Here is a 72,089-nt window from a genome sequence, read left to right on the forward strand (position 1 = left end):
TGTTAGGATTGACTAATTGGGATTAATTCCACACAATTACCATGTTTGTAGTCCACAACTAGGATAGCAAGCCTTAATTCTCCAATTCTTGCCAAGAGCCCTTTTTGTCATTTAATTTCTATTTTCATTGCTTTTACTTGCTTTCCATTTAATTACTTTCCATTTTAATTTCTTGCATCTTATAATCAAAACTCCAAAATCCCCCATAGCCAATGAATGAACATTTCATTGCAACTCCTAGGGAAGACGACTCGGGAGTCTAAATACTCTCAGTTATTATGTTTTGATTGTGACATCCTTTTGAATTTAAAATTTGATTTGAGAATTACTTATTGGCTTGGAACTATAATTGCAACAGAATTTATTTTGTGAAAATTTTCAAGCTGACGGTTTTGCTCTTTCACCTATCCTCGAATAATCCCTTTCTTATTTATATCCTAAATCCTATCCTAGGATTCAAATTCATATAATCTTATGTTTTGAAGGATAAGATAGCTAAAACAACAATTCAAATCTAAACTAAAACCAAATATTATCTTTCTAGAAAAAGCTAACAATAACTAATCATTCAAATCTTGAATTTTTGAGCTGGATTAGAGCTTTCTAGGAGAGGATCATGGGCCTGGCGCTGGACTTGGGACATTGACGCCTATCTTGGATGCATTTTGGATCCCTAGGAATGAAAAATCGCTTGAAGGTAGGCACCTAGTATGTTGAAGATCCTCTGAACTTGGGCATCCACTCCTGGAGCTTGAGCCTTCCAATTCCATCGAAGATGCTGGGCATTGCTTCCTTGGGTGCTGAACTTGGTGATTGTCATGCTGGTGCTAGAGTTCAAATCCTTGAATTGAGACGCTAGTTTTTTTTTTCTTCGCTGGGAGTTCACTTTGTGTTTGCTTGTTTGTTTATCTTATCCTTATTACTTTAAAAACTAATCCTAGATACACAATAATTCTAAAACAACTACAAACATATTGTCGTTAAACACATAAGAACTTTACTTAAACATAAAAAAACTACTTAAAAAGATATGAGAAAATCACTAAAGATGCTAAGGAATCACTAAGGTAATTCTTAGTATTAGTTCTTTAAATTTTTAGCCTTCTGATCTAGGTTGTCAATTACAGGTTCTTTGAAGGTCTAGTAGGAAAATCCTTCTAGTGACCTAGGTTGCTAAGAACAGGTTTCTTAGAGGTCTAGTAGGAAAGCCCTTTTATCTACTTTTTTTGTATTTTTGTTGTGTGTCCTTTCTTATTCCTTCTAATTTCGTCTGTGTCTTTGATATTCTTTTTAATTCATTTGTGTCTTTTTTCATTCCTTTCAATTTTGCTCTGGGTTTTCTATTATCCTCCAAGCTTGCTTAGCTAGATGGGTTAAATTTTAGATATAAAAATCTTTGAACCCAAGCCCCCAACCCTTTTTTTCCTAGGTTATTCACTCTCAAGTTTTCTAATGTACACCTCAATCTTTTTCGGATGAAGTCCACCAAAATTTTGCCACATTTGCACTCAATATTTGTGAAACGCTTTTTGAACAATCACAATGTTGTCTTGAATAACCCTTCTACTCACAAAAGCACTTTGAATGGAAGATACAATCCTATCTAGCATTTTTTGCAACCTAGCCACTAAGACTTTTGATATTATCTTATAGTTGAAATTACAAACTAGTTGGCTTTAGCTAGTTCAAGTTTTTGGGATGCTTCACTTTAGGAATTATCACAATAGTAGTCTCATATATCTCTTGAGGCAGGCCTTGTTAGCAAAAAAATCCTTAACCACATCATAACTTCTAATCGTATATCCTCCAAATGTTTCTAGAAAAAGATCATTGAGCCTATTTGGTCCAGGAGCTTTCAACCTCCCTAGGCTAAAAACAACCCTTTTAATCTCCGCCTCATTCACTATCTCAGTCAATCCCTTATTCATGTCTTGAGAAACCGTCCTTGGAATCTCGATAATACATTGCTCTAAATTACTGGATTTAGAAGCCGTGAATAATTATTTGAAATGCTCTTCTATAAGCCTCAAAATATCTAAACTTCCAGTAATCCACTACCCTAGAGCATTTTTCAAATTTTCAAACCTACTTCTATCTTTTCCTTTGTATGGTAATAGCGTGAAAAATCACCGTGTTTGTATCCTAATAAATCCATATTTTATGATAATTTTTTGCTTGAAAATAGTGAAATTTATCAACTTATCTTGCATTTATTTATTTAAAATACATTCTTTTTTAAATTTCTTTCTAATTGTGCTCAATTGTTAAAACATGCTTTTAATGCTTTAAATTGTCAGATTTAATACACTTTTATCCCATTCAATACCTTGATATGATTTTTTGAGTGATCTAAAGTTTATAAGGCAAGAATGGCTTGAAAAAGATGGAGAAAAAGTATACAAAATTAGAGAATTTTTGAAGAAATGAAGTTTGGCAAAACTCCAACAATGTGTACGCATCATTTCGGATTCGTGCGTATGCATGAGTTGCAACACGTGACTCACTTAAAAGAATACGTGGCTCGCAATTTCAAGTCTATTTTAGGCCAATCTAACTCATTTCTAAAGTATTTGAAGCATAGATCAACGGGGGATCAACAAACTAGTCATAGTTTTACGTTTTATAGCATGGTTTAGTTAAAAATATAGCGAGAGAAGCTCCAACTTATGTCTAAAATTCTAGGGTTTCTTAGTTTAATTCCTCTCTTGTTTTAGGTTTTGATCTTGTTTTAGTTTAGTTTTCTTTATATTTTCTTGTTCTACCATCTTAGATTACTTAGTTTTTTATTGTAAGTTTCTTGTTTTTGTTTTTTTAGTTTATGAACACTTGTTGAATTTTCAATTTTCTTTAATGAAATTTGATATTTTTCATGTTTATTAATGTTCAATTGTGATGTTATTATTGCTTTCTAGTATTGGTTAATTGTGGATTTTATTATTATTGAAATTTATGATGCTTTTCTTTTATGCCTTGTAAGTCTTCGATAAAATGTCTTCCTTAGTTTTAGAGTAGAATCTTGCAGAACTTAGGTGTCCTTGAGTCATTGATGTCTGATATTGATTGGTGATTTAGGGTTGTTAGATGATTTTGTTTTCACTAATGCTATCCTTTTGCTAAGCCTAATTAGTGAGTTGGTTAGGATTTGTGGATTAAGATCAACATGCCTATTTGACTTTTTCCAATGTCTAGGGGTTGACTAAGTGGGATTAACTGTTCATAATTGTCATGTTTGTGGTTAATGACAAGGATAGTGATCCTTGAGTCTCAACTCTTTTTAGCATTTGAATTTCTTTTCCTTTGTCTTAATTGCTTATTAGTTTAGCTTCTTTTACCATTTATATATTGTTTGCTCTTTATAACACACTAGCATTCATATCCTTATGCTCGAGTCATAAGTCAATGATAATAAGGTGGTACGACTCAAGGTGAAGTTATAATACATGTATATTTAGAAGGAATTAATAAACGAGAATCCAAAAAAAGAGTAAAAGAAAATTGCGAGCACACACACGCATATCGAAGAATAGAACGCGCTCGGATAAACATGGTAAAATAAAAACATAAAGGTAGAATAGAGGGAAGACAAAGTATATATATATATATATATATATATATATATATATATATATATATATATATATATATATATATATATATATATATATATATGATACTCATTAGTCATGACCCATGAAGCTTAGGCCGGTTAGGGTTACAAAAATAAAAATAGTTGAGAACAGTCCTATCTCTCCCAAAATACATCAAAGCCTCTATAGGCAAGGTTTCAAAAGAAATATTAATATTTACATCATTAAAGTTTTTCAAAATAAAAGGGAGAGGATCTAAACAAAAGAAAACACATCACTCAAGATAGCTTCGTCGTCTTCCAGACGAACTCCAATTCATCGCGGAGCACCAGGACTTGCATCTGGAAAATAATGGATATATACAAAATGAGAACCCTCGACTCATGGGTTGCCAGCATGGTTAAAATGCCAAATAGATACAATATGAGGTAACAGGAAACTCAGTAAGAAATCTTAAACTCCACACCTCATTATTTCCATCCTAGGTTCTTACAAATCCATAATCAGGCAACTATCATAGGGAATTCTAATATAACTCATCATTCTCAAAGTCCCATAGTCCTCCAAACACCAAATAAAATAGCCCTCAGCATCAACCAATGCCGGCATGAAGGACCTATCTGATATACAGACACAAGCAAGGCAATCAAATTATACACAATTAATTTCAAGTAAAGTAATTAGCATATAATCATTTAATAGGTACAAATAAACAAGCCATGACAAGAATAGAAAACTCAAACAAATCAAACAAATGCAGATGATGCAGGTCCGTCCTACTGGCCATGAGCTCATGTGTCATTTACTTTGTCAGAACCCGACATATCCGGTAGCTAACCTGGATATCATTATCTTGTAAACCGGTGGGCGGGTAAACTACCATGATTCCCACCTGGTGAGTGGTACACCACCATCCTGATACGTGGTCAGGAGGGCATTTTTGTCATCTTAGAGCTAAGGGGAGGAATTGTAATCTTGTCATATTCAAGGATCTAAATACTATAAGAATTGTGCCATGCCAGTCTTGGACATCAAGAAGACCAAGAGTTTGTCTCAAAAACAATAGTGTTGAAAGGGCAACAATTCATAAAGCCCATTGGGCTAAGCCAGGACAATAAGAAGCCCAATAAAGCTTTTCAAATTCAATCGGAGTCATAATTTTCATTAATTTTCAAATTTTTAGTCATTTATTTTTTAATTTGTTTTGTTGTTAAAGTTTATTGGAAGATTTTATTTACTTCTGATTTGCTTAGTAGTATTTTTAGGGATTTTAAATTTAAATCAAATATGATCTAATCTAATAAGATCAAATCTGATTTAAATTAGTTATCGTATCTTTTGGATTTTAAAATTTAAATAAAAAATAATCTAATCCAATAAGATCAAATCTAATTTAAGTTAGTTATCTTATCTTTTAGCTACTTCGTTAGGGATCTATTTAAACACTTTTGGTGAGACAATTTACGCAACTTTGATGAATAAAAGTTTTCTTAGTGCTTGATGCACGTGTTTTTAGTGTGATTAAGTGAGGTGAGTGATTTTCTTCACTTGTTGCATGGAGAAGATTGAGTGATTCAATTTTCATCCCTCTGATCTAGGTTATCAAGGAAATGTTCTTCGAAGGTCTAGTAGGGAACCCCTTCCGATGACCTAGGTTGCTAAGAACAAGTTTCTTAGAGGTCTAGTAGGAAAAGCCCCATTTATCTATCATTTTAAATATCATAACCAGATGATAAGAAAATTAATTGGGGTTTAATAAATGGAAGGGGGGACAAGAAAATAATGGCACCAAGAAGAGAAATTTATTGGCATAAAGAGACACAGTGGAAACAGAAAAGGATAGACAAATGGAATTTTCCTACTAGACCTCTAAGAAACCTGTTCTTAGCAACCTAGGCCACTAGAAGGGTTTTTCTACTAGACCTCTAAAAAACTTGTTCTTAGCAACCTAGGTCACCGAAAGGGTTTTTCCTACTAGACCTTCAAATAACCTGTCCTTGATAACCTAGATCAGAGGGATGAAAATTGAATCACTCAATCATCTCCATAAAACAAGCGAAGCAAATCACTCACCTCACTTAATCACACTAAAAACACGTGCATAAAGCAGTAAGGAAATTTTTATTCATCAAAGTTGTGTAAATTGTCTCACCAAAGGTCTTTAAATACACCCTAACAAACTAGCTAAAAGATAAGATAAGATAACTAATTTAAATCAAATTTGATCTTATTGGATTAGATCAGATTTGATTTAGATTTTAAAATCCTAAAGATATGATAACTAATTTAAATCAAATTTGATCTTATTAGATTAGATCATATTTGATTTTAATTTAAAATCCCTAAAAATACTACTAAACAAATCAGAAGTAAATCAAATCTTCCAATAAAGTTTAACAACAAAACAAATTAAAAAATAAATGACTAAAAATTCAAAAATTATTAAAAATTATGCCTCCCATTGAATTTGAAAAGCTTTATTAGGCTTCTTGTTGTCCTGTCTTAGCCCAAAGGGCCTTATGAATTGTGGTGCACGAAATTGTGATCATCAATGGCACCATCAACATGGTACACTCAATTGCATTCTCAACTCTTTATCACAACTTCGCACAACTAACCAGCATGTTCACTGGGTCGTCCAAGTAATAAACCTTACACGAGTAAGGGTCGATCCCACGGAGATTGTGGTATGAAGCAAGCTATGGTCATCTTGTAAATCTCAGTCAGGCAGATTCAAATGGTTATGGATGATTTATGAATAAAGCATAAAATAAAGATAGAGATACTTATGTAATTCATTGGTGAGAATTTCAGATAAGCATATGGAGATGCTTTGTCCCTTCCGTCTCTCTGCTTTCCTACTGTCTTCATCCAATCCTTCTTACTCCTTTCCATGGCAAGCTGTATGTTGGGCATCACCGTTGTCAATGGCCACAGTCCCGTCCTCTCAGTGAAAATTTTCAACACGCTCTGTCACAACACGGCTATTCAGCTGTCGGTTCTCGATCATGTCAGAATAGAATCCAGTGATTCTTTTGCGTCTGTCACTAACGCCCCACAATCGCGAGTTTGAAGCTCGTCACAGTCATTCAATCCTTGAATCCTACTCAGAATACCACAGACAAGGTTTAAACCTTCCGGATTCTCTTGAATGCTGCCATCATTTCTAGCTTATACCACGAAGATTCTGATTAAGGAATCCAAGAGATAAACATTCAAGCCTTATTTGCTTGTAGAACGGAAGTGGTTGTCAGGCACGCGTTCATAAGTGAGAATGATGATGAGTGTCACATAATCATCACATTCATCAAGTTCTTGGGTGCAAATGAATATCTTAGAACAAGAATAAGCTGAATAGAATAGAAGAACAATAGTAATTGCATTAATACTCGAGGTACAGCAGAGCTCCACACCTTAATCTATAGTGTGTAGAAACCCCACCGTTGAAAATACATAAGAACAAGGTCTAGGCATGGCCGAATGGCCAGCCTCCCAAAGAGGGTTCAATCATAAAAACATGATCAAAAGATGTCAAATACAATAGCAAAAGGTCCTATTCGTAGAGAACTAGTAGCTTAGGGTTTACAAAGATGAGTAAATGACATAAAAATCCACTTCCGGGCCCACTTGGTGTGTGCTTGTGCTGAGCATTGAAGCTTTCATGTGTAGAGACTTTTCTTGGAGTTAAACGCCAGCTTTTGTGCCAGTTTGGGCGTTTAACTCCCATTCTTGTGCCAGTTCCGGCGTTTTACGCCAGAATTCTTGAGCTGACTTGGAACGCCTATTTGGGCCATCAAATCTCAGGAAAAGTATGGACTATTATACATTGCTGGAAAGCCCATAATGTCTACTTTCCAGAACAATTCCGAGCGCGCCAATTGGGCTTCTGTAGCTCCAAAAAATCCACATTGAGTGCAGGGAGGTCAGAATCCAACAGCATCTGCAGTCCTTTTTAGCCTCTGAATCAGATTTTTGCTCAGGTCCCTCAATTTCAGCCAGAAAATACCTGAAATCACAGAAGAACACACAAACTCATAGTAAAGTCTAGAAAAGTGAATTTTAACTAAAAACTAATAAAAATATAATAAAAACTAACTAAAACATACTAAAAACATACTAAAAACAATGCCAAAAAGCGTATAAATTATCCACTCATCACAACACCAAACTTAAATTGTTGCTTGTCCCTAAGCAACTGAAAATCAAATAAGATAAAAAGAAGAGAATATGCAATGAATTCCAAAAACATCTATGAAGATCAGTATTAATTAGATGAGCGGGGCTTTTAGCTTTTTGCCTCTGAACAGTTTTGGCATCTCACTCTATCCTTTGAAATTCAGAGTGATTGGCTTCTATAGGAACTCAGAATCCAGATAGTGTTATTAATTCCCCTAGTTAAGTATGATGATTCTTGAACACAGCTACTTTATGAGTCTTGGCCGTGGCCCAAAGCACTCTGTCTTCCAGTATTACCACCGGATACATACATGCCACAAACACAGAACTGGGTGAACCTTTTCAGATTGTGACTCAGCTTTGCTAGAGTCCCCAATTAGAGGTGTCCAGGGTTCTTAAGCACACTCTTTTTGCCTTGGATCACGACTTTGTTTTTACCCTTGCCTTTTGGCTTTTTTTTTTCTGCCTGCTTTCTCTCTCTCTCTCTTTTTTTTTGCTTCAAGAATCATTTTTATGATTTTTCAGATCCTCAGTAGCATGTCTCCTTTTTCATCATTCTTTCAAGAGCCAACATTCATGAGCAATAAATTCAAAAGTCATATGTACTGTTCAAGCATACATTCAGAAGTCAAAGTATTGCCACCACATCAAAATAATTAATCTGTTATAAAATTCAAAATTCATGCAATTTTTCTTTTTTTCTATTAAGAACATTTTCATTTAAGAAAGGTGATGGATTCATAGGACATTCATAACTTTAAGGCATAGACACTAAGACACTAATGATCATAAGACACAAACATAGATAGACATAAGCATAAAAATTCAAAAAACAGAGAAATAAAGGACAAGGAGATTAAAGAACGGGTCTACCTTAGTGATGGCGGCTTGTTCTTCCTCTTGAAGATCTTATGGAGTGCTTGAGCTCCTCGATGTCTCTTCCTTGCCTTTGTTGCTCCTCTCTCATGATTCTTTGATCTTCTCTAATTTCATGGAGGACGATGGAATGTTCTTGGTGCTCCACCCTTAGTTGTCCCATGTTGGAACTCAATTCTCCTAGGGAGGTGTTGATTTGCTCCCAATAATTTTGTGGAGGAAAGTGCATCCCTTGAGGCATCTCAGGGATTTCATGACGAGTGGGATCTCTTGTTTGCTCCATCATCTTCTTAGTGATGGGCTTGTCCTCATCAATGAGGATGTCTCCTTCTATGTTAATTCCAACTGAATTACAGAGGTGACAAATGAGATGAGGGAAGGTTAACCTTCCCAAGGTAGAGGACTTGTCCGCCACTTTATAAAGTTCTTGGGATATAACCTCATGAACTTCTACTTCCTCTCCAATCATGATAGCCCGGTCTATAGTAACTTCGGACCGGTTGCTAGTGGGAATGATTGAGCGTTGGATAAACTCCAACCATCCCCTAGCCACGGGCTTGAGGTCATGCCTTCTCAGTTGAACCAGCTTCCCTCTTGAATCTCTCTTCCATTGAGCGCCCTATTCACAAATGTCTATGAGAAGTTGGTCCAACCTTTGATCAAAGTTGACCCTTCTAGTGTAGGGGTGTTCATCTCCTTGCATCATGGGCAAGTTGAATGCCAACCTTACATTTTCCGGACTAAAATCTAAGCATTTCCCCCGAACCATTGTAAGCCAATTCTTTGGGTCCGGGTTCACACTTTGATCATGGTTCTTGGTGATCCATGCATTGGCATAGAACTCTTGAACCATTAAGATTCTGACTTGTTGAATGGGGTTGGTAAGAACTTCCCAACCTCTTCTTCGGATCTCATGTCGGATCTCCGGATATTCACTCTTTTTGAGTTTGAAAGGGACCTCGGGGATCACCTTCTTCATGGCCACAACTTCATAGAAGTGGTCTTGATGCACCCTTGAGATGAATCTCTCCATCTCCCATGACTCGAAGGTGGAAGCTTTTGCCTTCCCTTTCCTCTTTCTAGAGGTTTCTCCGGCCTTAGATGCCATAAATGGTTATGGAAAAACAAAAAGCAATGCTTTTACCACACCAAACTTAGAAGGTTTGCTCGTCCTCGAGAAAAAGAAGAAAGAAGAGAGTAGAAGAAGAAGAAATAGAGGAGATGGAGGTGGCTTTATTTTTCGGCCAAATGGGAGAAGTAGTGTGTAGGTTGTGTGAAAATGAAGGAGTGAAGATGGGTTTATATAGTGGTGGAGAGAGGGGTAGGGTTCGGTCATGTATGGGTGGGTTGGGAGGGAAAGTGGTTTGAATTTGAATGGTGAGGTAGGTGGGGTTTTATAAAGGATGGATGTGAGTGGTGAAGAGAATAGTGGGATTTGATAGGTGAAGGGTTTTTGGGGAAGAGGTGTTGAGGTGATTGGTGAATGGGTGAAGAAGAGAGAGAGTGTTGGGGTAGGTGGGGATCCTGTGGGGTCCACAAATCCTGAGGTGTCAAGGAAAATTCATCCCTGCACCAAGTGGCGAGCAAAAATGCTCCTTCTGCCAATTCTGGCGTTAAACGGCGGGCTGGTGCCCATTTCTGGCGTTTAACGCCAGCTTTTTGCCCATTCCTGGCATTAAACGCCAGTCTGGTGCCCCTTTCTGGCGTTAAACGCCCAGAATGGTGCCAGACTGGGCGTTAAACGCCCATTCTGCTATCTTCACTGGTGTTTAAACGCCAGCAGATTTTCCTCCAAGGTGTGCTATTTTTTCTTTCTGTTTTTCATTCTGTTTTTGCTTTTTCAATTGATTTTGTGACTTCCCATGATCATCAACCTATAGAAAACATAAAATAACAAAGGAAAATAGATAAATATAACATTGGGTTGCCTCCCAACAAGCGCTTCTTTAATGTCAGTAGCTTGACAGTGGGCTCTCATGGAGCCTCACAGATACTCAGAGCAATGTTGGAACCTCCCAACACCAAACTTAGAGTTTGAATGTAGGGGTTCAACACCAAACTTAGAAGTTGGTTGTGGCCTCCCAACACCAAACTTAGAGTTTGACTGTGTGGGCTCTGTTTGACTCTGTTTTGAGAGAAGCTCTTCATGCTTCCTCTCCATGGTTACTGATGAGCGGATAATTTATACGCTTTTTGGCATTGTTTTTAGGTAGTTTTTAGTAAGTTCAAGCTACTTTTAGGGATGTTTTCATTAGTTTTTATGTTAAATTCACATTTCTGGACTTTACTGTGAGATTGTGTGTTTTTCTGTGATTTCAGGTAAATTCTGGCTGAAATTGAGGGATTTGAGCAAAACTCTGAAGAAGGCTGACAAAAGGACTGCTGATGCTGTTGGAATCTGACCTCCCTGCACTCAAAATGGATTTTCTGGAGCTACAGAACTCCAATTGGCGCGCTCTCAACGGCGTTGGAAATTAGACATCCAGGGCTTTCCAGAAATATATAATAGTCCATACTTTATTCGAAGAATGACGACGTAACTTGGCGTTGAACGCCAAGTTCATGCTGCTGTCTGGAGTTAAACGCCAGAAAAACGTCATGATCCGGAGTTGAACGCCCAAAACACGTCATAACTCGGAGTTCAACTCCAAGAGAAGCCTCAGTTCGTGGATTAATCAAGCTCAGCCCAAACATACACCAAGTGGGCCCCGGAAGTGAATTTATGCATCAATTACTTACTCATGTAAACCCTAGGAGCTAGTTTATTATAAATAGAACATTTATCTATTGTATTAGATATCTTTTGACCACTTTAAGTCTTTGATCATTCGGTCTTGTGACCACATGGGGGCTGGCCATTCGGCCATGCCTGAACCCTTTACTTATGTATTTTCAACGGTGGAGTTTCTGCACACCATAGATTAAGGGTGTGGAGCTCTGCTGTACCTCAAGTATTAATGCAATTCTATTTTCTTTTATTCAAATCTCTCTTATTCTTATTCCAAGATATTCATTCGTACCCAAGAACATGATGAATGTGATGATAAGTAACCCTCATTATCATTCTCACTCATGAACGCACGTGATTGACAACCACTTCCGTTCTACATGCAACAGAGCTTGAATGTGTATCTCTTAGATTCCCCAACAGAATCTTCGTGGTATAAGTTAGATAGATGGCGGCATTCATGAGGATCCGGAAAGTCTAAACCTTGTCTGTGGTATTCCGAGTAGGATCCTGGGAATCCGGAAAGTCTAACCTTGTCTGTGGTATTCCGAGTAGGATTCCGGTAATGAATGACTGTGACGTGCTTCAAACTCGCAAGTGCTGGGCGTTAGTGACAGACGCAAAAGAATCAAGGGATTCTATTCCAGTAGGAGCGGGAACCAACCAGTGATTAGCCGTGCTGTGACAGAGCGCGTGAGCGTAGTTTTCACTGCGAGGATGGGATGTAGCCATCAACCATGGGTGATGCCTCTAGACGATTAGCCATGCGAGTGACAGCCGCAGAGGATCATTTTCCCGAGGGGATTGAAAGTAGCCACCGCTGATGGTGAACCCCTATACACAGCTTGCCATGGAAAAGAGTAAGAAGGATTGAGTTAAAGCAGTGGGAAAGCAGGCGTTCTTGAGCCATACAGTATCTCCATTCGCTTGTCTGAAATTCTCACCAATGAATCTGCATAAGTATTCTTATCCATTTTATTTATTTTATTTATCCAATTTAATTCCATTTGACTCTATGATTCCAATCACTAACTGAGATCTACAAGGTGACCATAGCTTGCTTCATACCAACAATCTCTGTGGGATCGACCCTTACTCGCGTAAGGTTTATTACTTGGACGACCCAGTACACTTGCTGGTTAGTTGAACGGAGTTGTGTACACTCGTGCCAATTTCTAAATTCCATAATTTTACAATGAATGCAAATCAAAGAATAGTGATCACAATTTCGTCCACCAAGTTTTTGGCGCCGTTGCTGGGGATTGTTCGAGTATGGACAACTGACGGTTCATCTTGTTGCTCAGATTAGGTAATTTTCTTTTCAAAAAATTTTTCAAAAATTTTTTTTTCTTTCTTTTTCGTTTTTCCAAAAATGTTTTCGAAAACAAAAAGTAATAAAAATACAAAAAAATTAGAAAATCATAAAAATAAAAAATATTTTGTGTTCTTGTTTGAGTCTTGTGTTAATTTTTAAGTTTGGTGTCAATTGCATGCTTTTAAAAATTTTTCTTGCATTTTTCGAAAATCTCATTCATTCATAGTGTTCTTCATGATCTTCAAGTTGTTCTTGATAAGTCCTCTTGTTTGATCTTGATGTTTTCTTATTTTGTGTCTTTCCTTGTTTTTCTTGTGCACTTTTGAATTCATATTTTCCATGCATTAAAGATTTCTAAGTTTGGTGTCTTGCATGTTTTCTTTGCATCAAAAATTTTTCAAAATAATGTTCTTGATGTTCATCATGATCTTCAAAGTGTTCTTGGTGTTCATCTTGACATTCATAGCATTCTTGCATGCATTCATTGTTTTGATCTAAAAATTTCATGCATTGAGTATTTTTGTTGTTTTTCTTTCTCATAATTAAAATATTCAAAAAATCAAAAAAATATCTTTTCCTTATTTTCCTCCAAATTTTCGAAATTTTGGGTTGACTTGGTCAAAATTTTTTTAAAATTAGTTGTTTCTTACAAGTCAAGTCAAAATTTCAATTTTAAAAATCTTATCTTTTCAAAATCTTTTTCAAAAATCATATCTTTTTCATTTTTTATAATTTTCGAAAATTTCAAAAATCTTTTTCAAAATATTTTCAAAATCTTTTTCTTATCTTTTATATCTAATTTTCGAAAATTAACTAACAAGTAATGTGATTGGTTCAAAAATTTGAAGTTTGTTACTTTCTTGTTAAGAAAGGTTCAATCTTTAAGTTCTAGAATCTTATCTTGTAGTTTCTTGTTAGTTAAGTAATTTTAAAAATTAAATCTTTTTCAAAATATCTTTTTCTTAAAAATCTTTTTATCTTTTTATCTTATCTTTTTCAAAAACTTTATCTTTTTCAAAAATTGATTTCAAAATATCTTATCTAACTTCTTATCTTCTTATCTTTTTCAAAATTTGATTTCAAATCTTTTTCAAATCAACTAACTAACTTTTTGTTTGTTTCTTATCTTTTTCAAAACCAACTAACTACCTATCCCTCTCTAAATTTCGAAAATTCTCCCTCTCTTTTTCAAAAATTCTTTTTGTTTTAAATTTTAATTTTAATTATATTTTGTCTTTGATTTTCGAAAATTACTAACCTCTTTTTCAAAAATTATTTTCGAAATTTCTCTTCTCTTCTCTTATTCTATTTAATTTATTTATTTACTAACAATTCTCTTCACTTCTCTTCATCTCAAATCACCACCTCTATCCTTACCCATTCTTCTTCACTCTTCTTCCCTTTCTTCTTCTACTAACATAAAGGAATCTCTATACTGTGACATAGATGATTCCACTTTCTTTTCTTGTTCTCTTCTTCCCTATATGAGCAGGAACAAGGAAAAAGACAAAAGATTCCACCTCTGAGTCATGGGAGATGGAAAGACTAATATAAGTTGTCATAGCTCAGTGGTAGAACATGTGGCTGCAAATCAAGAGATCCCTGAGATACCTCAGGGGATAAATTATCCTCCACACAACTATTGGGAGCAAATAATGATAAAAACACCAAAATCACTAGGGATCATGCAACAGAAGCAAGGAAGAGACATAAAGGAGCTCAAAAAGCACCATTGGATCTTCAAGAAGGCGCCACCCTCACTCAGGTGGACTCATTCCTTGTTCTAAAATTTTTTTTCTACTTTTCGTTTTTTTTTATATGTTTATCTACTTCATGATCATTAGTATGTAGTAACTATGCCTTAAAGATTATGAATAATTCCATGAATCCTTCACCTCTCTTAAATGAAAAATGTTTTAATTCAAAAGAATAAGAAGTACATAAATTTCGAATTTATCCTTGAATTTAATTTAATTATATTGATGTGGTGACAATACTTTTTGTTTTCTGAATGAATGATTGAACAGTGCATATGTCTTTTGATATTGTTGTTTATGAGTGTTAAAATTGTTGGTTCTTGAAAGAATGATGAACAAAGAGAAATGTTATTGATGATCTGAAAAAAATCATGAAATTGATTCTTTAAGCAAGAAAAAGCAGTGAAAAAGAAAAAGCTTGTGAAAAAAAAATGGTGAAAAATTGAGAAAGAAAAAGAAGGAGCAGTAGAAAAAGCCAATAGCCCTTAAAACCAAAAGGCAAGGGTAAAAAGGATCCAAGGCTTTGAGCATCAATGGATAGGAGGGCCCAAGGAAATAAAATCCAGGCCTAAGCGGCTAAATCAAGCTGTCCCTAACCATGTGCTTGTGTCATGAAGGTCCAAGTAAAAAGCTTGAGACTAAGTGGTTAAAGTCGTGATCCAAGGCAAAAGAGTGTGCTTAAGAGCTCTGGACACCACTAACTGGGGACTTTAGCAAAGCTAAGTCACAATCTGAAAAGGTTCACCCAGTTATGTGTCTGTGGCATTTATGTATCCGGTGGTAATACTGGAAAACAAAGTGCTTAGGGCCACAGCCAAGACTCATAAGTAGCTGTGTTCAAGAATCAACATGCTTAACTAGGAAAGTCAATAACACTATCCGAAATTCTAAGTTCCTAGAGAAGCCAATCATTCTAAACTTCAAAGGAAAAAGTGAGATGCCAAAACTGTTCAGAAGCAAAAAGCTACAAGTCCCGCTCATTTAATTATAATTAATATTCATTGATATTTCTGAATTTATAGTGCATTCTCTTCTTTTTATCCTATTTGATTTTCAGTTGCTTGGGGACAAGCAACAATTTAAGTTTGGTGTTGTGATGAGCGGATAATTTATACGCTTTTTGGCATTGTTTTTAGGTAGTTTTTAGTAAGTTCAAGCTACTTTTAGGGATGTTTTCATTAGTTTTTATGTTAAATTCACATTTCTGGACTTTACTGTGAGATTGTGTGTTTTTCTGTGATTTCAGGTAAATTCTGGCTGAAATTGAGGGATTTGAGCAAAACTCTGAAGAAGGCTGACAAAAGGACTGCTGATGCTGTTGGAATCTGACCTCCCTGCACTCAAAATGGATTTTCTGGAGCTACAGAACTCCAATTGGCGCGCTCTCAACGGCGTTGGAAAGTAGACATCCAGGGCTTTCCAGCAATATATAATAGTCCATACTTTATTCGAAGAATGACGACGTAACTTGGCGTTGAACGCCAAGTTCATGCTGCTGTTTGGAGTTAAACGCCAGAAAAACGTCATGATCCGGAGTTGAACGCCCAAAACACGTCATAACTCGGAGTTCAACTCCAAGAGAAGCCTCAGTTCGTGGATTAATCAAGCTCAGCCCAAACATACACCAAGTGGGCCCCGGAAGTGAATTTATGCATCAATTACTTACTCATGTAAACCCTAGGAGCTAGTTTATTATAAATAGAACATTTATCTATTGTATTAGATATCTTTTGACCACTTTAAGTCTTTGATCATTCGGTCTTGTGACCACATGGGGGCTGGCCATTCGGCCATGCCTGAACCCTTTACTTATGTATTTTCAACGGTGGAGTTTCTGCACACCATAGATTAAGGGTGTGGAGCTCTGCTGTACCTCAAGTATTAATGCAATTCTATTTTCTTTTATTCAAATCTCTCTTATTCTTATTCCAAGATATTCATTCGTACCCAAGAACATGATGAATGTGATGATAAGTAACCCTCATTATCATTCTCACTCATGAACGCACGTGATTGACAACCACTTCCGTTCTACATGCAACAGAGCTTGAATGTGTATCTCTTAGATTCCCCAACAGAATCTTCGTGGTATAAGTTAGATAGATGGCGGCATTCATGAGGATCCGGAAAGTCTAAACCTTGTCTGTGGTATTCCGAGTAGGATCCTGGGAATCCGGAAAGTCTAACCTTGTCTGTGGTATTCCGAGTAGGATTCCGGTAATGAATGACTGTGACGTGCTTCAAACTCGCAAGTGCTGGGCGTTAGTGACAGACGCAAAAGAATCAAGGGATTCTATTCCAGTAGGAGCGGGAACCAACCAGTGATTAGTCGTGCTGTGACAGAGCGCGTGAGCGTAGTTTTCACTGCGAGGATGGGATGTAGCCATCAACCATGGGTGATGCCTCCAGACGATTAGCCATGCGAGTGACAGCCGCAGAGGATCATTTTCCCGAGGGGATTGAAAGTAGCCACCGCTGATGGTGAACCCCTATACACAGCTTGCCATGGAAAAGAGTAAGAAGGATTGAGTTAAAGCAGTGGGAAAGCAGGCGTTCTTGAGCCATACAGTATCTCCATTCGCTTGTCTGAAATTCTCACCAATGAATCTGCATAAGTATTCTTATCCCTTTTATTTATTTTATTTATCCAATTTAATTCCATTTGACTCTATGATTCCAATCACTAACTGAGATCTACAAGGTGACCATAGCTTGCTTCATACCAACAATCTCTGTGGGATCGACCCTTACTCGCGTAAGGTTTATTACTTGGACGACCCAGTACACTTGCTGGTTAGTTGAACGGATTTGTGTCCACTCGTGCCAATTTCTAAATTCCATAATTTTACAATGAATGCAAATCAAAGAATAGTGATCACAATTTCGTCCACCAGTTACAGAGGGATATCCTTGAGCCTTAAACACAAGGGATTCTTCATTCACTTGAATGATCAATTCTCCTCTGTTAACATTAATCACAGCCTTTGCTGTGGCTAGGAAGGGTCTGCCAAGGATGATGGATTCATCCATGCACTTCACAGTCTCTAGAACTATGAAATCAGCAGGGATGTAATGGTCTTCAATCTTTACCAGAACATCCTCTACAAGTCCATAATCTTGTTTTCTTGAATTGTCTGCCATCTCTAGTGAGATCCATGCAGCTTGTACCTCAAAGATCCCTAGCTTCTCCATTATAGAGAGAGGCATGAGGTTTATGCTTGACCCTAGGTCACACAGAGCCTTCTTGAAGGTCATGGTGCCTACTGTACAAGGTATTGAGAACTTCCCAGGGTCCTGTCTCTTTTGAGGTAATCTCTGCCTAGTCAAGTCATCTAGTTCTTTGGTGAGCAAATGGGGTTCATCCTCCCAAGTCTCATTATCAAATAACTTGTCATTTAGCTTCATGATTGCTCCAAGGTATTTAGCAACTTGCTCTTCAGTGACATCTTCGTCCTCTTCAGAGGAAGAATACTCATCAGAGCTCATGAATGGCAGAAGTAAATCTAATGGAATCTCTATGGTCTCAGTGTGAGCCTCAGATTTCCGTGGTTCCTCATTAGGGAACTCATTGGAGGCCAGTGGACGTCCATTGAGGCCTTCCTCAGTGGCGCTCACTGCCTCTTTCTCCTCTCCAAGTTCATCCATGTTGATGGCCTTGCACTCTCCTTTTGGATTCTCTTCTGTATTGCTTGAAAGAGTACTAGGAGGGAGTTCAGTAACTTTCTTACTCATCTGACCCACTTGTGCCTCCAAGTTTCTAATGGAGGATCTTGTTTCATTCATGAAACTTTGAGTGGTTTTGATTAGATCAGAGGTCATGGTTGCTAAGTCAGAGTGGCTCTGCTTAGAATTCTCTGTCTGTTGCTGAGAAGATGATGGAAAAGGCTTGCCATTGCTAAACCTGTTTCTTCTACCATTATTGTTGTTGAAACCTTGTTGAGGTCTCTGTTGATCCTTCCATGATAGATTTGGATGATTTCTCCATGAAGGATTATAGGTGTTTCCATAGGGTTCTCCCATGTAATTCACCTCTTCCATTGATGGGTTCTCAGGATCATAAGCTTCTTCTTCAGATGAAGCGTCCTTAGTACTGCCTGGTGCAGCTTGCATTCCAGACAGACTTTGAGAAATCATATTTACTTGCTGAGTTAATATTTTGTTCTGAGCCAGTATGGCATTCAGAGTATCAATCTCAAGGACTCTTTTCTTCTGATTCGTCCCATTGTTCACAGGATTCCTTTCAGAAGTGTACATGAATTGGTTATTTGCAACCATTTCAATGAGTTCTTGAGCTTCTGCAGGCGTCTTCTTCAGATGAAGAGATCTTCCAGCAGAGCTGTCCAATGACATCTTGGACAGTTTAGACAGACCATCATAGAAGATACCTATGATGCTCCATTCAGAAAGCATGTCAGAAGGACACTTTCTGATCAATTGTTTGTATCTTTCCCAAACTTCATAGAGGGATTCACCTTCCTTCTGTCTGAAGGTTTGGACTTCCACTCTAAGCTTCCTCAATTTTTGAGGTGGAAAGAACTTTTCCAAGAAGGCATTGGCTAGCTTTTCCGAAGAGTTCAGGCTTTCTTTAGGTTGTGAGTCCAACTATATCCTAGCTCTGTCTCTTACAGCAAAAGGGAATAGCATAAGTCTGTAAAAAGATATGATTGAAAAGTTATGATTTTAAAATGATATGATTGAAAAGATATGATTGAAAAACAATTTAAAAAAGATTTGATTTTTAAAATTAATGACTTGGCTAACAAGAAAAGATATGATTCAAATATTAAACCTTTCTCAACAGAAAAGGCAACATACTTGAAATGTTGAATCAAATCATTAATTGTTAGTAAGTATTTTTGAAAATGGAAAGAAATTGATTTTGAAAATATATGATTGAAAAGATATGATTTGAAATAGATTTGATTTTGAAAAATTATGAAAACTTGAAAAAAAATTTGAATTAAAAACAAAATCTTCCCTCTTGTGCCATCCTGGCGTTAAACGCCCAGAATGGTATCCATTCTGGCGTTTAACGCCCAAAATGCTACCCTTTTGGGCGTTAAACACCCAGCCAGGTGCCCTGGCTGGCGTTTAAACGCCAGTTTTCCTTCTTCACTGGGTGTTTCGAACGCCCAGCTTTTTCTGTGTGGTTCCTCTGCTGTATGTTCTGAATCTTCAATTCTCTGTATTATTGACTTGAAAAGACACAAATTAAAAACTTTTGGATTTTTAATAATGAGGAATAATCAAAATGAAACTAAGATCAAGTAAACAATGCATGCAAGACATCAAACTTAGAAGTTTGTATACTACTGACACTAACAAGTTGAGAATGCATATGAGAAACAACAAAACACTCAAAACAAGAGAATTTAAAGATCAGAGCAAGTAAATCATCAAGAACAACTTGAAGATCAATGAAGACACATGACTGAATTTGAAAAATGCAAGAAGAATAGAAACATGCAATTGACATCAAACTTAAAATGAGACACTAGACTCAACAAGAAACATAAAATATTTTTGGTTTTTATGATTTTGTAATTTTTTTGGATTTTTCGAAAATTATATGGAAAAGAAAATAAAGAGATTCAAAATTTTTAATAAGAATTCCAAGAATCATGCAATGTTAGTCTAAAGCTTTAGTCTAAAGAAATTAGACATGGCTAGCCAATCTTCAGCAGGACATTGCATTCAAGAGCTAAATTGATGAGAATCAATCAGCTTTGGTGATGATGAAAACATCACCTTGAAACTCTAGAATTCATTCTTAAAAATTCTGAAGAAAAACACCTAATATAAGCAACAAGATGAACCGTCAGTTGTCCAAACTCAAACAATCAACGGAACGGCGCCAAAAACTTGGTGCACAAAATTGTGATCATCAATGGCGCCATCAACATGGTACGCTCAATTGCAATCTCAACTCTTTATCACAACTTCGCACAACTAACCAGCAAGTGCACTGGGTCGTCCAAGTAATAAACCTTACGCGAGTAAGGGTCGATCCCACGGAGATTGTTGGTATGAAGCAAGCTATGGTCATCTTGTAAATCTCAGTCAGGCAGATTCAAATGGTTATGGATGATTTATGAATAAAGCATAAAATAAAGATAGAGATACTTGTGTAATTCATTGGTGAGAATTTCAGATAAGCGTATGGAGATGCTTTGTCCCTTCCGTCTCTCTACTTTCCTACTGTCTTCATCCAATCCTTCTTACTCCTTTCCATGGCAAGCTGTATGTTGGGCATCACCGTTGTCAATGGCTACAGTCCCGTCCTCTCAGTGAAAATGTTCAACGCGCTCTGTCACAGCACGACTAATCATCTGTCGGTTCTCAATCAGGTTGGAATAGAATCCAGTGATTCTTTTGCGTCTGTCACCTTAATCTATGGTATGATCACAATTTCGTGCACCAAGTTTTTGGCGCCGTTGCCGGGGATTGTTCGAGTTTGGACAACTGACGGTTCATCTTGTTGCTTAGATTAGGTATTTTTCTTCATAATTTTTAAGAATGAATTCTAGAGTTTCAAGGTGATGTTTTCATCATCACCAAAGCTGATTGATTCTCATCAATTTAGCTCTTGAATGCAATGTTCTGCTGAAGCTTGGCTAGCCATGTCTAATTTCTTTAGACTAAAGCTTTAGACTAACATTGCATGATTCCTGGAATTCTTATTAAAAATTTTGAATCTCTTTATTTTCTTTTCCATATAATTTTCGAAAAATCAAAAAAAATTACAAAATCATAAAAACAAAAAATATTTTATGTTTCTTGTTGAGTCTAGTGTCTCATTTTAAGTTTGGTGTCAATTGCATGTTTCTATTCTTCTTGCATTTTTCGAATTCAGTCATGTGTCTTCATTGATCTTCAAGTTGTTCTTGATGATTTACTTGCTCTGATTTTTAAATTCTCTTGTCTTGAGTGTTTTGTTGTTTCTCATATACATTCTCAACTTGTTAGTGTCAGTACTATACAAACTTCTAAGTTATATGTCTTGCATGCATTGTTTATTTGATCTTAGTTTCATTTTGATTATTCCTCATTATTAAAAATCCAAAAATTTTTTAATTTGTGTCTTTTCAAGTCAATAATACAGAGAATTGAAGATTCAGAACATACAGCAGAGGAATCACACAGAAAAAGCTGGGCGCTCAAAATGCCCAGTGAGGAAGGAAAACTGGCGTTTAAACGCTAGCCAAGGTGCCTGGTTGGGCGTTTAACGCCCAAAAGGGTAGCATTTTGGGCGTTAAACCCCATAATGGATACCATTCTGGGCGTTTAATGCTAGGATGGCACAAGAGGGAAGATTTTGTTTTTAATTCAAATTTTTTTTCAAGTTTTCATAATTTTTCAAAATCAAATCTTTCTCAAATCATATCTTTTCAATCACATATTTTCAAAATCAATTTCTTTCCATTTTCGAAAATACTTGCTAACAATTAATGATTTGATTCAACATTTCAAGCATGTTACCTTTTCTGTTGAGTAAGGTTTAATGTCTGAATCATATCTTTTAAATTTCTTGTTAGCCAAGTCATTAATTTTAAAAGCCAAATCTTTTTAAATTGTTTTTCAATCATATCTTTTCAATCAAATCTTTTTAAAACCATAACTTTTCAATCATATCTTCTTAATCACATCTTTTTCAAAATAGTTTTCAATCATATCTTTTTGATTTCTAATTTCAAAATCCTTTTCAAAAATCACTTAATTTCTTTCCCACTCTTAGTTTTCGAAAATCATCAATCAATTTTCAAAATTCTTTTAAAAATCTTTTAATTTATTTTCAAAAATTCTTCCCCTCTTCTCACATCCTTCTATTTACGGACTAACACGCCTCCTTAATGCACAATTCGAACTCTATCCCTCCTGATAAGTTCGAATTCTTCTACCTTCTCCTTCTATTCTTCTTTTCCTCTGACATCTCAAGGAATCTCTATACTGTGACATAGAGGATTCCATATTTTCTTGTTCTCTTCTCTTTCATATGAGTAGGAGCAAAGAAAAAAGCATTCTTGTTGAGGCTGACCCTGAACCTGAAAGGACCTTGAAGCGAAAGCTAAGAGAAGCTAGAGCACTACTCTCTGTAGAGGACCTAACAGAAATCTTCAAACTGGAAGAACCCATGGCAGCCGAACACAACAACAATGCCAACAATGCAAGGAAGGTGCTGGGTGACTTTACTGCACCTACTCCTGACTTCTATGGGAGAAGCATCTCTATCCCTGCCATTGGAGCAAACAACTTCGAGCTTAAGCCTCAATTAGTTTCTCTAATGCAACAGAATTACAAGTTCCATGGACTTCCATTGGAAGATCCTCATCAGTTTTTAGCTGAATTCTTGCAAATCTGTGACACTGTCAAGACCAATGGGGTTGACCCTAAGGTCTACAGACTTATGCTATTCCCTTTTGCTGTAAGAGACAGAGCTAGGATATGGTTGGACTCACAACCCAAAGAAAGCCTGAACTTTTGGGAAAAGCTAGTCAATGCCTTCTTGGCAAAGTTCTTTCCACCTCAAAAATTGAGTAAGCTTAGAGTGGAAGTCCAAACCTTCAGACTATATATAAATAGCTATGAAACAGAATAATATAAATTTGAAAAATAATAAGATTAAATAGAAAAAAAACTATTCCATATTTTCAAAATAAATTTATTATTATTAAAATATTCTTTTAATAATATATTATTAAAATAATAAAAAATAGAAAGAATGAATGTAAAACGTAGAACTAAAAAAATGGATTGATTTCGCCTTCTATTTCCGCAAGGAACATAGCATACGGCTCCTCGTTCAATTCTTTCCAAGTCATTGGATCCTTTTCTTCGTTCGAGAATCTCCCCCCTTCCTTCTTCCACTCCGTCCCGAAGAGTAACTAGGACCAATTCAGTCAAATCTTTTTTGTCGATAACCTCAACCTCAGACCAATCAATCGAATATTGATTAATACGTAATCGATCGAACACTACTTGAAAACGGCTATTCTGCTCAGAACTGAGAAGTTCTAAATGTTCCTGGAAATTCTTGCTCCCATTGGACCATATTACATAAGCGTTCTTGGGTGGGCTGGGCCATTCCATCAAATCTTTGAGAAGGGGCCCAATCTCTTGATGGTCAGCGTGGCGATAGGCTTCGCTTCTACGACAGCCTCCCCAACCGTTGCAAAGACTGAGCGAGAAAGTTATTTTTAATTGAAGTTAGTTTTTTTTCTTAACTTAATCCCTAAATTTTCTGAAAAATCAGTATCAGCCTTGAATTTTCAAGGACTTGTGTTCTTTCCGGAACATGCACACATAACGCCTAAAAAAATTCAATTAAAAGAGGTTCCAATTATAATCCAGAAACTATTAGAATATATATATTGCAGAAACGTGAAATGAAAGTAGGTGAATCCCTCTATGAAGCTTGGGAAAGATACAAACAATTGATCAGAAAGTGTCCTTCTGACATGCTTTCTAAATGGAGCATCATAGGTATCTTCTATGATGGTCTGTCTGAACTGTCCAAGATGTCATTGGATAGCTCTACTGGAGGATCTCTTCATCTGAAGAAGACGCCTGCAGAAGCTCAAGAACTCATTGAAATGGTTGCAAATAACCAAATCATGTACACTTCTGAAAGGAATCCTGTGAACAATGGGATGAATCAGAAGAAAGGAGTTCTTGAGATTGATACTCTGAATGCCATATTGGCTCAGAACAAAATATTGACTCAGCAAGTCAATATGATTTCTCAAATTCTGTCTGGAATGCAAGCTGCACCAGGCAGTACTAAGGACGCTTCATCTGAAGAAGAAGCTTATGATCCTGAGAACCCATCAATGGAAAAGGTGAATTACATGGGAGAACCCTGTGGAAACTCCTATAATCCTTCATGGAGAAATCACCAAATCTCTCATGGAAGGATCAACAGGGACCTCAACAAGGTTTCAACAACAATAATGGTGGAAGAAACAGGTTTAGCAATGGCAAGCCTTTTCCATCATATTCTCAGCAACAGACAGAGAATTCTAAGCAGAGCCACTCTGACTTAGCAACCATGGTCTCTAATCTAATCAAAACCACTCAAAGTTTCATGACTTAAACAAGGTCCTCCATTAGAAACTTGGAGGCACAAGTGGGTCAGCTGAGTAAGAAAGTTACTGAACTCCCTCCTAGTACTCTTCCAAGCAATACAGAAGAGAAACCAAAAGGAGAGTGTAAGGCCATCAACATGGCCGAAATTGGAGAGGAGGAAGAGGCAGTGATCGCTACTGAGGAAGACCTCAATGGACGTCCACTGGCCTCCAATGAGTTCCCTAATGAGGAACCATGGGAATTTGAGGCTCACACTGAGACCATAGAGATTCCATTGAATTTACTTCTGCCACTCATGAGCTCTGATGAGTATTCTTCCTCTGAAGAGGAAGAAGATGTCACGGAAGAGCAAGTTGCTAAGTACCTTGGAGCAATCATGAAGCTATATGACAAGTTATTTGGTAATGAGACTTGGGAGGATGAACCTCCTTTGCTCACCAAAGAACTGGATGACTTGGCTAGGCAGAGATTACCTCAAAAGAGACAGGACCCTGGGAAGTTCTGAATACCTTGTACAATAGGCACCATGACCTTCAAGAAGGCTCTCTGTGACCTAGGGTCAAGCATAAACCTCATGCCTCTCTCTGTAATGGAGATGCTAGGGATCTTTGAGGTACAAGCTGCAAGAATCTCACTAGAGATGGCAGACAATTCAAGAAAACAAGCTTGTGGACTTGTAGAGGATGTTCTAGTAAAGATTGAGGACCATTACATCCCTGCTGATTTCATAGTCCTAGAGACTGGAAGTGCATGGATGAATCCATCATCCTTGGCAGACCCTTCCTAGCCACAGCAAAGGCTGTGATTGATGTTAACAGAGGAGAATTGACCATTCAAGTGAATGAAGATTCCCTTGTGTTTAAGGCTCAAGGATATCCCTCTATAACTATGGAGAGGAAGCATGAAGAGCTTCTCTCAAAACAGAGTCAAACAGAGCCCCCACAGTCAAACTCTAAGTTTGGTGTTGAGAGGCCACAACCAAATTCTAAGTTTGGTGTTGAACCCCCACAGTCAAACTCTAAGTTTGGTGTTGGGAGGTTCAAACATTGCTCTGAGTATCTGTGAGGCTCCATGAGGGCCCACTGTCAAGCTAATGACATTAAAGAAGCGCTTGTTGAGAGGCAACCCAATGTTATATTTATCTATTTTCCTTTTGTTATTTTATGTTTTCTATAGGTTGATGATCATGGGAAGTCACAAAATCAATTGAAAAAAAGCAAAAACAGAATGAAAAATAGAAAGAAAAACAGCACATCCTGGAGGAAAACTTGCTGGTGTTTAAACGCCAGTGAAGACAGCAAATGGGTGTTTAACGCACAGTCTGGTACCATTCTGGGCGTTTAACGCCAAAAAGGGGCATCAGACTGGCGTTTAACGCCAGGAATGGGCAAGAAGTTGGCGTTAAACGCCAGAAATGGGCACCAGCCTGGCGTTTAACGCCAGGATTGGCAGAAGGAGCATTCTTGCTCGCCACTTGGTGCAGGGATGAATTATCCTTGACACCTCAGGATCTGTAGACCCCACAGGATCCCCACCTACCCCACCACTCTCTCTCTTCTTCACACATTCACCAATCATCTCAACACCTCTCCCCAAAAACCCCTCACCTATCAAATCCCACCATTCTCTTCACCACTCACATCCATCCTTCATAAATCCCCACCTACCTCACCATCCAAATTCAAACCACTCCCCCTCTCTACCCCTATATAAACCCTTCTTCACTCCTTCATTTTCACACAACCTACACACTGCTTCTCCCCCTTGGCCGAAAAACAAAGCCACCTCCATCTCCTCTATTTCTTCTTTTTCTACTCTCTTCTTTCTTCTTTTGCTCGAGGACGAGCAAACCTTCTAAGTTTGGTGTGGTAAAAGCATTACTTTTTGTTTTTCCATAACCATTTATGGCATCTCAGGCCAAAGAAACCTCTAGAAAGAGGAAAAGGAAGGCAAAAGCTTCCACCTCCGAGTCATGGGAGATTGAGAGATTCATCTCAAGGGATGCACTTTCCTCCACAAAACTATTGGGATCAAATCAACACCTCCCTAGAAGAATTGAGTTCCAACATGGGACAACTAAGGGTGGAGCACCAAGAACATTCCATCCTCCTCCATGAAATTAGAGAAGATCAAAGAATCATGAGAGAGGAGCAACAAAGGCAAGGAAGAGACATTGAGGAGCTCAAGCACTCCATAAGATCTTCAAGAGGAAGAACAAGCCGCCATCACTAAGGTGGACCCGTTCTTTAATCAACTTGTTCTTTATTTTTCTGTTTTTCGAATTTTCATGCTTATGTTTATCTATGTTTGTGTCTTATGATCATTAGTGTTTTAGTGTCTATGCCTTAAAGTTATGAATGTCCTATGAATCCATCACCTTTCTTAAATGAAAAATGTTCTTAATTGAAAAAGAGAAGAATTGCATGAATTTTGAATTTTATAACAGATTAATTATTTTGACGTGGTGGCAATACTTTGACTTCTGAATTTATGCTTAAACAGTGCATATGGCTTTTGAATTTGTTGTTCATGAATGTTGGCTCTTGAAAGAATGATGAAAAAAGGAGATATGTTACTGAGGATCTGAAAAATCATAAAAATGATTCTTCAAGCAAGAAAAAGCAGTGAATACAAAAAAAAAAAAGAGAGAGAAAGCAAAAAAAAAAGCCGAAAGGCAAGGGTAAAAATAAAGTCGTGATCCAAGGCAAAAAGTGTGTGCTTAAGAACCCTGGACACCTCTACTTGGGGACTCTAGCAAAGCTGAGTCACAATCTGAAAGGGTTCACCCAGTTATGTGTCTGTGGCATGTATGTATCCCGTGGTATTATTGGAAGACAGAGTGCTTTGGGCCACGGCCAAGACTCATAAAGTAGCTGTGTTCAAGAATCATCATACTTAACTAGGAGAATCAATAACACTATCTGGATTCTGAGTTCCTATAGAAGCCAATCATTCTGAATTTCAAAGGATAGAGTCAGATGCCAAAACTGTTCAGAGGCCAAAAGATAAAAGCCCCGCTTATCTAATTAATACTGATTTTCAAAGATGTTTTTGGAATTCACTGCATATTCTCTTCTTTTTATCTTATTTGATTTTCAGTTGCTTGGGGACAAGCAACAATTTAAGTTTGGTGTTGTGATGAGCGGAAAATTTATACGCTTTTTGGCATTGTTTTTAGTATGTTTTAGTTAGTTTTTATTATATTTTTATTAGTTTTTAGTTAAAATTCACTTTTCAGGACATTACTATGAGTTTGTGTCTTTTTCTGTGATTTCAGGTATTTTCTGGCTGAAATTGAGGGACCTGAGCAAAAATCTGATTCAGAGGCTGAAAAGGACTGCAGATGCTGTTGGATTCTGACCTCCCTGCACTCGAAGTGGATTTTCTGGAGCTACAGAAGCCCAATTGGCGCGCTCTTAATTTCGTTAGAAAGTAGACATCCTGGGTTTCCAGTAATGTATAATAGTCCATACTTTGCTCGAGATTTGATGGCCCAAACAGGCGTTTCAAGTCAGCTCAAGAATTCTGGCGTAAAACGCCAGAATTGGCACAAGAATGCGAGTTAAACGCCCAAACTGGCACAAAAGCTGGCGTTTAACTCCAAGAAAAGTCTCTACACATGAAAGCTTCAATGCTCAGCCCAAGCACACACCAAGTGGGCCCAGAAGTGGATTTTTATGTCATTTACTCATCTTTGTAAACCCTAAGCTACTAGTTCTCTACAAATAGGACCTTTTGCTATTGTATTTGACATCTTTTGATCACTTTAGATCTTAGGATCATCTTTGGACGTCTAATTCTTAGATTATGGGGGCTGGCCTCACGGCCTTGCCTAGACCTTGTTCTTATGTATTTTCAACGGTGGAGTTTCTACACACCATAGATTAAGGTGTGGAGCTCTGCTGTACCTCGAGTATCAATGCAATTACTATTGTTCTTCTATTCAATTCAGCTTATTCTTGTTCTAAGATATCACTTGTTCCTCAACTTGATGAATGTGATGATCCGTGACACTCATCAGCATTCTCACCTATGAACGTGTGCCTGATAACCACCTCCATTCTACCTTAGATTGAGTGGATATCTCTTGGATTCCTTAATCAGAATCTTCGTGGTATAAGCTAGAATTGATGGTGGCATTCTTGAGAATCCGGAAGGTCTAAACCTTGTCTGTGCTATTCTGAGTAGGATTCAAGGATTGAATGACTGTAACGAGCTTCAAACTCGCGATTGTGGTGCGTTAGTGACAGACGCAAAAGAACCGACAGATGAATAGCCGTGCTATGACAGAGCGCGTTGAGCATTTTCACTGAGAGGAGGGGACTGTAGCCATTGACAACGGTGATGCCTAACATACAGCTTGCCATGGAAATGAGTAAGATGGATTGGATGAAGACAGTAGGAAAGCAGAGAGACGGAAGGGACAAAGCATCTTCATACGCTTATCTGAAATTCTCACCAATGAATTACATAAGTATCTCTATCTTTATTTTATGTTTTATCATTAATCCTCCATAACCATTTGAATCCGCCTGACTGAGATTTACAAGATGACCATAGCTTGCTTCTTACCAACAATCTCCGTGGGATCGACCCTTACTCGCGTAAGGTTTATTACTTGGACGACCCAGTGCACTTGCTGGTTAGTTGTGCGAAGTTGTGATAAAGAGTTGAGATTGCAATTGAGCATACCATGTTGATGGCGCCATTGATGATCACAATTTCATGCACCAATCACCTAACAAATTAACTTCCACTTTTCCAATTGGTGCGCGAAAATAGAACTCACACAACTTAACCGGCAAGTGCACCGGGTCGTCCAAGTAATACCTCACTTGAGTAAAGGTCAATCCCATGAGGATTGTTGGATTGAGCAAACAATAGTTGTCTTGCAGGACTTAGTCTAGCAAACAGAAAAGAGGGTTGTTCTTGAGAACGAGTAAAACAATATAATAAGGAAAATAGTAAAGAATTGGTGTAAAAATAATAATGAGGAAACAGTTAAGGTCTTGGAGAAGTTTATCTTTTCGGATTAATACTTCTTACTAACTATTTTAACAATGAATAATTCATTCCGTGTTAAACCATAAGTGATTAAAGCCTAATGTCTTAGCGAGTTAATCTCCCCAAATCTTACTAAAACGCTACAAACAAGGTCACTTCTTTCAAATTAGAGGGTGAAGTTTAGAAATGTAGTTTAGCACCACAGAAACCTTAATTACCCAAAACTGACAGAATTTCATGTCCACTTTTTTTTCACCTTGTCTATTATCCTTTCCCTCTCAGATTCTAATAAACTATTCTTCATTCAATCATGAAACAATGTGAATTGAGTCCTATGGCAGAGAGACCTTGATGCTGCAAGCGTGGGTATAGCAATTGGACCCAATTGTTGGAATTACCATGATGATGACCATATGGGCTATCCTTAACTACTATAACTCAATTATTGTTATGATCCATTGTTGATGATTTTTGCTGATAATACAAGTTCCTTCCATGTGTTCGATTATATCCCTTAGTACCAAAAACACTTTCATAGTAATGTCCCTTGATTTTTGATAAACCGCTATTTTACGGTTTATCTTCTACTTAATTCAGTAGATTTTACCCAATATTCTCACACTTATTCATAGAATTCGTATGTTTTACATTTTCCTTCCTAATTTTTTGCTATGATTGAAAACATACTTCTTTGGCCTTAAATTTTCTACTTTTAATCCTCTCTTATTACCATTCGATGCTGTAATATGTGTGCTGAGTGTTTTCAGGGTTTATAGGGCAGAAATGGCTTAAAGGATGAAAAGAAAGCATGCAAAAGTGGAAGGAATACAAGAAATTGAAGGAATTGCTAAGCTGTCAGCCCTGACCTCTTCGTACTAAATCAGACATAACTTGAGCTACAGAGGTCCGAATGAGGCAGTTCCAATTGCATTGGAAAGCTAACATCTGGGGTTCGAAATGATATACAATGTGCCATAGTTGTCTTTTTATTAGGTGACGCATACATGAGGATGATGCGTACGCGTGGATAGTGCTGCAGACAAGCGATGCATACGCGTGATGGAGCCACGTGCTGTACATATCAGAAATCACTGGGGGTAATTTCTGGGCTATTTTTGGCCCAGTTTCAAGCCCAAAAATATTGATTAGAGACTTCAAAGTGAAGGAATCAATCATACAATTCATTATTCCCAAATTTAGGTCTTAGATGTAGTGTCTAGAGAGAGAGGCTCTCTCCTTTCTCTAGGTTTAGGTCTTAGTTTTATTCCTTTCCAATTTCTGAATTCTATCTTATTTCAATTTAGTTTCTCCTTTACTTTCATTTGTTCTAGCATTCTAGATTATTTATTTTCCTTGTTGATTACTTTATGGTTCCAATTTAGCTTATGAATGTTTGATGTTAGATTCAATTTCCATATTAATGTAATTTATGTTCTCTATGGTTATTGTTGCTTTCCTTAATTTGTGTTATTGATGCTTGTAATTGGTTGTTTAAAGTTAATATTCTTTGTTACTCTTCTATGTTTTTATGTGATGCCTTCCAAGTGTTTGAGAAAATGCTTGGTTGGATGCTAGAGTAGATTTTTCTCTTCTTGGCCTTGGCTGAGTAATTGGTGACACTTGAGTTATCAAACTCCTTTGTTGATTGATAATTAAAAGTTGCTAATTGATTTGAATTCCACTAACTCTAGTCTTTCCTTAGGAGTTGACTAGGACTTGAGGAATCAAATTGATTTGTCCACTTGACTGTCCTTCATAATTAGAGGGTTAACTAAGTGGGAGCAATGGAAAATTGATGTCACAATTGAGAAAGATAACGAGGATAGGACCTCTCGTTCTCATACCTTGCCAAGAGCTTTTATAGTTGTTATTTTATCTCCTTTGCAAATTGCTTTTCTTGTCTCTTATTCTAAAATCCCAAAATATACAACTCATAACTAATAACAAGAACACTTCCCTACAATTCCTTTGAGAGACGACCCGAGGTTTGAATATTTCGATTATTATTTTTAGGGGTTTGTTACTTGTGACAAACAAATTTTTGTATGAAAGGATTCTTTCTTGGTTAAGAAACTATACTAACAACGATATTTCAATTGTGAAATTCTATACCATCAAAAATCCGTTCATCAAAATTGCGCCGTTGCCGGGGAATTGTAAACATGTGCCTTATTATTGGTTATTATATATATTTGCTTTTTGCTTCTTTGTTAGTTTGTGTTAGTTTTAGGACCTAGTTGCTTATTTTTATTAGTTTTTGTTTTTATTTGCTACTATGAATTCTCATCACTTTGGCTATGAGTTTGTTCAAATTATGTTGTAGACAATGGAGGCTACAATCAGAATATGCATCAAGGATGGGAGAATCAAAGATAGGAGGAGCCACAAGAATTTGATCAACCCTCTTGGCAACAACCTCCACCAACATACTATGAGCAACAACCACTCCATGATCCAAGGTAATGGTTATGGTGGACCTTTTCGTGACAATCAACACCCACCACAATATACCTATAAACTCCCTCCTCAACATAATTTTGAACCACCATACTCACAAGCCCCTTACCACCAAACACCTCCATATGACCCTAACCCATATCCACTATACCAACCACCATATGAACCATACACACCACACATAGAACCACCCCAACTCCAACACAATTACTCTTAAGAACCACCACCTCAGTATTCACCACCCCCATACCTTTACCAAGAGGAACCACCTTCGTATTATAAGCCTTTTCTCCCAACAAATGAACCCTCCTATCCGCTCCAAGCTCCCATAGATGATACCTTTAGTGCTATGTGCCAAGGGCAAAGAGAGCTTCAAACCACACTTACCTCTACTCTCATTGGTCTCACATCTACTCTCCAAGCTCTTATATCCCGCATGGATCCATTATTTACCCCCAATATTCAACCCTCAAGCTCTAGTGCACTTTCTTTTCAACCAGATAATGATCTCTCCATCCCATCACCACCCTCCAAGGAAGAGCACCCACATCCATCAATCCAAGAGCAACACGATCCCAATTATGCTAGTGACATGGAACAAGAGAGAAGGGATCATCTAAGGGACTTAATGGATCAGATTCACACATCCATACTTCAAGAGAAGCATGAGGAGGCCTAAAAGGTGGAAGTGGGAATTGAAGAAAGTTGTCAAGAGGTGGAAGACATCAAGGAGGAGTCTGATTTTGTATTAGAGCAAGTGGAGAAAGCCAAAATTATCGAAAAAGAGGAAGTGGTTGAAGACTTAGGAGATGTGGAACCTCTATAGGAAAATCAAGTCATAGAGCTTCCTTCCAAGATGTTTGAATTTGATGTTAATGAGGGTGTACAACCTCCCATGCCCTTGGTAAGAAATGAAGAAGAGATTGAATTGGATGGAAGCTACCAAGAGGAAGAGGTTGAAATGAGGAAGTTTGCAACGTGGTGGAAGTTGTCAAGGAAGAGCACAAGGGAGTGGAGCTTGAAATCACCATGCCAAAGTTGTTGGAGACCTCTCCCCCTAAGTCACCACCCTTCTTCACAACATTCAAGTGGGTAAAATTCATATCCCTTAACTTTCTCATTCCACTTGAATTTGGTTTGCTTGAGACGGATGGGCAACTTAGAGCTCTTTGTGGTTTTAAAAGTAAAAGAGAGATGGTTAGTGGTTGGCAATATAATCCTAGATTCCTTATGGTTGGAAGTCCAAGGTCTAAGTGCAATGGTTGGTATAGTTTCCAATTGATTGGGTCTAGGAAGATGTCTTAGCGCATAAATGAGAATTCTTCAACCTTGTCACCCGAATGGAAGTATGAAGATCAAGAAGAAAGGGTGATGACCAACAAGGTTTGGGACCCCAAAATACACCTCAACCTTCATCAATCTTGGGGCCTTGTCACTTGTTCAAATTTGCTTGGAAGCTTGATGCGCCTAGTTTGGGATCCTGGAGGCTATTGGAATAACAAGCATTCGTGGGGATTCCTAGAAGAGTTCAAGCAAAAGCCACCTTGACAAGGAACTCATTGAATGTCCAACTTAAGGACTTCAACCAAAAGTGTTAGGTGGGAGACAACCCACCATGGTATGATCATCCCTTTCTATTAGTTTCATTTCATTCATATTAGTGTTAATTCTCGATTCTGCATATTTGCCTATTTTCATTAAAAAAAGTGAAAACGACGTGTAAGCGTCGATGACGCCCACGCGTCAGATGGAGGTTCAAATTTATGAAAATCACCCGAGAGTTATGCTAGAATCATGCTGGTAAGGTGCCTGGCGCACGAGCCAACCCACGCGTATGCGTCACCTGCAATTCGGTCAATCCACGCGTAAGTGTCCGCAACGTGTACGCGTGGATGGAAAATCGGCGTAACATGGTGTCTTGACCCAAGAGTTGTGTGGGAAGGAGGCTGGTGTCATGTGTCTGGCACGATGAGATGTCACGCATACTGATGAGCGGATAATTTATAAGCTTTTTGGCATTGTTTTTAGATAGTTTTTAGTATAATCTAGCTACTTTTGGGGATGTTTTCATTAGTTTTTATGCTAAATTCACATTTCTGGACTTTAATATGAGTTTGTGTGTTTTTCTATGGTTTCAAGTATTTTCTGGCTGAAATTGAGGGACCTGAGCAAAACTCTGATAAAAGGCTGACAAAGGACTGCTGATGCTGTTGGATTCTGACCTCCCTACACTTAAAATGGATTTTCTAGAGCTACAGAACTCTAAATGGCGCGCTCTCAACGGCGTTGGAAAGTAGACATCCAGAGCTTTCCATAAATATATAATAGTCTATACTTTATTCGTGATTAGATGACGTAAACTGGTGCTCAACTCCAGTTCCATGCTGCATTCTGGAGTCAAACGCCAGAAACACGTCACGACCCAGAGTTGAACGCCAGAAACACGTTACAACTTGGTGTTCAACTCCAAAAGAAGCCTCAACTCGTGTAAAGATCAAGCTCAGCCCAAGCACACACCAAGTGGGCCCCGGAAGTGGATTTCTGCATCAATTACTTACTTCTGTAAACCCTAGTAGCTAGTTTAGTATAAATATAACTTTTTACTAGTGTATTAGTCGTCTTCTGACCACGTTAAATCTTTTGGTCTCGGTTTTATTCTATTATTCATCTTAGGAGACTATTGATCACGTTTGGGGGCTAGGCATTTGGCCATGCCTGGACCTTCATCACTTATGTATTTTCAACGGTGGAGTTTCTGCACACCATAGATTAAGGATGTGGAGCTATGTTGTACCTCGAGTTTCAATGCAATTACTACTATTTTCTATTCAATTCGACTTATTCTTATTCTAAGATATTCGTTGCACTTCAACATGATGAATGTGATGATCTGTGACACTCATTATCATTCTAACCTATGAACGCGTGACTGACAACCACTTCCGTTCTACCTTAGACCGGGCGCATATCTCTTGGATTCCTTAAGCAGAATCTTCGTGGTGTAAGCTAGAATTGATGGCAGCATTCATGGGAATCCGGAAAGTCTAACATTGTCTGTGGTATTTTGAGTATGATTCCAGGATTGAATGACTGTGACGAGCTTCAAACTCGTAATTGCTGGGCGTGATGACAAACGCAAAAGAATCAAGGGATTCTATTCCAACATGATCAAGAACTGACAGATGATTAGCCGTGCTGTGACAGAGCATTTGGACCATTTTCATTGAAGGGATGGGATGTAGCCATTAACAACGGTGATGCCCTACATACAGCTTGCCATGGAAAGGAGTAAGAAGGATTGGATAAAAGCAGTAGGAAAGCAGAGATTCAGAAGGAACACAGCACCTCCACACACTTGTCTGAAATTCCCACCATTGAATTACATGAGTAACTCTATCTTTATTTTCTGTTTATTATTTATTATTATTCGAAAACCCAATAATCAATTATTATCCGCCTGACTGAGATTTACAAGGTGACCATAGCTTGCTTCATACCAGCAATCTGTGTGGGATCGACTCTTACTCACGTAAGGTTTATTACTTGGACGACCCAGTACACTTGCTGGTTATTTGTGCAGAGTTGTGACTAAGTGTGATTCATGTTTGAGAGCAGCAAGTCTTTGGAGCCATTGTTGATGATCACAATTTTGTGCAACAAGTTTTTGGCGTCGTTGCCGGGGATTGTTCGAGTATGGACAACTGACGGTTCATCTTGTTGCTCAGATCAGGTAATTTTCTTTTTGTTTTAATTTCAAAAATTTTTCAAAAAAAATCTTTCAAAATTTTTTTCTCTTTTTCGTTTTCCTAAAGAATATTTTCGGAAAAAAATAATAAAGATACAAAAAAATAATAAAATCATAAAAATAAAAAATATTTTGTGATTCTTGTTTGAGTCTTGAGTCAATTTTTAAGTTTGGTGTCAATTGCATGTTTTAAAAATTTTTGCATTTTTTCGAAAATTCATGCATTCATGGTGTTCTTCATGGTCTTCAAGTTGTTCTTGGTAAGTCTTCTTGTTTGATCTTGATGTTTTCTTGTTTTGTGTCTTTTATTGTTATTCATGTGCATTCTTGCATTCATATTGTCTAAGCATTAAAGATTTCTAAGCTTGGTGTCTTACATATTTTCTTTGCATCAAATTTTTTTCAAAAATATGTTCTTGATGTTCATCATGATCTTCAAAGTGTTCTTGGTGTTCATCTTGACATTCATAGTGTTCTTGCATGCATTAAGTGTTTTGATCCAAAATTTTCATGTTTTGGGTCATATTTGTGTTTTTCTCTCTCTTCATAAAAAATTCAAAAATCAAAAAAATATCGTTTCCTTGTTTTTCATATAAATTTCGAAATTTTGGGTTGACTTAATCAAAAAAATTTTAAAATTTGTTATTTCTTGTTAGTCAAGTCAAAATTTCAAATTTAAAAATCTTATCTTTTCAAAATCTTTTTTAAAAATCAATTCTTTTTCATTTTTTATTTATTTTCGAATTTTTTATTTTAATTTTTCAAAAATCTTTTTCTAAATTTTATCTTTATTTTCAAAAATTATGCTAACAATTAACGTGATTGGTTCAAAAATTTAAAGTTTGTTACTTTCTTGTTAAGAAAGGTTCAATCTTTAAATTCTAGAATCTTATCTTTTAGTTTCTTGTTAGTTAAGTAATTAATTTTAATTTTAAAAATTAAATCTTTTTCAACCATATATTTTCTATCTTATCTTCTTATCATATCTTTTTATCATGTCTTTTATATCATATGTTTTTCAAAAATTTTATCTTTTTCAAAAAAACGTTAATTTCAAAAATATCTTCTTATGTTCTTATCTTTCCAAAATTGAATTTCAAATCTTTTTCGACTAACCAACTGACTTTTTGTTTGTTTCTTATCTTTTTCAAAACAACTTAACTACTTTTCCCTCTCTAATTTTCGAAAATATCTCCCCCTTTTTCAAAATTATTCCTAATTTAATTAATTATTTTAAATTTTAATTTTAATTTTATTTCTTATCTTAATTTTCGAAAATCACTAACTCCTTTTCAAAATTTATTTTCGAAAATTTCTCTCTCTCATCTTATTCTATTTATTTATTTATTTACTAACACTTCTCTTCACCTCTCTTGATTTCAAATCACTGCCCCTACCTTTGCCCTTTATTCAGACTATTCATTCTTCTTCACTCTTACTCCCTTTCTTCTTCTACTAACAATTAGGAACCTCTTTACTGTGACATAGAGGATTCCTCTTCTTTTTCTGTTCCCTTCTCTTTCATATGAGCAGGAACAAGGAAAAAGGCATTCTTGTTGAAGCTGATCCAGAACCTGAAAGGACTCTGAAGAGGAAACTAAGAGAAGCTAAATTACAACAATCCAGAGACAACCTTGCTAAAATTTTCGAACAAGAAAAGGAGATGGCAGCCGAACCTAACAACAATAATGCAAGAAGGATGCTTGGTGATTATACCACACCTACGTCCAAGTTTGATGGAAGAAGCATCTCAATTCCTGCCATAGGAGTAAACAATTTTGAGCTGAAACCTCAATTAGTTGCTCTAATGCAACAGAACAGCAAGTTTTATGGACTTTCATCAGAAGATCCTTACCAGTTCTTAACTGAGTTCTTGCAGATCTGCGAGACTATTAAGACTAATGGAGTAGATCCTGAAGTCTATAGGCTCATGCTTTTCCCTTTTGCTATAAGAGACAGAGCTAGAACATGGTTGGACTCTCAACCTAAAGATAGCCTGGATTCCTGGGATAAGTTGGTCACGGCCTTCTTGGCTAAGTTCTTTCCTCCTCAAAAGCTGAGCAAGCTTAGAGTGGATGTTTAGACATTCAAACAAAAAGATGGTGAATCCCTCTATGAAGCTTGGGAAAGATACAAATAGATGACCAAAAGATGTCCTTCTGACATGTTTTCAGAATGGACCATGATAGATATATTCTATTATGGTCTATCTGAGTTCTCTAAGATGTCACTGGACCATTCTGCATGTGGATCCATTCACCTAAAGAAAACACCTGCAGAGGCTCAAGAACATATTGACATGGTTGCAAATAACCAATTCATGTACACTTCTGAGAGGAATTCCGTGAATAATGGGACACCTCAGAGGAAGGGAGTTCTTGAAATTGATGCTCTGAATTCCATATTGGCTCAGAACAAAGTGTTGACTCAGCAAGTCAACATGATTTCTCAAAGTCTGAATGGATGGCAAAATGCATCCAATAGTACTAAAGAGGCATCTTCTAAAGAAGAAGCTTATAATCCTGAGAACCCTGCAATGGCAGAGGTAAATTACATGGGTGAACCTTATGGAAACACCTATAATTCATCATGGAGAAATCATCCAAATTTCTCATCGAAGGATCAACAAAAGCCTCAACAAGGCTTTAATAATGGTGGAAAATAGGCTCAGCAATATCAAGCCTTATCCATCATCTTTTCAGCAACAGACAGAGAATTATGAACAGAATACCTCTAACTTAGCAAATTTAGTCTCTGATCTATCTAAAGCCACTTTAAGTTTCATGAATGAAACAAGGTCCTCCATCAGAAATCTAGAGGCACAAGTGGGCCAGCTGAGTAAGAAAATTACTGAAACTCCTCATAGTACTCTACCAAGCAAGAAGAGAATCCAAAAAGAGAGTGCAAGGTCATTGATATAATCAATATGGCCGAATGCAAGGAGGAGGGAGAGGACGAAAATTCCAATGAGGAAGATCTCATCGGATGTCTCTCAAGCAGGAAGGAATTCCCTATTGAGGATCCAAAGGAATCTGAGGCTCATATAGAGACCATAGAGATTCCATTAAATCTCTTTCTGCCATTCATGAGCTCTGAAGATTATTCTTCCTCTGAAGAGGATGAAGATGTAACTGGAGAGTGATGAGCGGATAATTTATACGCTTTTTGGCATTGTTTTTAGTATGTTTTTAGTATGTTTTAGTTAGTTTTTATTATATTTTTATTAGTTTTTAGTTAAAATTAACTTTTATGGACCTTACTATGAGTTTGTGTGTTTTTCTGTGATTTCAAGTATTTTCTGGCTGAAATTGAGGGACCTGAGCAAAAATCTGATTCAGAGGCTGAAAAGGACTGCAGATGCTGTTGGATTCTGACCTCCCTGCACTCGAAGTGGATTTTCTGGAGCTACAAAAGCCTAATTGACGCGCTCTCAACTGCGTTGGAAATTAGACATCCTGGGCTTTCCAGCAATGTACAATAGTTTATACTTTGCCCGAGATTTGATGGCCCAAACAGGCGTTCCAAGTCAGCTCAAGAATTTTGGCGTAAAACGCCGGAACTGGCACAAGAATAGGAGTTAAACGCCCAAACTGGCATAAAAGCTGGCGTTTAACTCCAAGAAGAGTCTCTACACATGAAAGCTTCAATGCTCAGCCCAAGCACACACAAAGTGGGCCCGGAAGTGGATTTTTATGTCATTTACACATCTTTGTAAACCCTAAGCTACTAGTTCTCTACAAATAGGACCTTTTGCTATTGTATTTTCATCTTTGGTCGTCTAGTTCTTAGATCATCTTGGTTCTTCTGGTTCCCTCTCTGGGGCCGAAGCCAATGATCACCATTATCACTTATGTAATTTCAACGGTGGAGTTTCTACACACCATAGATTAAGGTGTGGAGCTCTGCTGTACCTCGAGTATTAATGCAATTACTATTGTTCTTCTATTCAATTCGGCTTATTCTTATTCTAAGATATCACTTGTTCCTCAACTTGATGAATGTGATGATCCGTGACACTCATCATCATTCTCACCTATGAACGTGTGCCTGACAACCACCTCCGTTCTACCTTAGATTGAGTGGATATCTCTTGGATCCCTTAATCGGAATCTTCGTGGTATAGGCTAGAATTGTTGGCAGCATTCAAGAGAATCCAAAAGGTCTAAACCTTGTCTGTGGTATTCTGAGTAGGATTCAAGGATTGAATGACTGTGACGAGCTTCAAACTCACGATTGTGGGGCGTTAGTGATAGACGCAAAAGAATCACTGGATTCTATTCTGACATGATCGAGAACCGACAGCTGAATAGCCGTGCTGTGACAGAGCGCGTTGAACATTTTCACTGAGAGGACGGGACTGTAGCCATTGACAACGGTGATGCCCAACATACAGCTTGCCATGGAAAGGAGTAAGAAGGATTGGATGAAGGTAGTAGGAAAGCAGAGAGACGGAAGGGACAAAGCATCTCCATACGCTTATCTGAAATTCTCACCAATGAATTACATAAGTATCTCTATCTTTATTTTATGCTTTATTCATAAATCATCCATAACCATTTGAATCTGCCTGACTGAGATTTACAAGATGACCATAGCTTGCTTCATACCAACAATCTCCGTGGGATTGACCCTTACTCGCGTAAGGTTTATTACTTGGACGACCCAGTGCACTTGCTGATTAGTTGTGTGAAGTTGTGATAAAGAGTTGAGATTACAATTGTGCGTACCATGTTGATGGCGCCATTGATGATCACAATTTTGTGCACTAAGTTTTTAGCACCGTTGCCAGGGAATTAAATGTCCTAACTACAATTTCACATTTGTTCCCTGCAATAACAGTGCCAAGTTTTGATCCGGCAACAACATCAAGTTTTTGGCGCCGTTGCCGGGGATTGTTTGAGTTTGGACAACTGACGGTTCATCTTGTTGCTTAGATTAGGTATTTTTCTTTAGAATTCTTAAGAATGAATTCTAGAGTTTCAAGGTGATGTTCTTGTCATCACCAAAGCTGATTGATTTTTCATCAATTTAGCTATTGAATGTAATGTCCTGCTGAAGCTTGGCTAGCCATGTCTAATTTCTTTAGACTAAAGCTTTAGACTAACATTGTATGATTCCTGGAATTCTCATTAAGAATTTTGATATCCTTATTTTCTTTTTCACTTAATTTTCAAAAAAAAGTCCAAAAAAATTACAAAATCATAAAAACCAAAAATATTTTATGTCTCTTGTTTGAGTCTAGTGTCTCATTTTAAGTTTGGTGTCAATTGCATGTTTCTATTCTTCTTGCATTTTTTGAATTCATTCATGTGTCTTCATTGATCTTCAAGTTGTTCTTGATGATTTACTTGCTCTGATCTTTAAATTCTCTTGTCTTGAGTGTTTTGTTGTTTCTCATATGCATTCTCAATTTGTTAGTGTCAGTAGTATACAAACTTCTAAGTTTGGTGTCTTGCATGCATTGTTTATTTGATCTTAGTTTCATTTTGATTATTCCTCATTATTAAAAAATCCCAAAAATTTTTTAATTTGTGTCTTTTCAAGTCAATAATACAGAGAATTGAAGATTCAGAACATACAGCAGAGGAATTACACAGAAAAAGCTGGGCGTTCAAAATGCCCAGTGAGGAAGGAAAACTAGCGTTTAAACGCCAGCCAGGGTGCCTAGCTGGGCGATTAACGCCCAAAAGGGTAGCATTTTGGGCGTTAAACGCTCAGGATGGCACAAGAGGGAAGATTTTGTTTTTAATTCAAATTTTTTCAAGTTTTCATAATTTTTCAAAATCAAATCTTTTTCAAATCATATCTTTTCAATCATATATTTCGAAAATCAATTTCTTTCCATTTTCAAAAATACTTGCTAACAATTAATGATTTGATTCAACATTTCAAGTTTGTTGCCTTGTCTGTTGAGAAAGGTTTAATGTCTGAATCATATCTTTCAAATTTCTTGTTAGCCAAGTCATTAATTTTCAAAATCAAATCTTTTTTTTAATTATTTTTCAATCATATCTTTTTAAAACCATAACTTTTCAATCATGTCTTTTTAATCACATCTTTTTCAAAATAGTTTTCAAATCATATCTTTTTGATTTCTAATTTCAAAGTCTTTTTCAAAAATCACTTTATTTCCCTCCCAATCATATTTTTTGAAAATCATTCTTTAATTTTTCAAAATATTTTTAAAATCTTTTTAATTAATTTTCGAAAATTTCTTCCCCTCTTCTCATATCCTTCTACTTATGGACTAACACCCCTCCTCAATGCACAATTCGAACTCTATCTTTCTAAGTTCAAATTTTTCTACCTCTTCCTTCTATTTTTCTTTTCCTCTGACACCTCAAGGAATCTCTATACTGTGACATAGAGGATTCCATATTTTCTTGTTCTCTTCTCTTTCATATGAGCAGAAGCAAAGACAAAAGCATTCTTGTTGAGGTTGACCCTAAACCTGAAAGGACCTTAAAGTGAAAGCTAAGAGAAGCTAAAGCACAACTCTCTGTAGAGGACCTAACAGAAATCTTCAAAGAAGAAGACATGGCAGCCGAAAACAAAAACAATGCCAACAATGCAAGAAAGGTGCTGGGTGACTTTACTGCACCCACTCCCGACTTCTATGGGAGAAGCATCTCTATCCCTGCCATTGGAGCAAACAACTTTGAGCTTAAGCCTGAATTAGTTTCTCTAATGCAACAGAATTGCAAGTTCCATAGACTTCCATTGGAAGATCCTCATCAGTTTTTGGCTAAGTTCTTGCAAATCTGTGACACTATCAAGACTAATGGGGTTGACCCTGAGGTCTACAGACTTATGCTATTCCCTTTTGCTGTAAGGGACAGAGCTCGAATATGGTTGGACTCACAACCTAAAGAAAGCCTGAACTCTTGGGAAAAGCTAGTCAATGCTTTGTTGGCAAAGTTCTTTCCACCTCAAAAATTGAGTAAGCTTAGAGTGGAAGTCCAAACCTTCAGACAGAAGGAAGGTGAATCCCTCTATGAAGCTTGGGAAAGATACAAACAATTGATCAGAAAGTGTCCCTCTGACATGCTTTCTGAATGGAGCATCATAGGTATCTTCTTTGATGGTCTGTCTGAACTGTCCAAGATGTCATTGGATAGCTCTGTTGGAGGATCTCTTCATCCGAAGAAGACGCCTGCAGAAACTCAAGAACTCATTGAAATGGTTGCAAATAACCAATTCATGTACACTTCTGAAAGGAATCCTGTGAACAATGGGACGACTCAGAAGAAAAGAGTCCTTGAGATTGATACTCTGAATGCCATACTGGCTCAGAACAAAATATTGACTTAGCAAGTCAATATGATTTCTCAAAGTCTGTCTGGAATGCAAGCTGCACCAGGCAGTACTAAGGACGCTTCATCTAAAGAAGAAGCTTATGATCCTGAGAACCCATCAATGGAAGAGGTGAATTACATGGGAGAACCCTATGGAAACACCTATAATCCTTCATGGAGAAGTCATCAAAATCTCTCATGGAAGGATCAACAGAGACCTCAACAAGGTTTCAACAACAATAATGGTGGAAGAAACAGGTTTAGCAATGGCAAGCCTTTTCCATCATCTTCTCAGCAACAGACAGAGAATTCTAAGCAGAGCCACTCTGACTTAGCAACTATAGTCTCTGATCTAATTAAAACCACTCAAAGTTTCATGACTGAAACAAGGTCCTCCATTAGAAACTTGGAGGCACAACTGGGTCAGCTGAGTAAGAAAGTTACTGAGCTCCTTCCTAGTACTCTTCCAAGCAATACAGAAGAGAATCCAAAAGGAGAGTGTAAGGCCATCAACATGGCCGAATTTGGAGAGGAGGAAGAGGCAGTGATCGCCACTGAGGAAGACCTCAATGGACATCCACTGGCCTCCTTGGAGTTCCCTGATGAGGAACCATGGGAATCTGAGGCTCACACTGAGACCATAGAGATTCCATTGGATTTACTTCTGCCATTCATGAGCTCTGATGAGTATTCTTCCTCTAAAGAGGACAAAGATGTCACTGAAGAGCAAGTTGCTAAGTACCTTGGAGCAATCATGAAGCTAAATGACAAGTTATTTGGTAATGAGACTTGGGAGGATGAACCCCCTTTGCTCACCAAAGAACTAGATGACTTGACTAGGCAGAGATTACCTCAAAAGAGACAGGACCTTGGGAAGTTCTCAATACCTTGTACAGTAGGCACCATGACCTTCAAGAAGACACTGTGTGACCTAGGGTCAAGCATAAACCTCATGCCTCTCTCTGTAATGGAGAAGCTAGGGATCTTTGAGGTACAAGCTGCAAGAATCTCACTAGAGATGGCAGACAATTCAAGAAAACAAGCTTATGGACTTGTAGAGGATGTTCTGGTAAAAGTTGAAGACCATTACATCCCTGCTGATTTCATAGTCCTAGAGACTGGGAAGTGCATGGATGAATTCATCATCCTTGGCAGACCCTTCCTAGCCACAGCAAAGGCTGTGATTGATGTTGACAGAGGAGAATTGATCATTCAAGTGAATGAAGAATCCCTTGTGTTTAAGGCTCAAGGATATCCCTCTGTAACCATAGAGAGGAAGCATGAAGAGCTTCTCTCAAAACAGAGTCAAACAGAGCCCCCACAGTCAAACTCTAAGTTTGGTGTTGGGAGGCCACAACCAACTTCTGAGTTTGGGGTTGAACCCCCACATTCAAACTCTAAGTTTGGTGTTGGGAGGTTCCAGCATTGCTCTAAGTATCTGTGAGGCTCCATGAGGGCCCACTGTCAAGCTACTAACATTAAAAAAGCGCTTGTTGGGAGGCAACCCAATGTTATATTTATCTATTTTCTTTTGTTATTTTATGTTTCCTACAGATTGATGATCATGGGAAGTCACAAAATCAATTGAAAAAGCAAAAACAGAATGAAAAACAAAAAGAAAAACAGCACACCCTGGAGGAAAACTTGCTGGCATTTAAACGCCAGTAAGGGCAGCAAATGGGCGTTTAACGCCCAGTCTGGCACCATTCTGGGCGTTTAACGCCAAAAAGAGGCACCAGACTGGCGTTAAACGCCAGGAAGGGGCAAGAAGCTGGTGTTAAATGCCAGAAATGGGCACCAGCCCGGCGTTTAACGCCAGAATTGGCAGAAGAAGCATTTTTGCTCGCCACTTGGTGCAGGGATGAATTTTCCTTGACACCTCAGGATTTATGGACCTCACAGGATCCCCACCTACCCCACCATTCTCTCTCTTCTTCACCCGTTCACCAATCACTTCAACACCTCTTCCCCAAAAACTCCTCACCTATCAAATCCCACTATTCTCTTCACCACTCACATCCATCCTTCATAAAACCCCACCTACCTCACGATTCAAATTCAAACCACTTTCCCTACCAAACCCACCCATAATGGCCGAACCATACAACCCCTCTCCACTCCTATATAAACCCATCTTCACTCCTTCATTTTCACACAACCTACACACTATTTCTCCCCCTTGGCCGAAAAATAAAGCCACCTCCATCTCCTCTATTTCTTCTTCTTCTACTATCTTCTTTCTTCTTTTGCTCGAGGACGAGCAAATCTTCTAAGTTTGTTGTGGCAAAAGCATTGCTTTTTGTTTTTCCATAACCATTTATGGCACCTAAGGCCGGAGAAACCTGTAGAAAGAGGAAACGAAAGGCAAAAGCTTCCACCTCCGAGTCATGGGAAATGGAGAGATTCATCTCAAGGGTGCATCAAGACCACTTCTATGAAGTTGTGGCCATGAAGAAGGTGATCCCCGAGGTCCCTTTCAAACTCAAAAAGAGTGAATATCCGGAGATCCGACATGAGATCCGAAGAAGAGGTTGGGAAGTTCTTACCAACTCCATTCAACAATTCGGAATCTTAATGGTTCAAGAGTTCTATGCCAATGCATGGATCACCAAGAACCATGATCAAAGTGTGAACCTGGACCCAAAGAATTGGTTTACAATGGTTTGGGGGAAATGCTTAGATTTTAGTCCGAAAAATGTAAGGTTGGCATTCAACTTGCCCATGATGCAAGGAGATGAACACCCTTACACTAGAAGGGTCAACTTTGATCAAAGGTTGGACCAAGTCCTCATAGACATTTGTGAAAAGGGTGTTCAATGGAAGAGAGATTCAAGAGGGAAGCCGATTCAACTGAGAAGGCATGACCTCAAGCCCGTGGCTAGGGGATGGTTGGAGTTTATCCAACGCTCAATCATTCCTACTAGCAACCGGTCCGAAGTCACTATAGGCCAGGCTATCATGATTCATAGCATCATGATTGGAGAGGAAGTAGAAGTTCATAAGGTTATATCCCAAGAACTTTATAAGGTGGCAAACAAGTCCTCTACCTTGGCAAGGTTAGCCTTCCCTCATCTCATTTGTCAACTATGTAATTCAGTTGGAGTTAACATAGAGGGAGACATCCTCATTGATGAAGACAAGCCCATCACTAAGAAAAGGATGGAGCAAACAAGAGATCCCACTCATCATGAAATCCCTGAGATGCCTCAAGGGATGCATTTTCCTCCACAAAACTATTGGGATCAAATCAACACCTTCTTAGGAGAATTGAGTTCCAACATGGGACAACTAAGGGTGGAGCACCAAGAACATTCCATCCACCTCAATGAAATTAGAGAAGATTAAAGAATCATGAGAGAGGAGCAACAAAGGCAAGGAAGAGACATTGAGGAGCTCAAGCACTCCATAAGATCTTCAAGAGGAAGAACAAGCCGCCATCACTAAGGTGGACCCGTTATTTAATCTCCTTGTTCTTTATTTTTCTATTTTTCGAACTTTCATGCTTATGTTTATCTATGTTTGTGTCTTATGATCATTAGTGTCTTAGTGTCTATGCCTTAAAGTTATGAATGTCCTATGAATCCATCACCTTTCTTAAATGAAAAATGTTCTTAATTGAAAAAGAGAAGAATTGCATGAATTTTGAATTTTATAACAGATTAATTATTTTGATGTCGTGGCAATAATTTGACTTCTGAATGTATGCTTGAACAGTGCATATGTCTTTTGAATTTATTGTTCATGAATGTTGGCTCTTGAAAGAATGATGAAAAAAAGGAGACATGTCACTGAGGATCTGAAAAATCATAAAAATGATTCTTGAAGCAAGAAAAAGCAGTGAATACAAAAAATAAGAGAGATTATGTGCAAAAAAAAAAGAGAGAGAAAGCAAGCAGAAAAAAAAAGCCAAAAGGCAAGGGTAAAAATAAAGTTGTGATCCAAGGCAAAAAGAGTGTGCTTAAGAACCCTGGACACCTCGAATTGGGGACTCTAGCAAAGCTGAGTCACAATCTGAAAAGGTTCACCCAGTTATGTGTCTGTGGCATGTATGTATCCGGTGGTAATACTGGAAGACAGAGTGCTTTGGGCCACGGCCAAGACTCATAAAGTAGCTGTGTTCAAGAATCATCATGCTTAACTAGGAGAATCAATAACACTATCTGGATTCTGAGTTCCTATAGAAGCCAATCATTCTGAATTTCTAAGGATAGAGTGAGATGCCAAAACTGTTCAGAGGCAAAAAGCTAAAAGCCCCGCTCATCTAATTAATACTGACCTTCATAGATGTTTTTGGAATTCATTGCATATTCCCTTCTTTTTATCTTATTTTATTTTCAGTTGCTTGGGGACAAGCAACAATTTAAGTTTGGTGTTGTGATGAGCGGATAATTTATACACTTTTTGGCATTGTTTTTAGTATGTTTTTTGTATGTTTTAGTTAGTTTTTATGATATTTTTATTAGTTTTTAGTTAAAATTCACTTTTCTGCACTTTACTATGAGTTTGTGTGTTTTTCTGTGATTTCAGGTATTTTCTGGCTAAAATTGAGGGACCTGAGCAAAAATCTGATCCAGATGCTGAAAAGGACTGCAGATGCTATTGGATTCTGACTTCCCTACACTCGAAGTGGATTTTCTAGAGCTACAGAAGCTCAATTGGCGCCATCTCAACTGCGTTGGAAAGTAGACATCCTGGGCTTTCCAGAAATATATAATAGTCAATACTTTGCCCGAGATTTGATGGTCCAAATAGGCGTTCCAAGTCAGCTCAAGAATTCTGGCGTAAAACACCGGAACTGGCACAAGAATGGGAGTTAAACGCCCAAAATGGCATAAAAGCTGGCGTTTAACTCCAAGAAGAGTCTCTACACATGAAAGCTTCAATGCTCAGCCCGAGCACACACCAAGTGAGCCCGGAAGTGGATTTTTATGTCATTTACTCATCTTTGTAAACCCTAAGCTACTAGTTCTCTACAAATAGGACCTTTTGCTATTGTATTTTCATCTTTGGACGTCTAGTTCTTAGATCATCTTGGTTCTTCTGGTTCCCTTTCTGGGGCCGAAGCCAATGATCACCATTATCACTTATGTAATTTCAACGGTGGAATTTCTACACACCATAGATTAAGGTGTGGAGCTCTACTGTACCTCGAGTATTAATGCAATTACTAGTGTTCTTCTATTCAATTCGGCTTATTCTTGTTCTAAGATATCACTTGTTCCTCAACTTCATGAATGTGATGATCTGTGACACTCATCATCATTCTCACCTATGAACGTGTGCCTGACAACCACCTCCGTTCTACCTTAGAATTGATGGCGGCATTCAAGAGAATCCGGAAGGTCTAAACTTTGTCTATGGTATTCTGAGTAGGATTCAAGGATTGAATGACTGTGACGAGCTTCAAACTCGCGATTGTGGGGCGTTAGTGACAGACGCAAAATAATTACTGGATTCTATTCCGACATGATCGAGAACCGACAGCTGAATAGCCGTGCTGTGACAGAGCGCGTTGAACATTTTCTCTGAGAGGACGGGACTGTAGCCATTGACAACGGTGATGCCCAACATACAGCTTGCCATGGAAAGGAGTAAGAAGGATTGGATGAAGGCAGTAGGAAAGCAGAGAGATGGAAGGGACAAAGCATCTCCATACGCTTATCTGAAATTCTCACCAATGAATTACATAAGTATCTCTATCTTTATTTTATGCTTTATTCACAAATCATCCATAACCATTTGAATCCGCCTGACTGAGATTTACAAGATGACCATAGCTTGCTTCATACCAACAATCTCCATGGGATCGACCCATACTCGCGTAAGGTTTATTACTTGGACGACCCAGTGCACTTGCTGGTTAGTTGTGCGAAGTTGTGATAAAGAGTTGAGATTACAATTGTGCATACCATGTTGATGGCGCCATTGATGATCACAATTTCGTGCACCAGAGAGCAAGTTGCTCAATATCTAGGAGCCATCATGAAGCTGAATGCCAAGTTATTTGGTAAAGAGACTTGGGAAGGTGAACCACCCTTGCTCATTGATGTGTGGAAAATGATCCAACACAAAACTCACCGGCAAGTGTACCGGGTCGCATCAAGTAATAATAACTCACATGAGTGAGGTCGATCCCACAGGGATTGAAGGATTGAGCAATTTTAGTTTAGTGGTTGATTTAGTCAAGCGAATCAAGTTTTGGTTGAGTGGGTTGTATTTAACAGAAGATAAATTGCTTGAAATGTAAAGGGAGAAGGGGAAATTTCAGTAAATTAAAGAACAGGAAAGTAAACTTGCTGAATCTTAAAGGACAAGAAATTAAATGACTGAAACTTAAAGTGCAAGAAATGTAAATTGCAGTAACTTAAATGGCAAGAAATGTAAATTGCTCGAATGTAAAAGGGATTTGAGGACTGGGATTGCAGAATCTAAACAAAGATAAAGTAAATTGCAACAATTAATAGAGCAGAAATTGAATTGGAAGCAATGAGAATTCAAACAGAAACTGAAATTAAAGTGCAGCAGGGTTCACAGAAGAACCAAAAGTAAAATGGGATCTTAGGTCTCAAGAGACTAGAAAGCAAAGTCTAGATCTCAATTTGCCTTCCCAGATCCAAGTTCACAAAGCAATTGACAAGGAATTGAAGAAGAAGCAGTAAAGGGAATGTAAATGTGTTCAATTATGCAGAAAAGAAATTAAAGAGATTTTGAATGGAGATTGAGACAGAATTTCCTCAATTCTTCACACCCAAAACTCAAAACAAGGAAATTAAAAAGACCCAAGCAAGAATGAGGAAGAAGAGAGATCAATTCTCCTCCCCAATTCTCTTAAGTCTCAGTGAAGACACCAAGAGAAGTTCCCAAGTGCAAAAATAAAATTCGAAGCTCAAAGAAAAGTGCAAAATTCAAAAGCTAAGCAAAATGTCCTAATTACATCAAACTAGCTCCTATTTATACACTTTCTATTCTTGGATTTTGGGATTTGGATGGGCTTTTGATTTGGTGAAGAAATGAATTAAATTGGCATTTTGATTGAATTTTTCGGCCCAAAATAATAGCTTACAGGAGGCTGCCCTGCCCTTGTGGAGGGCAGGGCAGGATTTGGTGCGTGTTGGTGCTTGCTTGATGCGGGCTGGTGCGGTCTTGGTGCACAGAACGCTGCCCTGCCCTCGCGGAGGGCAGGGCAGGAAAAATTGGTGCGCCAGAGATGTGCCACGGTGCGTGCTGATGCTGCCAGAGTCATGCCATAGTGCGCCAGAATGGTGCCTTGGTGCACAGGATGCTGCCCTGCCCTCGCGGAGGGCAGGGCAGAAAAAGTTGGTGCTTCCAGGATCGTGCTGTGGTGCGCGTTGGTGCTGCCAGGATCTTGCCTTGGTGCGCCAGACTCACTTCTTGGTGTGTTGCGCACCAACAAAATGCTGCCCTGCCCTCGCGGAGGGCAGGGCAGTGTTTCCAAAATAAAGTCCCGTGTTCGAATCCGGGCAGAAACACACGCTAAATCATTTTCCTTGGTTTCTTGGCACGGTAATGGACCTTAGTTCCTTGCTTCCTCATGGTCCCGTGTTCAACTCTTGTGGCAAGCATTTGGAGACATTTTCCTTTGATTTTCTTCCTTGGTGAGCCCGATACTGCCCTTGTGGAGGGCAGGGCAACATTTTCTTCTTCTTGATTCCAAGGCACAAATTTGTGCTCTGCCCTTGTAGTGGGCAGGGCAGAGTTGCCTTCTTTGCTTAGTTCCCTTATGTTGCCCTCCTAGAGGGCAGTGTGCCCTTGTGGAGGGCAATGCTTGCCTCCCCCATTGTATGTGGCACACTTTTCCTTCCTTTGACCACGCTTCCTTCTCCTTGGGTCACGCTTTCTTAGGCCACGCTTTTCTCTTTTATTCTTTTCTTCACCTAAAATAAACAAAAACAACCACTCCAAGTATCACTAAATTCATAAGGCTTATAAATCAATTAAAATTCAATTAAAATTAGCTTAAACCTCATGAGTTAACATTAATTTCATGGTGGTTGCTTGATTTAAAGAAGTTATGCATTTTCACTCCAAATCACTTACTTAGGAAGCAAGAAAGTGCATAAAGACTAACAAAACAAATGAAATTAGCTTGAAAAATGGGTATATGATGACTTGTCATCACACATTAGTGAGCTTGATACATGGGTTCAACAAACTTTACCTCAAAAGAAACAAGATCCTGGGAAATTCTTAATACCCTGTACCATAGGCACCATGACCTTTGAGAAAGCTCTGTGTGACCTAGGGTCAGGCATAAATCTTATGCCACTCTCTGTAATGGAGAAGCTGGGGATCATTGAGGTGTAGCCTGCCTTATTCTCATTACAAATGGCAGACAACTCATTAAGACAAGCTTATGGATTAGTAGAGGACGTGTTAGTAAAGGTTAAAGGCCTTTACATTCCTACTGATTTCATAATCTTAGACACTAGGAAGGAGGAGGATGAATGCATCATCCTTGGAAGACCTTTCCTAGCCACAGCAGAAGCTGTGATAAATGTTAACAGAAGAGAATTAGTCCTTCAATTGAATGGGAACTACCTTGTGTTTAAGGCACACAGTTATCCTTTTGTAACAAGGGAGAGTAAGCATGCAGAGCTTCTCTCAGTACAGAGTCAAACAAAGCCCCCACAATCAAACTCTAAGTTTGGTGTTGGGAGGCCACAACCAAACTCTAAGTTTGGTGTTGAGGAGACCCCACATTCAAACTCTAAGTTTGGTGTTGGGAGGCCTTCATCATGCTCTGAACTTCTGTGAGGCTCCATGAGAGCCCACTGTCAAGCTAGTGACATTAAAGAAGCGCTTATTGGGAGGCAACCCAATTTTTATTTATCTAATTTTGTTTTTTATTTCATTGTTCTTTAATGTTTTATTAGGTACATGATCATATGGAGTCACACAAAAAATATTAAAATTAAAAACAGAATAAAAAACAGCAGAAGAAAAATCACACCCTGGAGGAAGGACTTACTGGCGTTTAAACGCAAGTAAGGAGCATCTGGCTGGCGTTCAACGCCAGAACAGAGCATGGATCTGGCGTTGAACGCCAGAAACAAGCAACACCTTGGCGTTCAAATGCCAGGAATGCACTCTGAGGAGAGCTGGTGCTGAACGCCATAAACCAGCATGGAACTGGCGTTCAACGCCAGAAACATGCTGCACATGGGCGTTGAACGCCCAGAACATGCATCACTTCGGCATTGAAACTCCAGAATTGCATGCAAAGGCATTATACATGCTTAATTGGCGCAGGGATGTAAATCCTTGACACCTCAGGATCTGTGGACCCCACAGGATCCCCACCTACCATATTCTCCCCTCCTCTCAACATTCATCCTCTCTTCCCCAGAAACCCCACCTATCTTCAAAATTCAAATTTCTTTCCCACCCAAATCCACCCTAAATGGCCGAACCTACTCCCTCTCCCCTTACTATATAAACCCCTCCATTCTCCTTAATTTTCACACAACACAACCCCCTCTTCTACACCTTGGCCAAATACACCTCCCTTACTCTCCTCCATATTTTCTCTTCTTCTTCTTCTTTTCTTTCTTCTCTTGCTCAAGGGCAAGCAATATTTTAAGTTTGGTGTGGTAAAAGCATAAGCTTTTTGTTTTTCCACTACCATTGATGGCACCTAAGGCCGGAGAAACCTCTACAAAAGGGAAAGAGAAGACAAAAGCTTCCACCTCCGAGTCATGGGAGATGGAAAGATTCATCTCCAAAGCCCATCAAGACCACTTCTATGATGTTGTGGCCAAGAAGAAGGTGATCCCCGTGGTCCCTTTCAAGCTCAAGAAAAATGAGTATCCAGAGATCCGACATGAGATCCAAAGAAGAGGTTGGGAAGTTCTAACCAACCCCATCCAACAAGTCAGAATCTTAATGGTTCAAGAGTTCGATGCCAATGCATGGATCACTGGGAACCATGATGAAAGTAAGAACCCGAACCCAAAGAATTATCTTCAATGGTTCGGGGGAAATACTTAGATTTTAGTCTAGAAAATGTGAGGTTGGCGTTCAACTTGCCCATGATGCAAGGAGATGCACGCCCCTACACTAGAAGGGTCAACTTTAATCAAAGGTTGGACCAAGTCCTTATGGATATATGTGTGGAAGGAGCTCAATGGAAAAGAGACTCCAAAGGCAAGCCGGTTCAACTAAGAAGACTGGACCTCAAGCCTGTGGCTAGAGGATGGTTGGAATTCATCCAACGCTCCGTCATCCCCACTAGCAACCGATCTGAAGTTACTGTGGCCATCATGATCCATAGCATCATGATTGGAGAGGAAGTAGAAATTCATGAAGTTATCTCCCTTGAATTTTAGAAAATAGCCGATAAGCCATCTACTTTGGCAAGGCTAGCTTTTCCTCATCTTATTTGCCATCTATGTTACTCAGCTGGAGTTATTATAGAACGAGACATCCTCATTGAGGAAGATAAACCAATCACTAAGAAAAGGATGGAGCAAACAAGAGAGCCCACTCATGGACCCTAAGAGACACATGAGGAAGCTCATCACCAAGAAATCCCAGAGATGCCTCAAGGGATGCACTTTCCTCCCAACAACTATTGGGAACAACTCAACATTTCCTTAGAAGATTTGAGTTACAATGTGGATCAATTAAGGGTGGGACATCAAGAGCACTCCATCATTCTCCATGAAATAAGAGAAGATCAAAGAGCAATGAGGGAGGAGTAACAAAGGCAAGGAAGAGACATAGAAGAGCTTAAGGACATTATTGCTCCTTCAAGAAGAAGACGCCACTAAGGTGGACTCATTCCTTGTTCTTATTTCTCTGTTTTTCGCTTTTTATGCTATATGTTCATTTATGTTTTGTGTCTCTACTTCATGATCATTAGTATTTGGTAACTATGTCTTAAGGCTATTAATAATCCCATTAATCCTTCACCTTTCTTAAATAAAAAATGTTTTTAATTCAAAAGAACAAGAAGTACATGAATTTCAAATTTATCCTTGAATTTAGTTTAATTATATTGATGTGGTATTCCGAGTAGGATTCCAGGATTGAATGACTGTGACGAGCTTCAAACTCACGATTGCTGGGCGTGATGACAAACGCAAAAGAATCAAAGGATTCTATTCCAACATGATCGAGAACCGACAGAAGATTAGCCGTGCTGTGACAGAGCATTTGGACCATTTTCACTGAGAGGATGGGATGTAGCCATTGACAACAGTGATGCCCTACATACAGCTTGCCATGGAAAGGAGTAAGAAGGATTGGATAAAAGCAGTAGGAAAGCAGAGATTCAGAAGGAACACAGCACCTCCATACACTTGTCTGAAATTCCCACCATTGAATTACATGAGTAACTCTATCTTTATTTTCTGTTTATTATTTATTATTATTCGAAAACCCAATAATCAATTATTATCCGCCTAACTGAGATTTACAAGGTGACCATAGCTTGCTTCATACCAACAATCTCTGTGGGATCGACTCTTACTCACGTAAGGTTTATTACTTGGACAACCCAGTACACTTGCTGGTTAGTTGTGCGGAGTTGTGGCTAAGTGTGATTCATGTTTGAGAGCACCAAGTCTTTGGAGCCATTGTTGATGATAACAATTTCGTGCACCACGTACGCGTGACCGACGCTTACGTGTCGCCTCTTCTTCTGCACACCCACGCGTACGCGTGGGCGACGCTTACGCGTCACGTCGTAGATTCCGTTCCTCCCATTTTTTCTTTCCTTTCTTATTCTCTCCCCTTCCTTTCTTGCTTCCTTCTCCTTTTACCTCTCCTCTTATTCTCTTTCATTTTCTTTTGCTTATTGCATTTACATAACTTCATTTATTGCATTTAATTTTGTGCATATTTTTATTTTCTTTTCTAAGACTACCATTTTTTCGTTGGTGTTAAATTTTCTTACTTATCTATTGAATATTTCTTCCATCATTTTGGTGCACACTGACTTGGTTATATTATTGGGTGATATTAGTTATCGATCAATGCTAATCTTTTATAACACTTGTATTTCTTGTGCATTGATATGAACTTATATTGTCTTTCATGACCCACTCTCTCCCCCCATTGTTGCAATTCTTGCACTATTGATATGCCATTTGCTCATATTATTTTCTCACTTCTTTTTGTAGCTACTATGTAGTTGAGACCCTCATTATTCTTTCAGGATGGCCATCAAGAAGGGAAATGGAGAACTTCTAAATAGGGTGAACAACAAGTCACTCCGCACAAGCTTTTGAAGGAACTCCGCAGTTATAGCAGCCCGTCCACTTGCACATCTTTGCATGCACCAAGGATGATGCAATCTTTAAGTGTGGGGACGTCGATACCGACTTCTGTGGATAACTACTTCTTTTTTCAACACCAATATTTAATCAGTTAGTGGTTGCATTTGCATGTTTGTTAGTGTTCCGAGGGTTACCTGAAGTTGTAGGTCGATCTCAGATGAGATCTTCTGTGCTGGTCGGAGTCGACGTATCCGGCAGATGTGTAGCGGTCGGAGCTAGTGTGTCCGACTTGTAGAACTGAGAATGCTGCTGATCCCTTGTCACCATAGGGTGGGGGGTACCTGCAAGGGACTCCGATGCTTAAGTTAGCAAGGGTATTAAACAGGTATTGAGTAGAATCAGAGTATGAGTTATACCTGGGTGCTCCAGTGTATTTATAATGGTGAGGAGTGACCTTCTGTGGATAAGATAAGTTAGTTATCTTATCTTATCTTTATCTTTAAGTGAGGTCATCTTATCTTCAAGGGAACCGCCCTTCTCTCTGAAGGCTTGGGCCGCCTTAGGATTTGGGGCGTGTTCCTCTATTTGGGCCCTTCTTTGGGCTTTCCTGGTAACTTGGCCGAGCTCTTAAGAAAGAAGTCGGGTTGTCCTGACCTGAAGAGGTCGGTTGTTTTGTCTGTCGAACATCCCGGGTCGGTCAGCTTGACCCAGGGTATGAACAGTGCCCCTGCTTGAGCTCGAACTTCTTTAAGGTCGAGTCTTTGATTTCGGTCCTTCTTTGGTGAAGCCGAACTTAAGCATTTTGTCGATTCCTTTGTAGCAGCTTTTGAATGTAGAACGTTTCCTCTAAATGCGCGCATTTTTATTTCAGCACCTTTTTGAGAACGCGAGAGGGTTTTAATATCTGCATTTAATTGGCATTAATTGCCCCGTTTTCTCTTGATCTTTTATTTTGAATTTCTCAATCAAAAAATGATTTCTCTTCTTCACTCCTTCTTCGTAACTTCTCCCTTTACTCTTTCATTTTCTATTTCTTTCATAATTTCTTCCCGCAATGTCTGTTCTGTCACTGCTCTCTGTGGAAGAGGGGTATTTCCAGATTTTCTCCTTCTATCTTTGCAGTTTTCCGCTTCGAGGGGTGGCTTTGTTGCTTCTGCTCTTCGGCTTTCTTTCGAGGTTTTCTTCTATTTTCTCCAGGTTCGATTTTTCTTCCTCTGTTTCTTTATATGTCTGTAGAAAGTTTGAATTTTGCTCAGAGAAAGTTTGGATCTTTCTGTTTTTACCGTGCCTGATTGTTGTGTGTTTCTGGAATTTCTTCGTTTTTGGTGCGAGTCTTTTTGCTTTTTTTGTTGCTTTTTTTTAGTGCTTTTGCATGTTGTCGCCGCTTCTGGTTGCGCCTTCAATGATGGCTTTTGCTTGATTCTGAAAAAGTTTACGTCTTTGATGATTTTCTGCTTGGCATTTTTTATGTTTGACAATGCTTTTTGCCGATAGACTGTAGAAAGGTGGTGACTTTTTTACTTCCTTTGTTTCCTTTGAGACTTTATTTTCTTTTTGATGAATGTTAGGACGTGAGCTGTAGAGATTTCCTAAAAAACCTTGCTTTGTTACTGCCTCCAAGGGATGCCCCAAGACTTTTGGCTTGAGTCTTGGGGTTTTCCTTTTATGTTTGTCTATCCGTCGAGTTGTTTTGCCCCTCATCCGAGATGTTTTTTAAAGTAATCCGCTCTTCTTTTCTTTTTGTAGGATTTTAGTTGGCCTCATGTCTTCCCGAAATAACGTTGTAGAGATGCCTTCCCAGGTCCTTGAGGGCATGGCCAATTGGGTGGACTCGACGGTTCTTATGTGTGTCTCTCTAGTTGTTTTTGAGTTTTGCGCGCAGCTTAGGCAGTTCCATAGTGTCTGTAGTAATCCTGGTGATGAGAAGAACTATGAACTTGTCCCTCCCTCTTCTGACGAGAGAGTCTGCTTCTCTACTCGGGTTGTTGATAATCGCCCTTTCTTCTATGTTTATGACTTTTTCTTTGGTCAGCTGGTGTTCATACCCTAGATCGAGCTGACCTACCCGAGATGTTTAGCGACAAGGCGACCGACCTCTTCAGGTCAGATTATCCGACCTCTTCTCAAAAGAGCTCGGCCAAATCGACAGGAAAGCCCAATAAAGGGCCCAAATAGAGGAACACGACCCAAATCCAGAGGCAATCCCAGCCTACGGAGATAAAGGCGGTTCCGTTGAAGATAAGCTGACCTCACCTAAAGATAAGATAAGATAAGATAACTAACTTATCTTATCTAGAAAGGTCACTTCTCACTATTATAAATACACTGGAGCACCCAGGTATAACTCATACTCTGATTCTACTCAATACCTGCTTAATACCCTTGCTAACTTAAGCATCGGAGTCCCTTGCAGGTACGCCCCACCCTCCGGGGACAAAGGAATCAGCACCACCAAGTTCAACAAGTCGGACACAACAGCTCCGGCCGTCTCCCACCAGCCGGACACGTTAGCACCGACTAGTACAGAAGATCTCATCCGAAATCGACCTCCAGTTTCAGGTAACCCTCGGAACATTGGCACCGTTGCCGGGGAACCTGGAAGTCATCCTATCACCATGTCGGACGACCATGACAACGGCACGATTCAGGTTTGGAGGATCGGACACCGCACAAAAATGCGGATGTCACGCTACAAAGCACTCCGGAAACCAACAAAGACAAAGACTCACCAAATTCAGGGGCAATAGAAGCGCTCCTGGATCGCGTAAAACAACTGGAAAAAGAAACCCAACAACAACGGGAAATTGGTAGAGATCTCCAAAAAGAGGTCCGGCGACATCGAGAGTTGGAAGAAAAACTACAGCAATTGGAAGCCGATCTCAAATCAAAAGCCCCCCGGACTAATCTCGAGGAAAATTCACGCAAAGACCAAGACCCGTTCACCAGGGAAATCATGAAAACCAAAATTCCAAAAGACTTCAAACTCCCGGATATGACCCTGTATGATGGCACGACGAATCCCAACCACCACCTCAGCAACTTCAGAAGTAGAATGTACCTCACTGACGCCCCATATGCTGTTCGCTGTAGGCTTTTCCAACAACTCTCACAAAGACAGCGATCCAATGGTTCGACAACCTACCACCGAAGTCCATCTCAAGCTTTGATGAGTTAGCTAAAAAATTCCTAGCCAGATTCTCCATTCAGAAAGATAAAGCCAAGCACGCCCCCAGTTTACTAGGGATCAAACAAGGAGATCGGGAGAGCCTCCATAACTAGATGGAGAGATTCAACAAAACATGCATGGACATACAAAGCTTACTAACGGAGCCGCCATCATGGGACTCATCAATGGCTTACGAGAGGGACCTTTCAGCCAATTTATATCAAAAAAGTACCCGACCTCTTTAGACGAAGTGCAGGAGCGGGCAAAAAAGTATATCAACATGGAGGAAAACGCTCGGTTAGGAGAAACCTCAAAATCGGGGGCCTCCTACCGAGACAAAGACAAGGAACCCAAAAGAAAAGAAGATCGACAAGGGGAGAAAATCAAAAAATACCATAACTACACCCCTCTCAGAGCATCCCTGGTCGAGATATACAAAGAAGTCTGCCATACGGAAAAAATCACCCCAGTACGGCCGCTCAAAGGCAAAAGGGGAGGAGGAAACCGAAATAAATATTGTGAATACCATCAAGTCTGAGGACACTCCACAAACGAATGCTTCGACTTCAAAAATATCATAGAAAAAATGGTGAGAGAAGGAAAATTAGATCGATTCCTGGCCACCCGAGATGATCAAAGAAAGAGACGAAGGGATGAAGATACCGAACGAACAGAACAATCACCTCGGACACCAGAAAGACATGTTCACATGATACACGGCGGATTCACAGCAGGAGGGATCTCCAAATCCTCTCGCAAAAGATATCTCAAAGAAGTATATCATGTCGAAGAAGAGGAGAAAGCACTCAACATTCCGGCAATAACATTCACTAAAGAGGACGCATCCGGCATCATCACAGAACACAATGATCCCATGGTTATCACCATTATATTGGCAAACGCCAACCTACACCGCACATTAATAGACCAAGGGAGTTATGCCGACATCTTATTCAAAACAACCTTTGATAAACTCGGCTTGGAAGAAAAAGAACTTAAAGCATATCCAAACAGCCTGCTTGGGCTAGGAGATACCCCGGTTTGACCACTCGGATACCTACCACTACATACAACCTTCGGAAAAGGGGACCAATCCAGGACCCTCAAAATAGACTACATCGTAGTCGATGTAAGTTCAGCTTACAACGCTCTCGTAGGACGGACAACACTCAATCAACTTGGCGCAATAGTCTCGACCCCACACCTATGTATGAAGTTCCCAACCCCAAAAGGGATAGCCACGATAAAAGCAGACCAGAAGACGGCACGTCGCTGTTATAACAAAAGCCTAAACCTCAGAGGCAAAGGAAAAGAGTTCCATACAATCGAGCTGGGCGGAGTTACCGACGAGAAAAACTTCGTCCCCAGCCAGAAGGCGAGATAGAAAAGATTCAGATCGGGGATACCTTGGAAAAAATAACCAATATCGGCACAATCCTAAAAGGAGATTTAAAAGAATTACTAATACAATTCTTGCGAGATAACGTCGATCTCTTTGCATGGAAAGCCGCAGATATGCCAGGCATAGACCCTAAGCTAATGTGTCATAAGTTGGCAGTTTATCCAGGATCTCGACGAAAACTTAGGCCAGAGCGATCCCAAGCTGTGGACGAGCAAGTACAGGCACTACTGGAAGCCGGATTCATAAGAGAAGTCAAATACCCGCTATGGCTAGCCAACGTTGTCTTGGTGAAAAAATCAAATGGAAAGTGGCGAATGTGCACCGATTACACCGATCTCAACGAGGCTTGTCCAAAAGATCCATACCCACTCCCAATTATTGATGCTTTAGTAGATGCTTCCTCCGGATACAAATATCTCTTGTTTATGGACGCATACTCGGGATACAATCAAATCCCCATGTATCCACCAGATCAAGAAAAGACCTCGTTCCTAACACCGAAAGCAAACTACTGCTACATCGTGATTCCTTTCGGTCTTAAGAACGCAGGAGCTACTTATCAAAGGCTAATGAATAAAGTCTTCTCAGATCACATCGGAAAAATCATGGAAGTTTATGTGGATGACATGTTGATAAAGACACAAAGCGAAGATACATTATTATCCGACCTGACTCAAGTGTTTTATACTATAAGGAAGCACAACATGCGGCTCAATCCCGCAAAATGCACCTTTGCAGTAGAAGCAGGTAAATTCTTAGGCTTCATGCTCACATAAAGGGGAATTGAAGCAAATCCAGACAAATGTCAAGCCATATTCAACATGAAGAGCCCAACCTGTGTCAAAGAAGTACAACAACTCAATGGGAGGTTGGCTGCCCTATCCCGATTCTTAGCAGGAGCTGCGATAAGATCTCTCCCCTTCTATGCTACTTTAAGAAAGGGAAAACAGTTTGAATGAACGACGGAATGTGAGCAAGCCTTCCAAGACTTCAAGGAGTTCTTAGAACGGCCACCTATCCTATCTCGACCACGAGAAGGAGAACCGCTCATATTATATCTCGCAGTAGGGAGTCGGGCAATAGCCTCAGCACTAGTCAGAGAAGACGAACATGGGCAACAACCCGTCTACTTCATTAGCAAAGCGCTACAGGGATTCGAGCTGAACTACCAGAAAATAGAAAAATTTGCCTATACCCTCATTCTAACATCTCGACGACTCCGCCCGTACTTCCAGGCTCACACCATTAAGGTTCAAACTAACTAGCCCATAAAAGGAATATTGCAGAAAACAGATCTGGCAGGCAGAATTCTACAATGGGCAGTCGAGTTGTCAGAATTTGACCTCCAATATGAAGCTCGGACGGCCATCAAATCATAGTATCTGGCCGACTTTATCGCAGAATTCACAGATGCGCTAGAAACCCCCAACAGAATGGAATCTTTACGTGGACGGTTCTTCAAATAAAACGGGAAGCGGCGCAGGCGTAATAATAGAAAGCGACCAAGGAATCCAAGTTGAGCTCTCCCTCAAATTTGGGTTCCCGGCCTCAAACAACCAGGCAGAATATGAAGTATTATTAGCTGGTTTGAAGCTGGCTAAAGAGGTTGGAGCGCAAAAACTCAAAATTTATAGTGATTCACAAGTGGTCACATCACAAATAAGAGGGAGCTACCAAGCCAAAGATCCTACCATGAAAAAATATTTGGATAAAACCAAGGAACAGCTCGGACAAATCGGGGAGTATAAAATCTGCCACATACCCCGCGAACAAAATGCCCGAGCTGATGCACTCTCAAAACTAGCTAGCACCAAACTAGGGGGCAACAATAGGAGCCTCATCCAGGAAATGTTGCAAAACCCGTCAATCTCGGAAGAAGAAAAAGTCCTGACTATAACAAGTCAAGACAAAGGATGGATGACCCCCATAATCAACTACCTCAAAACAGGAACGCTCCCCACAGAAGAAAAGGAGGCAAAGAGGTTAAAAAGGGAGGCACAGTACTACACCATCATAAACAACATCCTGTATAAAAGAGGAATCTCAACACCTTTACTAAAATGCGTGCCAACCTCCAACACAAGGGAAGTGCTAGAAGAAATACACGGCGGCATTTGTGGCAATCATCTCGGAGCACGAGCTCTCACCAAAAAAGGACTCCGGGCGGGATTTTATTTGCCAACTCTACAGAAAGAAGCTACAGAATTTGTAAAGACATGTCCACCATGTCAGAAACATGCCAACTTTCACATCGCCCCGCCAGAAGAGCTCATTAGCGTGACCTCGCCTTGGCCGTTTGCAAAATGGGGACTCGATCTTCTCGGCCCCTTCCCACAGGGATCAGGACAAGTTAAATTCCTCAGAGTAGGGATAGATTACTTTACAAAGTGGATCGAGGCAGAGCCCCTAGCCAATGCCACCGCTCAGAGAAGCCGGAAATTCTTACATAGAAGCATTGTCACAAGGTTCGGGGTTCCATATTCAAAAACCACAGACAATGGCACTCAATTCATAGATGCAGGCTTCAGAAAACTAGTAGCTGACTTGAATATAAAGCACCAGTACACCTCTGTCGAACATCCACAAGCCAATGGACAGGCCAAAGCCGCCAACAAAGTCATATTGGCGAGGTTAAAACGAAGACTGCAAGATGCAAAGGGAGCCTGGGTAGAGGAGCTTCCACAGGTTCTATGGGCATATCGAATGACGCCACATTCGACCACAAAAAAATCCCTTTTCCGATTAGCATATAGAATGGAGGCAATGATTCCGATAGAAATTGAAGAAGGATCGCATAGAGTAGTCCATTATAATGAGGGGGCAAACTCCCAACTTCAGAGGGAAGAACTCGACCTACTACCTGAAATCCAGGAAAGAGCTCGGATTAGAGAAGAAGCTCTAAAACGTCGAATGGCTTCCAGATATAATCAAAGGGTAGTACCAAGAAATTTCGCTGAGAACGATCTCATCTTAATCCGAAACGACATTGGAATAACTCGGCCTGGAGAAGGGAAGCTGGCAGCAAACTGGAAAGGACCCTACCGAGTCATAGAAGTACTTGGGAAGGGCTACTACCGAATGTCCGAACTCGATGGACGAGAGCTTCCCAGATCATGGCACGCCTGCAACCTAAGAAGGTACTACAGCTAGAAAAGGCAATGGATCTCACTAGTGGATGTGCACTTTTTCCTGAAAAGGTTTTTTAATGAGGCACCATGTTGAGATCAAGGTCATGCTCGACTTAAAGGGATAAGAAAATTCCCACATGTATATATTTGCATTTTTTCTTTGAATAAAGTCTATTTAGATATTCTACAAAGAATCCAAGATGCATTAATCTGAAGTATTCATCGTCCGATTATAAAGCGACATGTCGGCAGAAAGTGAAAAACAATTTCACTGCGCGACCACGATAAAGATAAATCATCCGATAAAGGTGAAAATGTGATTCACCCAAAGGAAGATCTAAAGATGCCAACCACTTTCTACAAATCGGCAAAGATGAACACATAATAATGTAAGAAGTTATCGAAAGTGATCTAAAAAAGAACCTGACGAGGTCTTACGGATCGCTAAAATAATAACTTAAGGACTGGTCGAATGAACCAAGTCAACCCAAGTTATAAGTAAACCCTGGAAAGAGGTCTGGCCAACCCTATTAAAGAGGATTATGATGACAAGTCATCATATACCCATTTTTCAAGCTAATTTCACTTGTTTTATTAGTCTTTATGCACTTTCTTGCATCCTAAGTAAGTGATTTGGAGTGAAAATACATAACTTCTTTAAATCAAGCAACTACCATTAAATTGATGTTAACTCATGAGGTTTAAGCTAATTTTAATTGAATTTTAATTGATTTATAAGCCTTGTGAATTTAGTGATACTTTGAGTAGTTGTTTTGGTTTATTGTAGGTGAAGAAAAGAAGAAAAGAGGAAGCGTGGCTTAAGAAAGCGTGGCCCAAGGAGAAAAAGGCGTGGCGCATAAAGGAGGAGTGCAAGCATTGCCCTCCACAAGGGCACACTGCCCTCTAGGAGGGCAACATAAGGAAACGAGTCTTGAGAGGCAACACTGCCCTGCCCACGACAAGGGCAGAGCACAAATTTGTGCCTTGGATCAAGGAAAGTAAAAACATTGCCCTGCCCTCCACAAGGGCAGTATCGGGCTCTCCAAAGGGAGAAATTCAAAGAAAAAGTTCACCATTGCTTGCCACAAGGATCGAACACGGAACCATGAGGAAACAAGAAACTAAGCCTTACTTTGGTGCCAAGAAAATCAAGGAAAAGAGGTAGCGTGCGCGGATCGAACACGGGGCTTCAATTTGGAAACATTGCCCTGCCTTCCGCGAGGGCAGGGCAGCATTTTGGTGATGCACACAGGCGCACCATTCTGGCGCACCAAGGAACGGTTCGGCAGCACTAGCAGCACGCACAGGCATCAATCTGGCGCACCAAAAAGTTCTGCCCTGCCCTCCGCGAGGGCAGGGCAGCATCCTGCACGCACCAACGCACCACACGCACGCACCAATGGGCCAGATGCATCATTTTCTGCCCTGCCCTCCACAAGGGCAGGGCAGCCTCCTGGGAGCTACTTTCTTCATGGGATAAAATTGGATCAAAAATCCAATTTAATTCATTTCTTCACCAAATCAAAAGCCCATCCAAATCCCAAGATCCAAGAATAGAAAGTGTATAAATAGGAGATAGTTTGATGTAATTAGGACCTTTTGCTTTACTTTTGAACTTTGATCTTTCTTTTGAGCTTTGAATCTTCATTTTTATTTTTAACTTTCTCTTGGAGACTTCACTAAATTTCAGAGAATTAGGGAGGAGAATTGATCTCTCTTCTTCCTCGTTCTTATGTGGGCAATTCTACATTTCTTGTTTGAGTTTTGGGTGTGAAGAATTGAGGAAATTCTGTCTCAATCTCCATTCAAAATCTCTTTAAATCCTCTTCTGCATAATTGAATTTAATTTCATTTCCTTTATTGCTTCTTCTGTAATTTCTTGTCAATTGCTTTGTGAACTTGGATCTGGGAAGGCAATTGAGATCTAGACTTTGCTTTCTAGTCTCTTGAGTCCTGAGATCCCATTTTACTTTTTGGTTCTTCTGTGAACCTCTGCTGCAAGTTAATTCCCATTTCTGTTTGGATTCTAGCTGTTTCTAATTCAACTTTTGCTTTATTAATTGTTGCAATCTAATTTCTCTTGTTTGAATCCTGAATTCCCAATCCTTAAATCCCCTTTTCCATTCAAGAAATTTACATTTCTTGCATTTTAAGTTTCAGTCATTTAATTTCTTGTTCTTTAAGATTCAGCATCTTTTACTTTCCTGCTCTTTAATTTACTGCAATTCTCCCTTCTCCATTTACATTTCAAGCAATTTAGTTTCTGTTAATGATAAACCACCCAACCAATATTTGATTCGCTTGACTAAATCAACCACTAAACTAAAATTGCTCAATCCTTCAATCCCTGTGGGATCGACCTCACTCCCATGAGTTTTATTACTTGATGCGACCCGGTACACTTGCCGGTGAGTTTTGTGTTGGTTCGTTTTCCACACATCAAGTTTTTGGCGCCGTTGCCGGGGATTGAAATAGATTGTCAATGATTAAGTGAAGTGGAGATCTAGTTCAAGCACTTTTTCTTTTCTGTTGCTTTAATTTTGGCTAACACACTAACTGTTTGAATTTTTGCTTAAACTAACTAAAACTTCATTCTAGCTATAGATTGAAGTTTCATTGGTTTTCTAGATCTGTGTGTTTATTGTTGTGTGTTTGTATGTCAGGTACAGGAAGGTCTTCCCCTATCCTCTCTGAAATTGACCAAAGAACTCTTCGAAGAATAAGAAGAGCTGAAAGAGGGAAGAACGTTGTTGGAGAGGAAGAATCTGAGGAGGAATTCCAAGAAATGGAAGGAGATCCATCAAATCTCAACCAACCAGGAGGAGGGGCCAACAATAACCCACAACAAAGAAGAGTCCTGGCTTCATACACATTTGCAAATGCTAGACACTGTGGAAGTAGCATTCTTACTCTTAATGTCAATGCAAACAATTTTGAACTAAAGCCACAGCTCATCACTTTGGTTCAAAACAACTGCTCTTTTTGAGGAGGGCCATTGGAGGACCCAAATCAACACTTATCTACCTTCTTGAGGATTTGTGATACTGTGAAAACCAATGGTGTGCCTCCTGATAGCTACAAGTTGTTGCTCTTTCCATTTTCTCTCAGAGACAAAGCCACTCAATGGCTAGAGACATTTCCAAAGGAGAGCATCAACACTTGGGATGACTTGGTGAGCAAGTTTCTTGCCAAATTTTACCCCCCTCAAAGGATCATAAGATTGAAGACTGAGGTGCAGACATTCACTCAAATGGAGGCTGAGAATTTATATGAAGCATGGGAAAAATATAAGGCACTATTGAGGAAATGTCCACCAGAGATGTTCACTGAGTGGGATAAGCTGCAGAACTTCTATGAGGGACTCACTCTGAAGGCTCAAGAAGCACTTGATCATTCAGCTGGAGGCTCATTACAACTCATGAAAACTACAGAGGAAGCTCAAAATCTCATTGATATGGTGGCTAACAACCAGTATTTCTTTGCTCACCAAAGGCAACGCCAACCATCACAAAGGAGAGGAGTAATGGAGTTGGAAGGAGTGGATTCAATCTTAGCTCAAAACAAAATGATGCAGCAGCAAATTCAGCAATAATTTGAGCAAATGGCCAAAAGGATTGATGGCCTGTAAGTTGCATCAGCAAGTGCCACAAGCCAACCATCAACTACTTGGGGTCAGAATGAAGAAATTCAAAAGGAGCAACAGTAAGAGCAAGTCCAATACATGCACACCCAAAATCCTGGAACTAATGAAGTCTATGGAGATACTTACAATCCTTCTTGGAAGAACCATCCCAACCTCAGATGGGGAGACAACCACAATCAAATTCACCAGCCATGGCAAAGGAACTCAACTCAAAACAATTGGAAAAACACAAACAACAATCAGCCAATCACTAACCAAAACACACACAGAAAACCACAAAACACTTGTCCCAACTCTAACCATTATCCACCCAATAACCACCCAGCTAACCAAAACACCTATCACCATCCATCAACACCCCAAAACCAACCAATCTCACAAGACTCTCAGAGGATCACTAATCTAGAAATGCTCATGGAAAAGATGATGAAGAACCAAGAATTGACAACAAAAAACCAAGAAGCTTCCATGAAGAACTTGGAGAGGCAGATTGGGCAAATCTCCAAACAAATTTCTGTTGACAAACCATCAAGCTCACTACCAAGTGACACCATTCCTAATCCAAAAGAGGAATGCAAGGCAATACAGTTGAGGAGTGGAAAAATACTGCTGAAAGATGAAGAAGCCACCAAGAAGCCCAAGGAAAGTGACAAGAAACAAGTTGAAAAAGAGGCAGCCAATGATGAAGATGCAACAGCAAACAAGTACTCTCAGAATCAACCTCAAGAGAAAGAAAATAGACCACAAAACGTGAAGAAGGGAAAGCAGATCATGGAAGAACCGATTCCAAGACAACTTCAAGGGAAGAAAAGCTTGACACCCTCACTGCCTTATCCCCAAAGATTCCACAAAAAGACTAAGGACCAACACTTTTCTAAATTCCTAGAGACTTTCAAGAAACTGGAAATCAACATACCTTTAGCTGAGGCATTGGAGCAAATGCCTCTGTATGCCAAGTTTTTGAAGGAGCTCATCAATAAGAAAAGGAGTTGGAGTGAGAAGGAGACTGTAATGCTCAGTGAAGAATGCAGTGCATTAATCAGAAAAGGAATTCCTCCCAAGCTTGAAGATCCTGGAGGCTTCTTCCTACCGTGCACTATTGGAAGCCTATTCATCAACAAGGGGATGTGTGACTTAGGAGCAAGTATAAATCTAATTCCATCTTCTTTAGTGAAAAAGCTTGGCATAGGAGAGGTGAAACCAATACACATGTCCTTGGAATTGGTAGACCAATCAGTGATATATCCTAAAGGGTTGATTGAAAACCTTTTAGTTAAGGTTGACAAGTTCATTTTTCCAGCAGACTTTGTGATCCTAGAATCAGCAGAAAATGAGAATGACTCCATAATACTTGGTCGACCATTTTTGGCCACTGCTAGAGCCATTATAGATATAGAGCAGGGAGAGCTAACCCTCAGGATGCATGAGGAGAGCATCACTTTGCAAGTTTTTCCAGAATCACAAAAAGTAATGAAGAAGCAAACAAGACAAATAGTGACTTTATTCCAAAGCAACCAACAAGGCAGTAGAACAGAAAAATAAGCAGGTGCAAGAAGAAAAAGGAATTAAAAAAGAAGCTGGGATGATAAACAAGAAGGAAGATATCACAACCTAAGTCACTGTCAAGGAAGAAAGATCAATAAGAAAGAAAAAGATGAAGAGCAAGAAGAAGGCTTACAAGGGTGGAAGAATAAGAAAATCCCAACTGAAGGATTTTCTAAAGGTGATAAGGTGCAACTAGTGTATCAACAGCTGGGAACAGAAGATTATTACACTGTCAACCAAGTACTTTCTCTTGAACATATTGAAATTGAGCATCAAGGCACACATAGAAAGCTTACAGTGAGAGGTGACAAGTTGAGACATCACCAGCATCGACCACCCTAAAGGGAGTTCAATGTCAAGCTAGTGACAATAAAAGAGCGCTTGTTGGGAGGCAACCCAACCTGAGGTAGTCTTCTTTCATAACTTTTTCAATAAAAATGTTGAATAATTGGTATGGATTGCAAGGAGCTAAGTTTGGTGTTGCACACCAAAACAATTTAAGGGAGAATGAAAGATTCTAAGTTTGGTGTTCCACCAAAAATATTATTTAAAAACACATTCTCACCTCTTACATGATGCTAGCTCCAAGCAACCAAACACATTATTCAACTGTTTAACTTCTTTCTAGCTTTAATTTCATAACCTTTAGCAAGGACACAAGGTTTCACATATGGTTAACTGTTGCATCAGAAGTAGTGGCAAACAATTAAGTTTGGTGTTCTCACACCTAAATAAAACCAAGAGCCACACTCAATTTATGCATACTAACCAAGTAATTAAGGGCTTGAGAAGCAAGCAACTTTGAGAATTATGCAGGACATGAGTCAACAATTGAAGATATTGTGCATCTTAACTCAAAGAAAACACAACAGAAGGAAGAATCAAAGGGCTGCAACTTCAAAGGTTGTATCCAAACTTAATCCTTGCTGCTGTGAATTGTTTTGAACATGAAAACCATTATATATCCTGCTAAAGTGTTTATCTAGTTGCAAGTGAAGTTGTTTGATTAAGTATGCTAAATCTGCATGTTGTTTGTTATCCATCACTTAGTTAAATTTTGTTTTGTTTCCCACATGCTTGAATAAAAGAGAATTATTTGAATTGAAAAGTGAAATATCCAATGTTGCATAGGTAAGAATGGAAGTTAATGGTGGTATATGTGTTCGATTAAATGCATAACTCATGAAATAATTGTTGCATAATATCAGTTTCATTAAAGTGTGAGTTAGCTTGCTGTTATAAAGATTCTTATCAATAAAGAAAAAGCCCTTGAGAACAAAAACAGAAAGAAAAGGAAGAAGAAAAAGCCAAAGTGGCAAGAAAAACAAAGAATAAAGGTTGGACACCAATACCTTGGACCCTAGGACATATGCCTGTGGTGTTCTTGTACTGAGATATGCTTGGATAAGTAAATTCTAAGGGGTATTTTAAAACCCGGTCACTTAGATCAACTGATTTGGGATGGCCAATTGAAAGTCCACAATAAAGAGCAACTTAGATACAGAACATTTAGTTATCCAAAGAGATGCTGGGCATCAATGATCCTAGGAAGAAATAGTGAGCCATGTGTCTGTGGTGGAAAGATGTTGAGTAAAAGAAAAAAATAAAGCCAAAGGCTATTACTGCAACATTAGACACCAAACCTCCAAAAAAAATAATAAGCTTGTTAAGCATTATAAGAAAGAAAAGATAGCAAGGGAGTAATTAAGAAGTAAGTCTTATAACAGCAAATTTAGCAAGCCTTTGAGGAAAGATGTATATTATGTAACAGCAACAATAAATGAGTTATCATTGTCTGCATAAAGACTCCATAAATCAAATTCTGCTATATGCCTAATAAGGATATGTGTTCTTTTCTTGTTCATTTCATTTTCTCTTAGTTTTGATGCTTGCTTGGGGACAAGCAAGATTTAAGTTTGGTGTTGTGATGACAAGTCATCATATACCCATTTTTCAAGCTAATTTCACTTGTTTTATTAGTCTTTATGCACTTTCTTGCATCCTAAGTAAGTGATTTGGAGTGAAAATGCATAACTTCTTTAAATCAAGCAACTACCATTAAATTGATGTTAACTCGTGAGGTTTAAGCTAATTTTAATTGAATTTTAATTGATTTATAAGCCTTGTGAATTTAGTGATACTTTGAGTAGTTGTTTTGGTTTATTGTAGGTGAAGAAAAGAAGAAAAGAGGAAGCATGGCTTAAGAAAGCGTGGCCCAAGGAGAAAAAGGCGTGGTGCATAAAGGAGGAGTGCAAGCATTGCCCTCTACAAGGGCACACTGCCCTCTAGGAGGGCAACATAAGGAAACGAGTCTTGAGAGGCAACACTGCCCTGCCCACGACAAGGGCAGAGCACAAATTTGTGCCTTGGATCAAGGAAAGTAAAAACATTGCCCTGCCCTCCACAAGGGCAGTATCGGGCTCTCCAAAGGGAGAAATTCAAAGAAAAAGTTCACCATTGCTTGCCACAAGGATCGAACACGAAACCATGAGGAAACAAGAAACTAAGCCTTACTTTGGTGCCAAGAAAATCAAGGAAAAGAGGTAGCGTGCGCGGATCGAACACGGGGCTTCAATTTGGAAACATTGCCCTGCCCTCTGCGAGGGCAGGGCAGCATTTTGGTGATGCACACAGGCGCACCATTCTGGCGCACCAAGGAACGGTTCAGCAGCACCAGCAGCACGCACAGGCATCAATCTGGCGCAGCAAAAAGTTCTGCCCTGCCCTCCGCGAGGGCAGGGCAGCATCCTGCACACACCAACGCACCACACGCACACACCAATGGGCCAGATGCATCATTTTCTGCTCTGCCTTCCACAAGGGCAGGGCAGCCTCCTGGGAGCTACTTTCTTCATGGGCTAAAATTGGATCAAAAATCCAATTTAATTCATTTCTTCACCAAATCAAAAGCCCATCCAAATCCCAAGATCCAAGAATAAAAAGTGTATAAATAGGAGATAGTTTGATGTAATTAGGACCTTTTGCTTTACTTTTGAACTTTGATCTTTCTTTTGAGCTTTGAATCTTCATTTTTATTTTTAACTTTCTCTTGGAGACTTCACTAAATTTCAGAGAATTAGGGAGGAGAATTGATCTCTCTTCTTCCTCGTTCTTCTGTGGGCAATTCTACTTTTCTTGTTTGAGTTTTGGGTGTGAAGAATTGAGGAAATTCTGTCTCAATCTCCATTCAAAATCTCTTTAAATCCTCTTCTGCATAATTGAATTTAATTTCATTTCCTTTATTGCTTCTTCTGTAATTTCTTGTCAATTGCTTTGTGAACTTGGATCTGGGAAGGCAATTGAGATCTAGACTTTGCTTTCTAGTCTCTTGAGTCCTGAGATCCCATTTTCCTTTTTGGTTCTTCTGTGAACCTCTGCTGCAAGTTAATTCCCATTTCTGTTTGGATTCTAGCTGTTTCTAATTAAACTTTTGCTTTATTAATTGTTGCAATCTAATTTCCCTTGTTTGAATCCTAAATTCCCAATCCTTAAATCCCCTTTTCCATTCAAGCAATTTACATTTCTTGCATTTTAAGTTTCAGTCATTTAATTTCTTGTTCTTTAAGATTCAGCATCTTTTACTTTCCTGCTCTTTAATTTACTGCAATTCTCCCTTCTCCATTTACATTTCAAGCAATTTAGTTTCTGTTAATGATAAACCACCCAACCAATATTTGATTCGCTTGACTAAATCAACCACTAAACTAAAATTGCTCAATCCTTCAATCCCTGTGGGATCGACCTCACTCCCGTGAGTTTTATTACTTGATGCGACCCGGTACACTTGCCGGTGAGTTTTGTGTTGGATCGTTTTCCACACATCAGATTACTTTAACTTAGAAGGGCCTGAGATAACAAAGTCATCCCAAAACAAAAAGTTATACAAGTAGTCCCTGAAAGAGATCTGACAAAGATCCAAGAAAGAGGACTACAAAAAATAACT

The 72,089-nt window shown here is 39.0% G+C and overlaps 1 non-coding gene across 1 annotated transcript; it reads right to left on the reverse strand.

Annotated features, from left to right (window-relative positions):
- Positions 1 to 37,790: 37,790 nt before the first annotated feature.
- Positions 37,791 to 37,894, reverse strand: LOC112793668 (small nucleolar RNA R71). The gene has a single exon (XR_003198370.1). It is a non-coding gene; the product is annotated as a small nucleolar RNA R71 (small nucleolar RNA).
- Positions 37,895 to 72,089: the final 34,195 nt, after the last annotated feature.

Source organism: Arachis hypogaea, chromosome 3 (assembly GCF_003086295.3).
Source record: "Arachis hypogaea cultivar Tifrunner chromosome 3, arahy.Tifrunner.gnm2.J5K5, whole genome shotgun sequence".
NCBI lineage: Eukaryota > Viridiplantae > Streptophyta > Magnoliopsida > Fabales > Fabaceae > Arachis > Arachis hypogaea.